This window comes from Papaver somniferum, chromosome 6 (assembly GCF_003573695.1).
Source record: "Papaver somniferum cultivar HN1 chromosome 6, ASM357369v1, whole genome shotgun sequence".
Taxonomy (NCBI): domain Eukaryota; kingdom Viridiplantae; phylum Streptophyta; class Magnoliopsida; order Ranunculales; family Papaveraceae; genus Papaver; species Papaver somniferum.
Window position 1 is genome coordinate 9,832,752 of NC_039363.1, and position 72,089 is coordinate 9,904,840.

Sequence of the window (72,089 nt, forward strand, 5' to 3'; positions counted from 1 at the left end):
AAGATAAAGAAAATGAACAAGGAGAAGTGGTAGAAGCACTGTTATGAATAAAAGGTTCAAGTGCTTGCATCAACTCTCCTCTAAATGGATCTGTATTATATAAAGATCCACCATTAACACTACTACTAAAGGTGCTGCTACCATAAATATTTGTAGCTGCTGCCATTTCTAACTTCAAAATCAAAGTAAAGTTAAGATGATGATAATAATAAAACTAACAAAAGAAAAAGAAAAAAAGCTTAAATCTGACCTGTTTCTTAACAAAATTAAAGTAAACAGGCTATAAAAGCTGTAAAGATGAAATTTCTACAGAGGGAAACAAAAATAAACCCTCTTTCAAGATGATTAAAGCAAATTTATATAACAAAAAACTAAAATTAAAAAAAAAAAAACTGAATCTCAATTCTGTGTACCACTTAGCTTTTCAAAAAACTATCTAAACACAAATCCAAACCAAAACCCAGATTTTATTCTGATTAATAAACCAAACCCAGACTTTAGATTTTGAAAAATCTTTAAAGACCTTTTGAAAACAGAGGAAGCAGACAGAAAGGGGATACAGAGAAGCGGGATTAACAGAAAAAGAGGGGAAAAGGGGGGGGGGGGGGGGGGGGGGGATTTCAATAACCAGCAGTAACTCAATTGCAAATTTCTTTGATGATGAAAATAAAAAATTTTGATTTGATCTGATCACTCAAAACCTCACCTTGAATTTTTTTTTTTTTTATGAACACTCTGCAGAAGTTAGGCCAAACCTTCATGCCTATAAATACAGTTTTCTGTTAAGATTTCTCTCTCTGAATCTAGACCATTGAAAAAAATTTTAATTATCTTTCTGCCCCACACGTCCATTTCGTTACAACCAATATGATCTATCCCTGAGGCAATCATATTTTGACACGTACCTGGTTGGATAATCTGAAACTGACACGTGTTTTGTTGGTTGAGGGCTGGTGTCGGTAACCGTACACGTGTTAGCTGCTCATTGAATAGCAGCTTTTTCTTCACTTGGAGTAGAGAAGAGTGAAGAGAAGTCGTCTCATGAATAGTTTAACGCGCTATCAAATGATGGCTCGTGAGGGCAATGCCCCCCCCCCCCCCCCCCCCCCCCCCCCCCCCCCCCCCCCCCCCCCCCCGTCAAGGAATTCAAAAACCCTAGAAGAGAAAAGTAAAAAGTAGCTTCTAGCGTGCACTCGATGTTAACGTAGATTATCATCCATTTAAAAAACGATTTTCATCTACAATAATTTTAGATTGATTCGGGGTGCATAACATGGACGGGTTCAAATTTCGACGGTTTTTGTGCGAGACTATGCCACTTGATCGGAAAAAAAAATGTTGGCAAGTTTTTTAGATCAATCTACAATAATTTTAGATTGATCGCATTGCATAACATGGAAGGGTTCAAATTTCGACGGTTTTTATGTGAGATTAATGACACTTGATCATAAAAAAAGTTGGCAAGTTTTTTACATCAATCTACAATAATTTTTGATTGCTCGCGTTGCATAACATGGAAAGGTCCAAATTTCAACGGTTTTTGTGTGAAATTAATGCCACTTTATCGAGAAAAAAGTTGGCAAGTTTTTTTAGATTGATAGCGTTGCATAACATGGAAGAGTCCAAATTTCGACGATTTTTGTGTGACATTAATGCCACTTGATCAAAAAAAAAAAGTTGGCAAGTTTTTTATGAAGCTTTAACTATTGATGTGCATTGTTCTCGAAATTTACTACAAAATGCTTTACTAAACGTCTGAAACTATCAAGGTCAGGTAGCCACATTGCTAGTTACGACTGTATTTGCAAGAGCAGTAGTACGGTTGTTGAGAAACTCCTAAATTTTTACCCTAAAGAGCTCATTTGGTTGGAAGAATTGGATTCCTGGAAATCCAATTATGGAGTAATCCAATTTAACTAACTTGAAATTCAAAAAATTATTGTTTGGTTGAGGTATTCCAATTACTTTTGTTTTTACCTTGGAATCCAATTCCATTATACTAGTAGACCAATGCAATGTAAATCTATTATTTTGGAGGGAATTGGATTCCTAGGAATCAAAATTCTCAATTACATAGAGTTGATTTGGGTTGTTTGGTTCAAGGAATTGGCCACATTCCCCCGAAATCGGATTCCTAAGAATTCAATTCTTTGAACCAAACATGCTGTAAATCGGTAAGTAATACATGAATTCTTACCTAAACTGATTTTTCCACTTACCTGAACTGTTATTTTCGACTTACCTAAACCGTTTTTTAGGAGTGAATGAATAGATGTCTAATTGGATTTTTGGATATTAGAATCTTGTATCTTGTATCTTGTTCTCTTGAAGATGGTAAAAGATTGAAGATCTTAATTAAATGTGGAAAACTTGTTATAACTAAGGGTATTGATTTTTTAGGCAACAGTTATAGGACTTGGGGTCTATATAAGTTTGAAGGAAAATCTGATGAAGTGAACATAGTTGATTCTTGTGCTTTCTTGTATCTTTGAATGTTTTGCATGGTAGACTTGGAACCGTAAAATTATAAGTCAATGCATAAACTGCCTAGCATAGGCTTCGTACCCAAATTTAGTTTGGATCTTGAACACAAAAGTGAAATGAATATGCTATAAAATCTTTTAGCACAAATGTTCATAGTAATTCTAATCCCTTAGAATTAATTCAGTTAGGCCTAGTTGACATGAGTTCAACCCAAAACCACTATGGTAAAAGATGGTTTATAACTTCCGTAGATAATTGTACGAGGTACTATCTTGTATACTTGCTTAGGGATAAGGATGATGCCTTAGAAGCCTTAAGATGTATAAACTTGAAGTTGAAAACCAATTAGAAGCCTTGAACATATTAATTGTATCCTTAAGGAAATAATAATTGCCATGTTGATTAGTTCAGGATTACCTGCGGTCTTGTGGGAGGAGGCAGTCCTCTTAACTAGTATATCCTGAATGTAGTACCCTTAAGGATCAGATGAAACTCCATATGATTTATGGAAACGTAGATGACCTTCTTATGAATATGTCAAAGTGTGGGGGTGTTTGACTAAGATTGTCATTCCTCTTCCTAGAAGAACTAGATAGAAACCAAAAATGTTGATTGTGTCTTCATATAAGGTATGATAAGTATACTTCTACATATAGATTTTTGGTTGTGTGTTCTGATTTTTCATACTTTGGTGTGATTTTACTGACTTTGTTGTGAATACTATTACATAATCTAGGATGCTGAGTTCTTTGAACATGTTTATTCTTAAACATGTTCCTCATTAGAGATGTGTTGTTGATCCCCTAGATTTATTTTCAAATAGTCAGAACTTATCTTAAAAGAAGATGAAGTTAAGGTTGAGCCTAAGAGAAGTAAAACAATTAGACTTGAGACTTCTTATGAAGCCGACTTCATAACATGCCTAGCGTAGTCTAAGCCCTGGACTTGTAAAGAAGCCTTGATATCTACTGAAACCCCATTCTGGTAAGAACCTTCATTTAGTGAAATGGACTCAGTCCGTCGGAACCTGACTTGGGAGGTTTATAGTTTACCTCCAGAGAGTAAGACCATGAGATGTAAATGAGTCTTTAAGAGGAAACATTAGGTATATGGAACTGTAGAAAAATATTAGGCCAAGTTGGTAGCTAAAGGCTATAAACTAAAAGAAGGTGTATATTTCCTTGATTCTTATTCACATGTGACGAGATTTACTTACGTTGAGATGCTAATTGTTATTGATGTCATAAACAAATTAGAGATACATCCGATGGATTTTAAGACAGCTTTCCTAAAATCGTGAATTAGATAAAAAAAAATTTACATAGACCAACCTGAGGACTTTGTAGTGAAAGGTTATGATGACAAAGTTTGTAAGTTGAACAATATTTTGTATGGTTTATAAAATAAGCACGTAAACAGTGACATGTAAAATTTGATCATGTGATAATGTATAGTGGATTTAAGTTAATGAATCTGACAAGTATATTTACAAGTAACTTGTTAAGGATGTCTGTGTGAATGTATGCTTGTATGTTGATGATATGCTTATACTTGATACAAACATATATGTGATTAATTCCATTAAAAACATGCGTTGAATGAGAACATTGACTTGAAAGACTTAGGCCATGTTGACGTAATCTTAGGGATGAGGATTAGAAAATAATCTAACATATGTAGTCTTAGTCATTCTCATAATTTTGAATTTATTCTTAAGAGATACAATCAGTGTGATTGTAAGCCTTCTTGTACTCCTTACGATTATTCTTGTAGACTCAAGAAAAAAGGGTAATGGAGTATCTTAACTTGAATACTCAAGAGTTATAGGATGTCTGATGAATTTAATGAACTGTAAGAGTCCATACATTGTCTATATTGTGAGTAAGTTAAGTAGATATAATTGTAGTCCAGAGCAATAGCATTCAGATGCACTGAGTAGAGTATTATGGTACCTAAAATACTCTATTACCTTTTATTTGATTTATCAAAGATATCTTGCTGTCCTTGAGGGACTTTGTGATGTAAACTGGATAGTTGACTCAGAGGAGTCTAAGTCTACGAGTGGATATGTTTCACTCTAGCATCAGGGTTTGTTTTTGGAAGATTTACAAACAAACATATATTGCTCAATTCATTATGGAATCTGAGAGTATTGAGTTAGATAAAGCACGAGAGGGGGGCAAGTGCCTAAGATGTTTTTTAGAAGACATTCCTCTCTGGCATAGGCATGTGCCAGCTATATCTATACATTGTGTTAGCCAAGATATAATAGCTAAAGCTGAAAATAACTAATCTCAATCGGCGTTATTTCCATTGATTGGATAAAGTCCAAGGAGAATATCGCGCAATCTTTGACGAAAGGTTTATCCCAAGAGATAGTTAGAAATGCATCGAGGGGGAAGGGGCTTAAGCTCATAAATTAAACTTGCCATGAAGGATACTCAACCTTGCTGACTGGAAATCCCAAGATCAAGGTTTCGAATGAGACAACTAATTTGTGGTGGGTAAAGGTAAACACTATCAGAGAATTTTATTCTCTGTCCCTTCCCTATGGTGTAGACGTGATAGTGTGACTGCATGTGAAGGATGACTTTTAAGAAGTCTTAATGAGTTCTATAGTTTCAATTTAAGATTGAAGTGGGGTGTAGCAGTAACACTCTTTATGGAAACTCACCTATCTGAATGAGGAAGTGGGCCGCTTCCTATGAGAATATGAGCTTTGATTCTCCAGAGCATTCTGAGAAACATGATATGTCCAGGGCCAAATTGGACAAAACGACACGAGCTTGGCAACAATCTTGGAGATATCACCCGTGGTTGTTATCGCGAATTACATCAAATGCTAGCAGTTCAAGACATAGTTCATTGTCTCTAGCAACTAATTCCGGTAATATCTCACTAAGCAAAGGTTCAAGACCTCATGGACACCTATGCTTAAAATGGTATTTCCTGTGCTTTTTATGTGATTTTCGTTTTGATGGTTTTGGTATTACTGGAAATTAGGACCTAAAGGTCACTAAGGGTTCACTAGTTCATGCTTTTTCACTTTGGTGAAAGATACCTATAGTCTCACCATGTGAGAACTAAAGATGAAAGCTCTCAATATTATTATGATTTATGCAATCCATAGTATGACCCTGGGGTCAACACACTTTTGTGTGAGGGAGAGGACGTCGAAATGACTAGTATGATTTCAACACTTGCACGATCAGTCTGTTTAGATCGTGAGGTTGGGATGTTGATTTACCAGATCTATCTGTGTTTTCATGTTTTATTGAGTTTTCATTCATGTGGGGGATTGTTGGAAAACGATTAATAAAAAAATAATTTTTTAAAGTTTTAATAAAAAATTATAATTTATTGTTTTCTTTTGTGAATGAAACTTTTTAGTCCCACATTGTGGAGTTTCCAATTTTTAGTAGTTTTAAGAAACTATATAAACCTTTTAGTCCCACATCGGGGAGTTTTTTTTCTTAAGTTGTATTTATCAATTATATAAACAAATTCACTACTTTTGTAAAATCTATGGGAAAGGGGTTGCTCTATGGTTTTCTCAAGCGTTCGAGATTTTCCTTTATGGTTTTTTTCGCAGTTGCCAAGCTCAAGTTGAGCATCTACTACATATGCTAGTAGTGGGTGTATTAGGGTGTTTTATCCTGGAGATATCCGTCCTGTGAGGGCTATAGCATCACTCTTGAGTGTAGCTGGGCGCTAATGTCTTAATGGCAACGTGTTGAACACGTGACTCACTCTGTTTTGCCTTGTTACTGTTGCGGAGATATGGGGAGCTCATTTGTTTCATCAAATCAATCACTTCCATTATAAAAGAGCTAAGCATCAATAACTTTTGCTTATTTGATTTTTTCTTGTTTTTGATTATTGTACCCAACAATATTTTGCTGACATCTGAATATACTGTAATTTGGGTTCGTATTATGCAGTTCTTGTTTGCAGTCTTCCTCGAAGTTTCTTGCAGTTACCGTAGAAGCTTACTACAGCCTTTGTCCAGATCTCAAGCGTGTAATGAAATTTGCAGGGTATTGAAGTTTGCAGGTTCCTATATGAACTGCAGTGATGTTTTGATATTCTTTCAAGACTCCGCGGATGCATTTAGCATGGTTTTTTGTTGTTCTTTCGAGATAAATTAAGTGTGTTGTTGATGTAAGACGCTTTTAGTCTTTGTAAAAGCGATGATTTTCACTCCGCAGACTGATATACTGCAGTCTCCTTTGTCTTTGTAACTCTCGGAAACCAGGCCTCGACTTGGTTCTTTGTTTCGTTTAATATAACATTTTTCTTTAATATAAAAATAACACACTCTTGATTGAATGCGATCTTGAATTAACTTTGCTGCGCCGAATGACACAACATTGGAAAATGTACCAAACCATTTGACCCTTTTAAGCTCGGCCTTTAAATTAAATGTTAGAAGTTAAAATGGAATGGTTATGTTTTTTTGTACCAAACCATTGGGCGCTTTAAGTATGAGCCATCAAATTTTCTTTAAATTTTAGATTCTAAGAGCAAATACAGTGGTGTGAGTATAATCAAAGACCAAAGAGTGAAAAAAATATCAAATTTTGGGTTTAGTCTGGTGTGTGACGATGTGGTGGAAAGCTAAATTTGGTCAGACGTACATTATACGTTCGCCTGGTGTGGGGCGTGGACTATACCAACGCCTGGTGTAGGACGGGGACTATACGTTCGCCCGGTGCAGAAAGATTCAAAAAAAAAAAAAAAAAAAAAAAAAAAAATGGGGCGGAGGTATTAAGCCCGCCCCATGCATTTGAAAGTTTTAAAGAGTGGGGCGGAGGTATAAACCACGCCCCACACAAAAGAAAAAAAGAACAGGCGTGCACTATACGTTCGCCAGGTGTGGGGCGTGGACTATACGTCCGCCTTGGGTGGGACGTGGACTATACGTTCGCCTGGTGATGGGGCGTGGACTATATAAACGCCCGACTATATTTGGGTTTGGTCTTGGTCGCCGATCAAATTTGGTCTGGATTTTAATCTTTGATCAAATTTTGATCGATGGTCCTTCCCACTACGCCTATTCACTGGACCAAATATTTGGGTTTAGTCGTCTATTGTGGACGCTCTAACGGACCATCTAGTGCCATCTTAATTCAACTCTGATTCACGAGAAAACTTGGTCGTTGATTCAAGCCTTGAATCTTGACCAACAATAAAAGAGAAGGCATCAGGCGATGGGATCACTAGCACGCAACAAAGAAGTGCTAAATTATCGGCCTGATACCACACTTTTCAGTATATAGTGTAACAATTTGACGTATTCTCATGATCATACCTAGAGATGGGCATGGATCGATGCATTCTGGGTTTCTTATGAACCCGATACATGTACGTATTATTAACCGATACCCTCATTTGAGTAGCTGGACCTGGACATGTACATGTAAAACCGGTCGCACTATATTAGCTCATACCTGGAATACAACAGCTAGTTGAAATCGGGCGCATGAATATCTTATATTTGCACATTGCCGAAATGCATATCTTGCTATGGGGATTGCAAGAACTTGTTGAATATATACCTTGAGATCAGGATGCCACATCAACTTCTAAAAAAGATATTTGGGTTTCAACATACAAAAAAAAACAGTGTTTAAGCTTTAAAGGACTCTAAAATATCTAGCGACAGCCATTATTGAATTTTTTGAATTTAGCTTCGTTTTGTTGTTCTCTCAGTCAGGACCAAATTTGATTGCGGCGTCAATTCAGAGAGATTGTCTTTTATTAAGTGGACCTAACTAGCTAGTGGTGGACTGATGAAGAATGGAAGGGACAATAATGGAGGTAGATATGGATTTTGGAGCGTCAAAATTTACATTTATTGGTTTCACATAATCTTGTTGTACAACTTTTGACTTGGAATCAAAGCCATGCTTCAACCAATTTTTCTTGATTGGAAACAGGATTTGCTTAACTAAATTGCTTCATGCCAATGTTCATTATGGTGCATTGTCGATAGTCTAAAAGGGTTTTAAAGTCAATTTGAAGAAGACGTGAAAGAGAAAGAATGTGAGATTTTTTTTGGTTGTGTGATGAATTTCCATTGTCTTTCTTCTTCTCTTTAATTAGTATGTGTTAATTCATTTGGTTGGATCCAACCATGAATCAACGTAATATGTTTTTTTTTTCTTTCTATTTTTGTTATCCAAAGTTTAAACTAATTAATCCAACTCCTAAAGGTGTGTTCGTGCGAGGCACCGCGTCCATTAGTAATCTCTATTCCTTGACAGTTGACACATTAAAACCTTTCTGATAAATGTCATAATCCGAGGATTAATATTAGAGCACCATTTCGTTCTAAAAAATAATTATCTCTTAGGATAAATGTCGCAATCCGAGCACTATCACCAACGAGTAAAAAATCAAATAGCTAGCGTGCGTTGTATAATTTTCTTAAAATACTTGGCGTGGTAGGAAAATTATAACTAAGTGAGGTTTGGTTTAATTGTGGCCGCGAATTAATTTATTTGTTGCATGATAACTTATTTATTGGTTGATGATAATATTCATTTGTCTATCAATAGAGTTGTGTTTTACTTTCTGTAAGTTGCATGATCGTTGGCATACAAAACCTTGAAAGGACACTGAGTACAAAGTGAAGCAAGAGACGACTCTCTTCTCCGATTCTTAAAGCTTTTAAAGGAGGAAGAAAAGACGTGGACTCCTCTTTCGGAAACAGAATGTTTGTCTTTGGTGTTTTTTATATTTGCATGTACAAGTCAAGAGAAATTAACTATCCACGCCATTTATACTCGGCCAAGTGACATGCCGAGAAGCTCCACTTTAGAATCAACTGCATGCGAGCAATTCTGTGGTTTTTTTACTAGTTCAACGGCATTGTTGTCGTGGGTGGTTTTGGAGCAAACTTCACTAATGTCTTTTCTTTGGTGATCGAACTTAACATGAATCATATCACTTGCTTAATATTTCAACCATTGACTAATTCCATTTTAACATCATTACTCAAAGCATTATCAACCCCAACCTTTTTTTTTTAGTTTTAAGTTCAACTTCTAACATTGTCAACTCGATCACCAAGTCAAAGTGCATGTATACGGTTCGCACAAACTCAAAAAAGAGAGAGGTCAACTTTATCAATCTTCATGCCACATTCACTGTAAAATGTTCCCCATACATTATCTTGCTTGCCATTACTTCATCCTTCACATGTGCATGTGCACATACATTGGCTTGGAAATGTTCAACAACTTCAAATTCCTTTATATGTTGAGACCTAGCAAAAAAAAATTTCCTTTATATAAAAATGAAGATACATTTATTCAACTAAAAGCATAAATATATAGGAATCAAATGCAATCACTTACAGTACGACTAAACATAAATTACATTTTCGTTCATTTAATATGTTTGAAGATTAGAAAAGAGAAAACGAAAATATATGAGGAACAACTGAGACATATCTCCATCCATTTCTCATTTCCTCTCAATCTATTTCTATTCCGTCCATCTGAGTTTCGAAAACTCTTCTTCATTTATTGACTTCAACCAATTCTTCTAGATTCACAAACGGGATTTCCTTATTAAGTTGCTACATGCCATTGTGGTGCATGGTCGATAATAAGGATTGAAAGTCAAATCGAAGAAGACGTGAAAATGAAAGAGCACCATTTCGTCGTAAAGATAATAACTGTTTTGGGTAGATGTCATAGTCCGAACACACTATGTCATCACCAACGAGTAAAAATCAAATAGCGTGCATTGTATAATTTTCTTAAAATACTTAGCGTGATGATGGGAAAATTATAATAACGGAGGATGAAGTAGTAGACAGGAGCCCTTGGTTTGATTCTGTCCACGAATTGTAGTAACAATTTATTTATTTGTTGCATGATACTAATAATAATTTCTTTGTTTTATTGTTGATAATTATTTTTATTTGTTTATCAACAGGGTAGTGCTTTACTTGGTATAAGTTGTGATAGAAAACCTTGAAAGGACATTGAGTTGATTTAGAACAAGTGAAGCCAGAGACGACTCTCTTCTCCGAATCTTAAAACTTCTAAAGGAGGAAGAAAAGACGTGGACACCTCTAGTTTCCTCTATTCGAATAAGAATGTTTGTTGTTTCTGGTGTTTTTAATAAGATTTCTAGCTCTCCTTGATATAGATGCACACTATGTCCTGAATGCGAGCAAGCATCTTGAGGGAATGGAGATTAACAACTTACATGATTGATCAATTGATGTGGAAGTGCAACAACCTAGCTAGTGCTAGGAGGGAATGGAGATTATCTTTCGAGCAAACTTCTAATACACCAATGTCTTTTGACTAATTTCATTTTATCATCATTACTCAGAGCACTGTCAATTGCCATAACCTCGACTTTTTCTAGTTTTATGGTCAACTGGTAACATTGTCAACTCCATCACCAAGTCAAAGTGCATGTATACGATCCGCACAAACACAAAAAATAAATGGTCAAACTTTCACTGTAAAGTGTTCCCCATACATTATCTTGCTTGCCATTGCCTCCCTCACATGTGCATGGTCGATACGGGTGAACATATACAGTGAGTGGCTTTAGAAATGTTCAACAACTTCAACTTCAATTCTTTTACTATATAAAAATGAAGATACATTTTAACATTTATTTAACTAAAAGCATCAGTATATATATAGCAATCATAAAACGCAAACATGCAGGTTTCTTCTCCAGATGCAATCACTGACGATAATACGGCTAAACATAAAATACATTTGACATTACATGTGCGAATGCAACTACAACAAATGGCGCCTATATTTTTTTTATTGAAAACCATTACCCTTACTGCCTTGCATTATTTTTGTTATAAAATTGTATGTGCCTTGGTTCTTGAGAGTTTGAAAGGGTAAAACTCAAAAGAAAAGAATGGGAGCGTGGAAATTCTTGACATCGACATTCTTGTGTTGTTCCAAAGGGTGTGGGAGTGTGGAATTTGCTCGTTTGGTGGAAGATTATTTGACTAGTATAGTTTATACCACACATGGGAGCACATTATTCTTTGACTTTTCACGAATAAAATTGTCCATGAAACTTCAAAAGAAGGCCGTTTTAAAATGTTGGGGGTATCAAGTTAGATTCGAAAGATCGAGAAGGGAGACAAGTTTCAGGTGTAACCTCGGTTTTGATGTTTGATTAATCGCCTAGGCGTGCGCAGTTGCGCTACTGTGAAGAAGAGGCGATGTAGCGGATGGAAACGTCGTAGTAGTTTACATAATAGTCCAGCATGAGCGACGAGGAAATGATGCTTTGCTGCTGAGCTCATTTATGCTTACTGGGCCACACACTGGCCAAGTAAGCAACACTAGCGGTGGAATTGGCCGAAGAAATGCGACTAGCATGAGCAATTGGAGGTTTGTTGCGACTGGTCCTCACTAATATCTTCGTATATGGAGTATATGCGAGCTTGCTGAGATCATTTTTGTTATTTTGGATCACATTTCTCAACTGCTTCCACGTTACAATCCCAATTTGATATCATGCTTAAATATGCTTTGCAAGACGGTATAACAATTGGATATTGTTGTATACCAACTCCATGTTAGCTTATTCCATTTCCTTATTTAGAACTACTATAGTTAGCTTGTTTAGTTCCTTATTTAGATAGTTATTTAGAGTTATTAAAATTCTAGTTCTTTAATTGTTCTGCACGCCTTTGAAGCTATAAATAGCCTGGCCAATAATTATTCTGAATATCAATTAATTAAACAAATCCTATTTTTAACTCTTTCTCTCTTAATCTTCTGCATAGAGGTGGCTAATTCTCAACTCAAAGGGTTTTATCCTGGTTCTCTTACGTTTTTGGTCTGATATCCATCGTGTTTGGTGTTGGACCATAACACATGGATCAGAGCAGGTTTCTCAAACTCTAAAAGTTTACAATTTTTTTTTGAGATGTCTTATACTGAGAATATGAAGCTTTTTCAAGACAGCCTTGTGTATGTTAGTCAGAAACTTGATACTCTTATCACAACCATTAACAACATTGATATGCAGTCTAGCTGAGTATTCAATATATCATGAGAAATTTTCCATAAGAACATCTGATATTTGTATGGAATCTTCAGTGCCGTAGGAGAAGCCAAAATTTTGATTCTTGGTTTGAAATTAAAGCACGCGACAGAAAGAAAGCTGAGGAGAAACAGTTGTGTGAAGAAGATAGTGCTGATAGAAAAGTGGATTTATCTGCACATGCAGCAGAGCTGTCAACCACTCTAGCAACTGAGATCACAACAACCTTAACCCAACCTTGGGAACCACTTTATGTGCGGCGTTTAGGGAATTTCTTCCTCAGGTTAAACAGCGTAATGGTGCTGCTCCTCCACCACCTCCACCTCCTCCTGGTGGTAATGAAACTAATATCCGCGCTGGCTCAATCAGTCTGAAATTCCCAAATTTTGATGGTGATGATCCTGATGGTTGGATTTTTTAATGCAGACCAGTATTTTACCTTGCACGTTGTTGCTGATAATATGAAACTTTCCATTGCTTCTGCTCATCTTAAGGGAGGTGCCAATGCTTGGTATCGATGGAAAAGAACAACAGTTACTGTGACGACTTGGTTGGAGTTTTGTTCACTTGTTCGTGCTCATTTTTCCTCTACGAAATTTGTAGATGCTCGCATGGCAATCAGCACAATTAAGCAGAAAGGTACAGTTCGTGAGCACATTCCTGAGTTTGAACGATTGTTGAATTTTGTCACAGATTTTCCTCAAGATCATTTGATCAATTGTTTTTTTCATTCACTTAAACCGGAAATTGTCTCTATGGTCAAACTACTTGAACCTCAAACCTTAATTGCGGCTTTCACAAAGGCAATAAATCAAGAAGATACTTTGTTAACCAACAATTCAACCCCTAAACCTTATCGTCCTCCACAGCTAAGTTCTACACCAACTGCTGCTGCTACTCCGTTTAGAAAACCTAACTTACCACCTGGAGCTAAGAGACTTTCATGGGAAGAACAAAAGGATAAACGAGAAAAATGACAGTGCTTTAATTGTGATCAATTATTTACACCTGGTCATTTGTGCTAGAAGCCAAGATTGTTAATATTGGATGAATCTCCAAATACTGATGAAACTTGTATTGAGCAAGTCGATGATGAAGTTATCACAGTCCAAGACACAGTTGTTTCAGAAACAATACCAACAATTTACTTCATTCATTAATGGGTTCTCCTTCTCCTAGGACAATGCGCATCTCAGGTTTCACTAAGGGACAAGCATTAACAGTTCTTCTAGATGGGTTCAACTGATAATTTCCTTCATCCCAGAATATCTAAGCATTGTGGTTATCCAATTTGCTCTAAAGATGCTGCATTTCGTGTAAAAATTGGTGATGGTGGTCAAATATCTACTCAAGATTTTTTCTCTAATTTTCCACTTAAATTCCAAGATTATGAGTACATCTGATTTTCATCTTTTACCTATTAGTGGTTGTGACACTGTGCTAGGCATTCAATGGTTACGAATATTATGTGCAATTTCTTGGGATTTCACGACTTTGACCATGCAATTCCGCCTTAATGATTCTGACATTATTTTGGTGGGCAATGATTCTTCAACAGTAATAATGCTGGATAGTTCGCCCATGCAGCGCTTATTGGATAGAGAGCAGTATGGAATTATGTTCCAATTATGTGCATTAAATGATGTTACATCTACCACTGCTTCAGTTTTGACACCTGAAATCCTACAATTAATATCTACTAATTCAGATATTTTTGAGACTCCAGTTTCATTGCCTCCTTCAAGACAGCATGATCATCATATCCCCTTGTTACCTGATTCTTCACCTGTCAATGTTCGTCCTTACCGTTACCCACATTTTCAAAAGAATGAAATTGAGAAGATAATTTCAGAGTTACAACAAGCAGGATTTATTCGACAGAGTTCAAGTCCTTTCTCTTCTCTAATTCTGATGGTTAGAAAGAAAGATGGAACTTGGCGCATGTGTGTGGATTATCGTGCAATGAATAAGATCAAGATAAATGATCGTTTTGCAATTCCTATGGTCGACGAACTCCTTGATGAAACACATGGTGCTTGTATATTCACAAAGTTAGATTTACGTTCTGGTTATTATCAAATCAGACTCTTTGGCCCTGATATTCACAAGACTGCTTTTCGTACACATGATGGGTATTACAAGTTTCTTGTTATGCCATTTGGTCTTTCAAATGCACCAGCCACATTCCAAAGCTTGATGAATTACATATTCAGACCTTATTTGTGCAGGTTTGTGCTTGTCTTTTTTGATGATATATTGATCTATAGCAAGAGTTTCCATGAGCATGTTGAACATCTGAAGGAAATTTTTGAGATTTTACGATCTCATAAGTTGTTTGTGAAGGAATCCAAGTGTACATTTGCTCAACCTTCTGTGGGTTATTTAGGCCATGTTATTTCATCTGAAGGTGTCTCAGTTGAAGATGATAAAATTCAGAGCATTCTTTCTTAGACTATTCCTAATACAATTAAAGAGCTTAGAGCATTTTTGGGCCTTGCAAATTATTATCGCAAGTTTGTTAAGAATTTTGGCATGATTAGTCACCCCTTAACTCAGCTGTTGAAGAAAGATGCTTTTGTCTGGACTGATGCTGCAACATCTTCATTCAAACAACTACAACATGCTCTCACTACAACTCCTGTATTAATATTACCAGATTTCAGCAAGGAATTTTATCTCGAGTGCGATGCTTATGGTGGGGGTTTAGGTGTTGTGTTAATTCAATCTCAAAGACTTATTGCTTATTACAGCAAGACATTATCTGATAGGAACCTGAATCTTTCCATTTATGATAAAGAGATGCTAGCAATTGTGTCTGTTGTTCAGAAATGGCGACCATATTTAATTGGAAGACACTTCAAGATATACACAGACCATAAAAGCTTGAAATATTTTTTGGATCAAAAACTATCATCCATGGAACAGCAAAAATGGATGTCTAAGTTGTTGGGTTATGACTATCAAATTATTTTTCGCAAAGGCAAAGAGAATATTGCTACAGATGCTCTTTCTCGTTTGTCAGGTCCTCAACTAGCTTTACTCTCCACACCTATCTTTTATGGTGTGCATGATATTATAGCTGAGTGTCATCAAGATGAAGAATATGCGTCACTTATTGCCAGTTTGTGTGCAAATCCTGAATTTAAACGTAACTACACTTATACAGGAGGCATTTTACGATATAAGCAGCACATTGTGGTTGTTTCTTCTTCTTCATGGTGTTCCAAATTGCTTGCGGAATTTCATTCAAATCCACTAGGGGGTCATTCAGGTTATCTAAGAACTCTCAAGAGACTTCAACAAAAATTTTATTGGAAAGGCATGAAAAATTCTCTTAAGGAGTTCATTGATCATTGTGACATCTGCTAACGCAATAAATCAGAATCAGTATCTCCTCCAGGATTATTAACCCTTTACCAATACCTGTTGATGTTTGGCTAGATATTTTGATGGATTTCATTGATGGGTTTATATTATATGAGAGAAAAAGTTCAGTTTTGGTTGTGGTTGATCGCCTCTCCAAGTACGCTCATTTCATTGCTTTATCTCATCCATATTCTGCCAGCACAATTGCAGAAGTATTTATAAGAGAAATAGTTCGTCTTCATGGAATACCAAGGAGTATTGGCAGTGATTGGGATGCGATATTCATGAGTAATTTTTGGACAACTTATTTTTCTTTACAAAGGTACACAATTATATCACAGTTCAGCTTATCATCCACAATCATATGGTCAAACTGAAGTTACTAATAGAACTTTGGAATGCTATCTACGTTGTTTTGCTGGTACGAAACCAAAAGATTGTTTTAAATGGCTACCGTGGGCTGAATGGTGGTATAACACAAGCTTTCATACTTCTATTCAAATGACTCCTTATGAAGCTGTATATAGTCGATCTCCACCAAAAATTTTATCATATTTACCAGGCTCTACACCGGTGCATGATGTTGATATAAATCTCCAAGCAAGAGAACACACTATTAAAATCTTGAAATCACACTTGCTTAAGGCTCAAACTCGGATGAATAAATATGCAGACTCTCATCGGACAGAAAGATCTTTTCAGATTCATGATTGGGTTTATTTACGACTACAACCATACCGACAAACTACTGTTGCTAGCACATCTGTCTCGAAGCTCTATCCTAGATTTTATGGTCCTTTTCGAGTTTTGGAGAAAATTGGAAGTGTGGCTTATAAACTAGAGCTTCCTGCAACAAGCCGCATTCATCATGTTTTCCACGTTTCTCAATTAAAAAGGAAATTAGGAATGACTGGTAATGTAGTTGATGTTTTACCAGATATCATTGACTATGACAAATGGGAACCATCTGCAGTTTTACAGCGCAGAATGTACAAGAAAGGTCATCATGCTGGTACTCAATGGTTAGTGCACTAGAAGAATCATCCTGAAGATGAAGCCACTTGGGAGGATGCTGACGAGTTCATTGCAAGATTTCCAAACTTTAAGACTTGAGGGAAAGTCTGTTTACCAGGAGAGTGGGATGTTGTGATACCAACTCCACGTTAGCTTATTTCGTTTCCTTATTTAGAACACTATACATTAGAAACTCTATAAATTAATGATGTCGGGATCATCAAAATTTATTAATTAAGCGAGATATTAATTAACCGATAAATTAATACTTATTAATTAATAGATAAATTTCATATCAAATAATTAGTTTTTACAAACCATATTTTTATATTTCCTATATAAATACAACATCAATATCAAATCATATTTTTATAAACATAATATCCAGTCATATTTTTAATTTCTTATATAAACACAATATCAATATCAAATCATTTTTTTTTTATAAACACAATATCAAATCATATTTTCTAAATAAATTTTTATAAAAAAAAAATTCATATAGAAATACAATATGAAATCATACTACTAACAAATAAAAAAATATTTTATATAAATATAATATGAAATCATACTACTAACACAAACAAATCATACACAAAAATATGGCTTCTCATCTTAAAGGTGTTAAAAATCAACAATGACCGATGAAATTCTTAGAGCATTATTCAAGCACAAGAAGGATACTCCAACAATACCAAAAATTCTTGCAATGATAAGAAAAATTAGAGATGAAATTCAATGCGATATTGATTTTAGCAAAAAACAGAAGACAAATAAATCATTTTTCAAAAAGTATTCGTAAATCCTTAATGTATTGAATATATACATAATGTATTATTAATTTATATTTCATATGGGGCCTACATTGGTAATCAAAAAAGTATTATCTTATAATTTTAGCGAATTATTAATTTGACACGTCGTCCCCGACTCGGGACCGGCCAAAAATATTATTTAAGAGAGTTTATTAAATAATCGAGTATTAATTAAAAGAGTTTCTATTGTAGTTAGTTTGTTTAGTTCCTTATTTAAATAGTTATTTAGAGTTATTAAAATTCTAGTTCTTTACTTGTTCTGCACGGCTTTGAAGATATAAATATCCTGCCAAAAATTATTCTGAATATCAATTAATTAAACAAACCCTGTTTTTAACTCTTTCTCTTTTGATCTTCTGCATAGAGGTGGCTAACCTCCAACTCAAAGGGTTTTATCCCGGTTCTCTTACGTTTTTGGTCTGATATCCATCGTGTTTGGTGTTGGACCATAACAGATATGTCATTATGAGATGTTTTGTTTTTGACTTAAGTATGTTTTTCATATTTAATCACATATGTGGTTTGTTCAGACTTCATTCGTGCCATTTTAGTTTAAAAAAATGCAAAACATGATTACATGTTTAACATCAAAAAGAATTTTTTATATACCATTACTGAAATATGAGGCTCTAAAACATACTTATTAACCATAAATGCGGATTTCAAGAATGATGTGCAAGTTATTTTAGCAAAACATCCTTTGATGACTTTCTATGAAAATTTCCTTACAAATTCAACACTGATACTTTTTTTCTTTCTTCACTTTGTTTGTAGTGTTTACGTCACTCAATTGTATCAGCAAACGTTTATTTTAGGTTATTAGCACTATTAAATCTTGCGTTGTTAGACATATAATGAATGAATAATTATACCCAAGACATCTCCAATATTAGATGAACTTGGGCGAGCATGGTTTGGCATGCTTTTTGATGCAATGTTTGTTATGCGCACACCGATTTACTTGTAATATTGAAATTATCTATGTTAATCACATAATTTTTCTCTTTGTAAAACTCCACTCACACATAAATATAAACCGATTTTAAAATTTTGGCTACCCAGAAAATCTTGCAAAAATGATTACGAAAATACTAGCGTCGTTGTTTAGATCTCCTAGCATTATTGGTATTCCATTGCCATCAAATGGTTCAAATAACTATAAAAACTAACAAGGATTCACTAAGAAACTATCGAACAGTCGAAGTATAAACTATAAAACATACTTTATGCAAAACGATTATTCAAACTAGATTAGTGATGAGTGCCAAATATTGTATATATTTATCCCTTTTTGTTGGCATTTTATCTCATCTTTTGTGCATTAATTCTACATTTTATCCCATATTCTGTATTTTCATTGTTTTCAAGAATAAATATTTTTATTAATTAATTTTGCATTTTTAGGTAATAAATAAAGTTCGGATGAGTCGTGGAGCGAAAAGAGCAGAAAAGTAGTGAAAAGCCGGAGAAATTACGCAAGGAAACCGCGAAGAATGGTGCGCACAACCTCATTTTCTACACACAAAAGCGCCTCCGTTCTCAGCCATCAGATCAGTTCTCAGAAGCATCCGACGGTCGCTCCTTCATAGAGCATCAAAATCTGAAGTCTCTGCCGAGCACCACAGCGCTGAAATTCCAAGCCTTCAGATTAGATGGTAGTTGAATCCAACGGTCGCTCCCTTGCTGTGCATCAAAGTTTGATATCTCCGCCTAACACTACAACACCTAACTCCATCTGGCATCGTTGATTTTGTTGTATCATATAATCCAACGGTCGCTCATCGCTTACCTCCGAATCACCGTCCGATCTACCTACCATCTTCGCATCTCGCAGCTCAGAGTTACAGAACATCAAGACTCGATGAAGCCGCCTCACACCCTATCACCCGAACCTATACCAGCTAACCAAACACGCCTTCTCTGCCAAACCATCGAGCTCACCCCATCTCCTTCCCCATTCCCTCTGCAGAAACCATGTCCGCCACCAGCTCCACCTGCCTCTGCTTCAACCACCACCACACATCTTCCAAAAAGCCATCATGGCTATCACCTACACAAAACGCATCATTCCCCTATTGTTCTAGCGACCTATTGCATCAATTTCTCATCTCTCATCTCACTGAAACCCTAGGTGAGAAATTGATGAAATAGCTCGACCTAGAAACACAATTGAGGACAGGAGATGGACCAGGAGAAGCAGAGGAAGGATGGGTCGACGAGATGGAGCAGTTATCCCGTCAAATTAGGTGAGAAATTACTAAACCCTAGCTCTGTCAGTTTGGGTGAAAAATTGGGTAAAACCCTAATTCTGTAATTTAGGGAAATTGTGTTTGTGAGCTATAAATAGACTATGGGTGTGTTGTAATAGTTATGTTTGGGTTAGCCAACATCCAGGACTTTCAAGTCCTGTTAATTTCCATGTTCAGTTCATATTTTGCTCTTGTTTCATCCACTGTTAACTGTTACTGTGAGGTTATTGTTGTTGTTTTCTTTTAATTTCAGTGTTACCATGTTTTAGTTTGTCACCTTGCTTCCAATCCATGTTCATTATGTTCTGTTAATGTTGTTTTCTTTTTTAGTTCAATTAGCTGCTATGCTTGATGTTCATTGTTAATGTTTTTCACTGTTAAATGTTCCTGTCATGTTTGTTTTACTGTCATTTGAAGGAATGCTAGGCTAGATTTCTTAGAAGCTTTGTGCTGATTGTGTAATGGAAGAAATCAGTGCTTAAAGCAAGCTGATTTTCTTGCCATTCCCTGTGTATGCTTAGGTTGCACTTTGATTGAGCATTGGGAGAAACTAGTGCTCATAGCAAGCTAGTTTTCAACCCATTCTATTTGAATGCCTGTATTCTGCCTAGTATTGCTTCTTTTCAGTTTCTTCACCACAACCCTGCCCTTGGCCTTAGGCCTTGGTTCATTCTTGTTTTGTTTTGTTTTTGTTCACTGTTTTGTTGTTGTTTAGTTTTCATTTGCTTTGTTCCTTGTTTTGCCCTGTGTTGTTTTTGCTTGCACTGTCTTGTCTGTTTCTGCTACACTGCTGCCTCTGCTGTTGTTGCTTCTTCTCTGCTGCTGCAACCCTGTTGCTGCTGCATTGCTTTTCTCCTGCTGTGCATTGCCTTCTCTGTCACTTGTGCTGCTGCCACTTCTTCCCCTGCCTTGCAAACTGTTGCTGCTCACTTGTGCAGCTGCTGTGCAGTCTTACAGTTCCTGCAGCCAAGCAAAGATCAAAGCCAGCTGAGCCCAATTCAGTTCATTGCTGTGCACTCAAGCCCAAAGCTCAACTCAACCTGAAGCCCAATTCAGTCAACTGTGGGCTTAACCAAAGCCCAGTTGTTTAAGACCAAAACCCAAATTCATTAAGGCCCAATCCAATTCAGGCTTAATCAAAAGCCTAAGTTTAAGGCCAAAGCCCATTTGCACTTCAAAGACCAACTGAGCCCAAGCTCAGTGCCTTTTATTGTGAACAAACCCATTAGTACTCAAAGCCCAATTTAAGCCAAAAGGCTTCTAAGCCCAAAGCAAATCTAGGAACCCAATTAGCTAAAACACTTCCCAAAACACACCCGATCTCTGTGGATCGACCCGTACTTGCACGAGCTACAACTGACGACCGTGCACTTGCGGTATTACTGTAGGCCCCCGTTTTCATTGCGCTTAATTTTATACATATCTCCGGGCCCACCAAGTTTTTGGCCGGGGATAATTTTTAGGACCTTTTAGAAGCCTACCAATTAGCTGTGCAGTAAATGAACACGCAGAAGCTTACAGTTATTAGTTTTTTCCGTTGTTTCAATTGTAGTTTGGAATCATCTAGGGTAGGTTAATAATTTGATATATACGTGATGTCCTAATTTTAAGGAGATCTTAAATAGGCGATTACATATTTTATTTTTCATAATTTTTTTTTAAATCAATGGTTTTCGTCACTAGAAACGTTACCCTTGAACAACTCGATTCGTCGCCTGCCTCTCACATCCTTGAAACAAGGTTGTGGAGATGCTCCCGACATCTGAATATAGGTCATGGTTGGACTTTGTGGGTTCTTTGGTAGATGTTGGATTTTTTTTCTTCTTACACTTAGTTTTCACTCTATCATATCTATCTTTTGTTATGTATATCTATTAGTTCCATGTGTACTCTTTGGTTGGGTCCTCCTATTCTAATCGTTATGTGTGTCAAAGGTGTATATATACCCGTGCGGCCGTGCTTGACTTTGCCCATGGTGATACAGTGAAAGTGCAAATTTTATAGTGCAAGATTTCATCTTTTAAGTTCCATGCCACCTTATCATTTGAAAAAGATCATTGAAGAGTAAGTCTAATGGTGGAACTTTCAAAGGGAGAAAATAAATAGCATCGAGCACCAACTGGATTGACGTCCCTTGAGATTGGTGCAAAATGCCAATAGGATTACCACAAAACGCTGATCGGATTTCCACTCTCTCTAAGCTTTTGGATATGTTTTGAAAATATGTACATCAACAATTCATATTAAATGGAAATCTGATTAGCTTTTGTGAGAATTCGAATGACATTTCTGACAAATTAGTCGGTAGTTTGACTTGCATTGAGCGCTAATCGGATTATCTGCCTCATCTAGATTCCAAGCCATCTTCCATGAAATTTTAGAAAATTTCTTGAAAAAAGTGTGAAAGACTATAACTTGGAACATTTTAGACTTGACATTCCACAATTTTCCAAGCTATTGGATTCCACCATAAGATTTGCTCGTAGAGAACTTTATTTTTTAATATTAGTGTTACTTTCAATATCAATGATAGCTTGGTACCAGAGAACGTAGCTCGATCCTAATCTTGTTCCTCTATTAATGGAGTTTTTATGATTTTTTATCAATTATTCTTCGAATTACTTTATTTTCTTTTCCCTTTTTATGTTAACTTCATCTTTCTTTTTACGAAGGATTCGCCAAATCTACTTTTTGATTTTCATTTTATTTTTATATATTGTTATCTTCACGCATAAATATTTTTCTTTGGGTAATTTCTCAGTTCCATTTGAAATTTCTTTCTCTAATCATATCTTTTGATTGTTTTCTATGGAGAATACTACATCATATCCAAAGTTCCCATCAATCAGTTGGTCAATCTCATTCCAACTAAACTCAGGGAAAGCAACTATTTTCATTTCTTTAGGGTAACCGATTACAACTACTAGTGGTTGACCATGTTTTGATCAGTTCACTAGCTAGTATAAAAAAATATCAATAATAATGTTGTTAATCTTGTATATGTTACTTGTCATGATGCGGATTCAACAATTATCTTAAGTATCGACTCAGTTATCTCGAATGATTATAAATCTTTACTAGAGATGTAATTTTCAAGAAAATAGGTAACCAGATTGAATTTAATCTTAAACTCAATGTGTTTGAATATTTGTTGCTTATCATTACTAATTCTAAAGAAATAGGCATCAAATATGTATTTTTCATGAGTATCAGAAAGTTAAATATGTTTCGTAATATAAAGATTTAAAGAAGTTAAATGTGAATTTCCTAATTAATATAGGGCTTACCAAGATTAATTGTGAATTTCAAAATCTTTAATGTGTGGTCAGTTTAACAATTAAATCAATTCTATTTATTCTCATTTATAGTTATTGCACAATGTGATTGGTTAGAAATGTGATTGTGCAATATCGTCTTTAAACTCTAGATTTTTCACTTCTTAGCTATTTTATAGCAATTTTCACTTTTCCTATGATGATTCACCTAAATAAAATAAAAGCAAGAGTGATAATCGTCTTTAAACTCTATCATATCTTTTGATTGTTTTCTATGGAGAATACTACATCATATCCAAAGTTCCCATCAATCAGTTGGTGAATCTCATTCCAACTAAACTCAGGGAAAGCAACTAGTTTTATTTCTTTAGGGTAACCGGTTACACTACTAGTGCTTAACAATGTTTTGATCAATTCACTAGATAATAGAAATAAATATCAATAATAATGTTGTTAATCTTGTATATGTTACTCGTCATGATGCGGATTCAACAATTATCTTAAGGATCGACTCAGTTACGTCAAATAATTATAAATCTTATTAGAGATGTAAAAATCTTCGAGAAAATGGGTAACTATATTGAATTGAATCTTAAACTCAATGTGTTTGAATATTTTATGCTTATCATTGCTAAATCTAAAGATATAGGCATGAAATATATATTTTTCATGAGTATCAGAAAGTTAAATATGTTTCGTAATATGTATTTTTACATTACCAAATAATTTAAAAAATAATTACTTATCAATAGAAATTAGTGGTTAGTAGTGGAAGAAGTATTGGCTGGTAGAAGCGGACAAGTGGTGGTGGTGGAGGCGATAATATCATTGGTGGTGGAAAAAATAATGTCGATGGGTGGTTTTATGATGGTGATGTTGGTGAATAGTCGTGGACATTATTAGTTTTGTGTATTTACAACACAAGCAACATTGTATCGTGAAGCATGTAGTTGGTCATCACGATTGACAAAAACAAATATCATATTTTTAGGATGATACCATACCATTTAAAAAAATCATCATAACCGCTGGATCACCTAAACGGTACCCTTGCTACCTTTAGTACCCTGTTGTATAAATCATGGTTCTAACCGTTAAAATAAAATTAATTGCAATACAACAGAGTATATAACAATAAAAAATGTAATGGAATAAATTAATTAATGATCTAAGTTTGTTCAACCATAATTTTACTCATGATGTTTGTGATTTAATAATTAGAAGTACGACAAACGGCCAATGGGAGGTAGTCGGCGGTTGTGGTGGAGAAATAAATGGTATTATATATGGTATTGTAATGGTGGCAACGGTTGGTGAGTAGCAATATGCTATGTTAATTTGTATCGCTAAAAAATAGGTAACATTATATATTAGAAGTTAGTTGATCGTCTTATTAATAAAATAAAATAAACTCGGTTAATGAAAGATCAAAGAAAAACAAAAAAAAACCACAAAATGTCACCTTATATAATTACTACAAACAAACGGGCACAAGTCAAAATCAATACAAAACAATTTACTTATTATCGAGATGTGTCGTTACGGTAAGGGTTGTACCCTAGCTATGTATACTTTTCTGCCTATTTCTTTGTACTGTATCAAAAAATGAAGCTTTGCTAAGTGACGAAAGATAAAGACCGGTTCTGATTTTTCCTCCCAATTGGTAAATTCATGGTTTCGTTCGATCCCGTGAATACACATTTTAATTGAGAAAAATTCATTACATATTCTCTTATTCCCATCTCAAAGTCTAAATCAAAATGGAAAAATTTGATCAACTGAAAATTACAAACCTACCTTCCCATAAAACTGAACAGTCGATTCTCTCTCTCACATTCGGGATGATGAGTGGGTTTGAAAACTCTAATTCCTTACTTTGGGGCAAACGAAAATCAGAAATGAAGTTGGGAAGGAGATAGATTGCAGAAAGGAAAAAATCCAAGAGTATAGTTCCGCTCAATCTTCTTTAAATTTTCTCTCAATCTTCGTCCACCAAAACGTACATCTGTGACCAGTCAAACTACTCTGAGCTAACAACATTTGAGAAAATATTTTCTTTTTTACATTGTTTCATGTATGAATGTTTGGGGTTTCTATCATTTTCTTGAATATCATTTGTGGTATATTTAGCTGAAGTATACATTTTCAAATATATCCTTATTGATTACAATAATTTCATGGTTAAATTTAGGGGTGCATGTATTTTGTGACTAAAATTTGGCTATCACAAGTCGTCGGGGTTTTAATATATTCACAACTTTTTGGTTTAGAAATGTGATTTTTCAAGAACCAATTTTTCGTTTCTATTTGTTTAGATATTAGTGGAAATAGAATTTTGATTTCATCTTGATAGATAAACTTACACAGAAACTTATAAGATTATTCAGATTACACGTTATATTTTGACAATAAATTGGTATCTGCAAAATGATCTTACATGTATAAAAAAGCCCCTGTTCTTCGGGCTTCTGTTTCAAAGTCCAGAATAATTTGACTAGAAGCTATTTTCAGTAAATAATCTGACATGATTATACATAATTTATATAACATCCATGCCATTATGGATTCATTCTTGGAAAAGCTAAATCTACGGTTGTAAAATGATCAGTTTAATTAACTTTCAATAATAAATGTTCTATTGATAACTCATAATAAATATTTTTTTAATTAATCAAATAAATATATTTCCATTAATATAATACATAATAAATTTATTTTATATTAAATCAGTAGGCGTTAATGGTAGTTGTGATGGTGGGCAAGGCTGGTGGATCTGCGCCGGGGATAATGATGGTCGGTGTTGGTGAGAATGGTGGAGTGACCACGTTAATGGTGGTGGTGGTAGTGGGATGAAAAATGTGTCCTAAGGTTATTTAGTTTCCCTTATTAAAAAAAATATTTGATATTAGTTTTTCAGGAAAAATCCACTGAGAGAGTATCTTTTCAATTTAATAAAAAAATAGTTACACATCAGGCAAGCGAGCAAAAAAGCTGCGCCACGAGCTCTTATTAGTTTTTAGATTTGCTTCTTTCTTTTTTTAAAATTAAAATAAATATTAAATGCCAGATTTTTCTAGGGAGAAAATAAATCAATAGTTATGGTTTTTAGATTTGTCGGGTCAGGCAGGTAAGAAGATGAAACCTATAAAAAAGGTTTACAAGGCTACATGTGAATCAATTCTAATTGATTTATTAGTTTATCATATCTCTCTCTGTTTTCATTTTTTTTTCATGATCTATGTTTTTTCCATTTCTCCTCGACTTCATATGATTATGCATATTTGAGAAATAGTTCATGGTAATAGGTAAAGAGAGAAGATAAGTAGATAAAAAACGAAATGGATCAAGAATTACAGATTATTAAACTTTAGGAAAACACAAATCTATGTAAATTTAGAATAATTTATATCACCAAAGGGAGAAAAATAATCCTTGAAGCTCACAGATTTTGCAAGATTAATCTGATTGATTTTGAAGTAATTTTGTGTTTCAGATTTGTTATGAATTTGGTGAACGACCTTTGATGATTTATTTCTTTTCGAATAAGGGACACTACTTTGTTTTGAAGAAGTTAATGAAATGGTGTTCTATTACTCATAGGCCCATAAGATTTTGAAGAATTGGTTAACGTTTAATTGTATTTGTCCTAAAGGATTGTATGACTTACATATATAGTATTAAAATATTTGAAGCTAATACATGTTTATTAACCAACACCTCAAAAACATTTAGACTTGGATTAACTTCATCGATTTTTAGCAAACAATTATGATATGTATGAACCGATGGATATATTCGAAATACATACCATTTCCCGTGCCGTTACGGCACGGGTTAAGCCCTAGTAAATATTTACAAAGTTAAGTGTGAATTTCCTAATTAATATATAGCTTGCTAAGATTGATTGTGAATTTCAAAATCTTTAATGTGTGGTCAGTTTAACAATTAAGCCAATTCTATTTATTCTCATTTGTAGTTATTGCACAATGCATATTCATATAAGTTACCTTACACGTGATTAGTTGATATCAAAGCATTAGTTGTTCAAGTTATGATTGATAAATCATAACTATGTTGTCTTCATTCATTGTTATTAGAGTATGTACAAAAAATAATTTAGAGGGAAAAAAAAAGAAAAAAAGTTGTTCACCTATAGAGGCAAATTCTATAAATGGAATTGTTTTCATAGCTTTAAGTAAAGTTCTGTAGCATCTAACCGTCAATTGTTGACACGTCATTAAACTTGTGTTTGTCCATAATCTGACGGCTAGGAGTTATAACACGTCACTGATAAGTGCAAAATCGTATGATTTTAATGTCCACTCTATACTTGTTTTGGCTATTATTCTTGCATATTTTCGTATTATTATTCTTGTTTTCTCTTATTTTCCTCTATTAGGTGAATCATCCAAAAGGATCTACAAAGTGCTAAAAAGATATAACAAGAGAAGTATTCCAAGTATCCAAGTGTCAAAGTCAAAGAGAAGTGGAAGAAGTGCGACGAAAATGAGCAAAGATTCTCAAAATCAAGAGACGGGCCAAAGACCAATCTTAACTCATCCAAATTCAGGACTTATTATCACCATCTTGAAGAGAATTCAATAACAAAGAGAATGCAAAATGAATGAGGCCATTCCAAGTTCGGACGAAGAAGTTATGGGCAAAACAAGTTTATCGAATACCGAAGACAAGAGGGTATGCATACCGGCATGTGTACCATGATTTCGTGGACTGGATGGTATGCATACTGGTTTGCATACCAAAAAGTTCCTGGAAACTTTTCTAAAGGAGGGTATGCATACTGGTACTGTACCATGAAGGCCAAAATCCACAAGCCGTTTCTAGGTCTTTTTTAATGCTTGTTAGGTCGGTTTCCGGTACCGAGTAAGATATTTGGAGGCCAAGCATTGTAAACATATATGAATAGGTATTGGGCCGTCCAAAAAGAATATCAATCAATACATCACAAGCTAGGGTTTAATTTTTACATCTTAAACCTAGGGTTTACCCCTTTAAGGGGAAACCACCATTATTCATCTTCTTCATGCTCTTTGTAATATGAGTAGCTAAATCTTTGTAATATGAGTAGCTAAATCCTTTGTTGATTAAGGATGAATTCAATGTTCTAAGCGTGAAACTTTATTATTAATACAAATCTATTGAGAGTTTTTATCATCTTCGTTTGTCTTTACCATATCTAAGGTTTATGAGTGATTCTTAGATTTATTTTGGATGCATACTAGATTAGCCTATTGATTGTTCTATCACTAGTATAAGTTATGAGATAATTAATCGTCGATTAACTCTCTACACAAGTAGAAATCGTGAGACCTTGCAGAGGGATTCTGTGGAGAAATTGCGAGTGAAGACAACACCAGCAAGTAAACCTTGATCTAAGAGTTTACCCACTGAGATCTACTTAAACTCACAAAGCTTATTCGATTGGATTAAACCTTGAGTGGTCTACTATTTGGTGGTTCGTTGGATAGAATCTGGTCATCGAGAACTTCCGTATCAAGTGATACAAGGAGTTTTGGGAATAACACTGATCTAGTTGTTATTCTATGGTTGGTGATGAATGGTTCTAGCGAAAGATAAATAAGTATTATGATCTTGTTAACGCTTGGTAATGGAGAAGGATTCCTTGATCATATTTTTTTTTACTTTGATCAAACAACCCCCCTTTGTCTTTTATTTTATTTTGCTGATTCAAATAACTTATCAATTACACCGCTCTTTGTGTAAACGATCCTTACTACCGCTATATTACTAGTTCCGAAACTAGATTCTCATACGTTTTTTTGTTGTGGGTCAGCATACGTGAACCGCACATGTGCAGTCAAGAGATTAATTGTTTGGCTATTTATCATCCTGTTTAAGCAAATTTTTAGCTCAATAAATTAATCGAATGGATATTTAGAGCACAAAAATAATGACTTCCTCAATATAAATCCTCATCAATTTATGCTTGTGGAGGATAATATATAGATAATTTTTATGGAGCGATGCTCAACACAAAAAATTATGTCTGAAATAATTTTTAACATAGAATCTGTTAGAGCACTGCTCGGTCAAACTCGCAAGCATTGTTATCTCAAGCTTGTTTCTCAAGTTTAGTGATCAAAACTATAAGTCTTGATTTCTAGTATACTTATAGCTATGTCTCGGACTAGGATAGATTGTGTAGTTGAATTTTAGACTTCACGACGTTCATAAATTGAAGACGAAGAATGACTAAGGAGAGCTTGTGGAACTTCATCAACAAAAGGTATGTGGAGACTGAAACTCATTTATCACTCGGAAAGTCTATTTCTACTCTATCTCCTATTTGAGACAAATGTCGTATAGCTATATAGTATTCGATTTATACACATTTGATATTTCGAGCTGAGTTTAATTCGCTTACATATTTCTCGGAATATGTGCCGGTAAGCTTTCGCTTTAACCAAGTTCATCTTATATTCTTGACGAAAGTCAAAAAATGATCATGTGAAAATCGCCTGGTAACATCTTATATGAATTGTGTGAGACAGCCATTTGATGTAGACTCGGAATATTTCGTATCGATCACTTGAAAATTGCTTTGAAGCTAATAGTTTGTGTGAGACAGCTATTTTCTTCTTCTAAGAATGTTTCAATGATTTAAATGGAGTTTAGAACACATAACCTTAATTGGATTGTAAACATAGTATGCGTACTTGCATATATGTTGATCCAAGACCGGTGTAGTATGCATACCCGTACGCGTACTCGCAAGGTCAGGTGAAGTCCGGGAACCTTGGATTGCATACCCTTACGCGTACTGGAGAACTCAGTTGAAGTCCGGGAACTTTGGTATGCGTACCCGTACGCGTACTGATTTCAACTGATATTTGAATATGTGATAGTATGCATACCTGTTACGTATTGTCGAACACAGTCCATGTACGGGGATACTTAGATATGCGTACTCGTTTACATACTTGAGTGAGTTATGTTCTAAAATCGGTTATGTCATGAACCAATACATTAATGAAATAAGGAATGCAATCTTTTGCAAACCGTGGCTATAATGTTCATGAATCGATTCGAGTGAATTAAACCGATTTTGCTTCAATTGTGTCTTTTATACTTCTATGAGAATATAAACAACTGAACAGCTCTAGAACTAGTTTCATTTGAGTCATTTGAACTAGTTGTGGTTAAGATGAATAAGGTTGATACGAAAGTGTTCATATGCTAACTTCGGTCAACTATTGTTGAGACAACAAGGTGTACACGTTTAGGTATGGTTACTCATATCTAAATGAAGATACATTTCATTTGTGTGTAACAAGCTAAGTTCGATCTAATGGTTGAAAGATATTAGCTTGAGTCTAGTCAGGTTTTCATTTAACGGTGAATATTGAATGCTTTGTTACCAAGGTAACATTGATTGCCAACCCTAATTTGAAACTATATAAGGGAGAACTCTAGCAGCTAGGAAACTTGATCCCCACACCTCCTGTGTGATACTAGTGGCGACTAGAGTCGATTCGTTAACCTTAGGTTTATTCCAAAGCCCTGTTGGTAACGACTTGAAGACTTCAATGGGATTCTGAATCCAGACCCAACTATTTTCTTTGTAGTTGCGCGTTCTGATCTTACCTTGTTCTATCGTATTAAGTACTATCTCCTCTAAGATTTGCTCGAGATTTAATCTCCGATAGGTAAGATAAAAAGAAGTTACAGACATCTTCGTCCCATCGTTTGTAATTCCACAATATCTTGTTTCGCTCCCATACTATTAAGATTATTGTGAGGTGACTGATAATACTAGGCCATTCTTCGGGAATATAAGTCGGGTTTATCAATTGGTTCATGTGCACCTTGATTTATCAAAATATGGAACAAAACTCATAGGTATTGATGTGGGAGACAGATTTATCTATATTAGTAGACTTTTCTGTGTGAGACAGATTTGTTTATCAAGTCTTCGACTTTGGGTCGTAATAACTCTTAGTTGTAGGTGAGATCATCTAAGAGAATCAAGTGCATAGAATCCTGCTGGGGTTCATAGACTTAAGGAGCGCAACAGTACCTTGATCAGTGTGAGATTGGTTAGGGCTCAACTACATTCCAGTCCGAAGTTCAATGGTAGTAGGCTAGTGTCTGTAGCGGCTTAATAAAATGTGGTGTTCAAAGCTGGACTAGGTCCTGGAATTTTTAGTTAATAAAATAATATATATATAAATATGAAGAAAAAAATAATAATAAAGGGAAGTGTTTAGTTAATTACCTATTAACTTCAAACCAATGTTGGTGAATTCTTGTATGACAGCACCAACCTTGCCACAGTTAAACACCAAGGGCAGAGCCAATACAAAAGAAAACTCCTTGGCTTTCTTATTATTCTTCTTTTATTCTTCTAGTTTTTTTTTCTTCTTCTAGTTTGGGACTTCTCTTTTCCTCTTCATCCTGAGTATTCATCCTTTCACAAATAACAATTGTTACTAGCCCTAATCCTCTATTTATAGAACTAATAGACTGACAGCAGGTTCAATCACAGTAGGAGGAGGGACCCCTCTCTCCCTTGGACCTGTAAAGGCGTTTTTTCTATGGCATGGGTCCCACCCATTGTGAGGGGTGGGGCAGACCGCCGGATTGAATCCGGATTTGGTCTATCAATTCTGGTTTAGGAACCCAAAACTTAATCAAGGATATGTACGAGGACGCAGTTGTCGGTGTCACGAACGAGCGGCGGAGTATCAGACGATTTCTCGATTAAGATAGGGCTTCACCAGGGATTATCCTTGATCCCTTATATTTTCGATTTAGTGCTCGATCAAGTAACGAGAGAAATTCAGGGTGAGATCCCCTGGTGCATGCTCTTTGCAGACGATGTGGTGCTCATTGGCAACTCAAAAGAAGATGTGGGGGAAAAACTGGAATTGTGGTGCCAGACTATGGAATCAAAGGGTTTCAGGCTTAGCAGAACAAAGACCGAATATTTGAAGTGCGATCTCAGCAGCTCTGGGAGAGTTGAAGGGGAAATTCTACTTGATGGACAACCTGTCCCAAGGAAAGAGTCGTTTCACTACCTGGGATCGATACTCCAAAGTAATGGGGGCATCGAGAAGGATATTCGCCATCAAACGCAATCTGGTTGGGGGAAATGGCGTCTGGCTTCTGGCATCCTTTGTGACTGCAAAGTGACGCTAAATCATAAAGGTAAGTTTTACAAATCTGCGATCAGGCCTGCCATGCTCCACGGTACGGAATGTTGGGCAATAAACAACAGAGACACCTTGAGACTGAAGAGTACCGAGATGCGGATGCTGAGGTGGGCTTGTGGACATACGAGACATGACCATATCAGAAATGAGTACGTCCGTAAGAAACTTATGATAGCGCCAATCGAGGAGATGCTCGCACAACACCGACTGCGCTGGTTTGGGCATCTCCAGCGAAGACCGCCTGATGCCCCAGTACGAGTAGGACGCATCAGGCATGCTGAAGGAAGGATGCAACCCCAAGGCCGACCGAAGCTAACTTGGGACGAATGCGTGAAGAACAACCTGAGAAACCGAAATCTCTCACCAGAACATGCGTTGGATAGACAGACTTGGAGGACGGCAATACGCGTGGAAGAGATGGGTTTGAGGTATGTAGACTAATAACCCTCCTCCTTTATTTTCTATTTTTATTTTCCTTACAACTCAATCAGAGAACACGTAAATGCAACCGGGACTGAGTGCAAGTAGGGGGGAGTCCCTTGTAAAGCTGCAGCAGGTGGAATGGTGAAGGGGAAAACACCCTGTAAGCTTCTGCAACCGGGACTGAGTGTAAGTATACCCGCACTAATGGTCAAGAATTCGTAATCCCATTACCACGGTGACTACCCACACTTAGTCCAAAAATACTAACAACAGCGGCGCCGGTAGCGTCAAGTTTTTCTGCCTGTCGTAGTGCAAGTTGTGTGAGGCTCGGACAGGCCGGCGTAAAACCCATGTTCAACTCTTAGGAGATTTTTCTCTAGTCGGCCCGGTACTTGCTACTGGAAATGACTTTGGATTTCGGACCCTGTGTGTCACTAATATTAATCAAGTGTCTTAGCTAGCTGAGCTCATTTTGGAACGAACTGGATATAAACTTTCACTGATTGGTGAGCCAAATACAGCCTCTATGTCTGGTATGTTGGCCATTAAAATTTGCACTTCCGCAATATCAACCAGGAAAACTAAGGCTATCACACATTATGTTGCTTCCAACAATCCACAGCTTACCATGAAGGCCTGGCACTGGCACACAGAAGTATTATGTGAGCTTCACAAGTTGGAAGAAAGTAAGTTCTACATTTCATCATAAAACTGCTCAAATTTAGAAAAGAGATTTCAACAAAATAATTGAAGCTAAAGGAAATTCTGTAAAGAAATAGAATCCTGAAATTGATTGCTATCACTCTTTCTTTTCAACTATGAAACTGTTTTGCAAAACAAAAACAAAATACAGAAACTGGTAACAACAATTTCAAAGAAACCCCCCAAAAATGATATCAACCTCTGATAAAACTTGAAATGGGGACCAATAACTACTCCGACATCAAAATGAGAAGGTAGAGATAAACACTATCTACAGTTGCGCCATAACAGCACCCTCGGTGCGGGACAGCTTCAATCTCAGGTTTTCAAACTCGACGCCCTGCCTCTCTTCCCTCAACAACCAACATGAAAGGCAAAGTTCAACCACATTTTTACTATTTAAACTCCCGTTAAGGTTTTTAATCTTCCCATACCTAGCGAGCTTCTCAAGATTCGCATCAGAGGGATCTTCAGCAAACTTCTGTAGTATGCTCTTAACAGCATCACACCAGATGGGTCGGGCAAGTTTTAGGAACTCATGAAGAGCTGTCACTGGAAGATTCACACTCCCCAGATCAGATTCATCATGGTTCCCTTTTCCGTGATAATCTGATCCTCCGAGCTGGATGAGCCCGTAAGTATCAGCGAGATCACTAAATGCTGTTGTGTTGAACACATCAAAAGAAGAAAGTGAGAATTCATCGCACTAGACACTTAATATTATTATGTCAGAACCAGGAATATCAACCATGTGAAAGTACGTACCTGAAAGCTTTCCATCACTTCTATAAACTTCAATTGCGTGAAGTCCCGCGGCTTTCAACCGCCTGATGACTCCAACAGGGTTCTTTAATGCCCATGGATGAGCCAATGCAGCAACACCACCTGTCTGGCAGATCAATTCCACCGCTTCTTCCGCATTTAACTCATTACCTCTGTATATGAAATACACTAATCATGAGATGTCTAGTAAAAATTGCCTGTATTTGAAAAATTAAAACCAATTCTAATCAGGGAAAGGATTTCAATATGCTTGGGATTACTAACGTTGAGTAAGCTGGTCCGCCATCATACAGATATCGGCTAAAAGCGTGCTTCAAGTTCTCCACATAACCTGCTTCGACCATAGCACGAGCCACATGTAACCTACCAGGAGCGACTCCATCCCCAGCGATCTTGACTACATTCTCCCATTTGAGCGGCATATTAAGGTTGCTCAGCTTCAAAAGCATGTTCTTTGCACGAAGGTAACGACCCTCCCTTATATTAGCCAAATGGTTCTCGAGTTCCTCACATCTTGAAGGCCCGCAACTACCATAATAGGCAAGGACGTGAACAGGTTCCTCATTTCCAGACTCTTCGCTGTTAGTCACCCATATTAGAAATTGAAAAAATACTAAAAGTTAGTTGTGTTACAAACGTAAACGGGACTCTTTAGAAAACTAGAACTGTATTCATGAGAAGAGAAATTATGTGTTCCATGGATGAAGGAATGGACCTTGGAGTGTATATTGTACTAATCTCAACTCCTGGGATTAACCTGATGCCAAGTTTACGAGCAGCTTCTGAGGCTTCAGGGATGCCAGCCATGGTATCATGATCCGTTAGAGCCAGAACGTTCACCTGTGCTGGACACATGGTATTAAAATATATCACTCTCCACTTTTTTTATACCAAAACATAAAAAACAATTACATACATAAAAAGTAAAGGTCCTCCAGGAACGGAGCAGCGGCGAAAAGAAAAACCGAGAATTACAAAACACATAAAACTCATACACCCAACAAGCTTGGAAACAATGCTATGTTAATACAAAGAATCACTTGCTTGAAACTCCAATAATAACCCAAAAGATTCAATGGTAATTTCTAAGCATGTATATAGATTTGTTTGTTTATGACAGAATTAGCTTCAAAATTGCATCATGAATTCGATAAAATTAACTTTTAAGCCTTTCCAAAAACAAAATGATTTTTAGGTAGAGTTTACAAATTTGTAACAAAGAAGCACTGGCTTGAGCTGCTCAAGGAACATTGCACTCCTTCCCTTTAAATAGGCTTTTTACTAGGTCGACTAAACAAATCAAGAACAGGTGAATAGTGAAAATCACCAATGACTGTGAGAAGCAAATCAACCAGGACGACAACACAAATCAAGAACAGGTGAATAGTGAAAACCACCAATGACTGTGAGAAGCAAATCCAAAGTGACATGCACCTCAAATTTCCTGGGGTACTTTATCATTCCTAACATTATTACTGCACATAACTGTGAATGAAAATCTATACCATGTGGAGTAAGTATTCACCCAAAAACATAGCAATGAGCAAAATCACCAATAACCTCCATGGCATTCAGTTTCTAAATGCAATACTTCACACAATTGAGAGAATGAACATCCTCAAATTCAACCAGAAACCACATTGAAGAACTAGCAATGAGATAATTACAATAACCCAAGAACAGAACAACCAAGAAACCAAAAAAAACATATCAATTAAAAATTAAGAAGACCCATGAAATCAAAAATCAAGATAAAGGGTTACTTCACTTACCCCGTTCCTATGAGCTCTTTGAACAAGAGCAGTAGGAGATAGATATCCATCACTGCAGATTGTATGAGAATGCAGCTCAAAAACAACCTTACCAACAAAACTCCTCTGAACACCAAAATCATCAGCACAAGTAGTAATAACAGAAGAAGCAGGTGGAGATATTGAATCATGAAAAACCCAATCATATACATGATTGTGTAATTTTTGTTCAGCACTTATCTTGGAATTATTATTACTCTTCTTCTTACCACCATTGTTCTTTTTCTTCTTATTTGATTTCTTTTTGTTCTTTGAATAACGGTCATCCATTACTACTGATGAAGAAGAAGAAGAAGAAGAACAATCAGAGATTTTGATAAGTTGGGGGTACTTTTTTTTGGACAAAACTCAACTCAAATCGTATCTAGTTGGTGTTGATGTTCTACTACTTCTATGTGCAATCTCTTCGATTCTCTAACCTTAAAAAGGGATTAGATTTCCTTTATTTCTCGTCTCAGGAGATACCCAATTTATCATACTTGTCTGACAAATTTACTCTTATACCCCTATATTTTCTATGCTAAATTCGGGAAAGGGGAGGAATTTGAAAGTATATTGGATTTGGAATATGGAAGTCTTCCATCACTAGACTTGTTTTTACTCTCTAGATTAGTGAGGAGTCATGGTAAATGCACCCGCCTGCCATAACTCTGGGTATGTTTGGTAGCTTGGAAACGGGATAATATATTCTGAAAAAAATTATTTTTATGATAACCTTGTTAATGGTTAGTTTTAATGGTATTTGTCTAAAATTCTATCATATTTGGGGCTAGGTTAACTTGTGTTTGTTTGACTATAGAAATAGGTTAATGTAAATTATTATTTCATAGCCAAATACTTATTTTAAAGGAAAATAACTGTCTAACCCAGGTGAGAATACAGGTATCCCAGATATTTGGAAGAATACCTTAACCTCACTTTTTTAACTTCCTAAAATCAAGGAAGGTTTAGTAATCCTTATCCAGGATTAGAATTGCAGTGAGACAAACACATTTTAACAGTTTTTTACTGGATAACCCAACCTAGGATGGGATATCCAGGATACCAAACACGACCTCTGATATTTGAAATTAGTAATTCGAATCTCTACGCTGACAAAAAGTAAATAAATAAACACAGAATTGGTTAAAAAGACCAAAATCAGACAATTTCTGAGTGAAAAAGACATCTAAATTTTGATACTGTTTAAATGGACAAAAATATAAAAACAACCTGGATGTAACCAGTTTCATCCTACCCATTTTCAAGTACTTTTTCTTATTTTTAATTTACATCAGGATGCATCCAGTTTCATCCTTGCTATTTTTTAAGTTTAAGCCAAGATGAATCCAGTTTCATCCTTGTTATTTTTTTGTCCATTTCACCTATACTAATTTTTACTCGTCCATTTGAACCATGTTTTAAATTTTTTGGGACAAATGACCCATTTTCCGATAAATAAAAAAGATGATAAAGCAAATGCATTATCTAAAGCAAATAAAATTGAAGTCGCATGTTTATTAACAGTTAAATGTTCGAATAACTATTATTTAGCAAATTTTTATCCAGATAGATGTTGTTAATCATAAATTACATTCGATAATTATGTGATATATGTCGTTCTAATATCGTGTTAATTTAATTTTTTATATTTACTAGCTGTGATAAAAACTCATATGGATACAAATAATTTATATGGATCAAAATAGTATTTAAGCCGATTTATTCATTCTCGTAAAATTTTGGAGTCCTGATAAGATGCACATTTCTTCTAGTATTTGCCTTGCACCTCTTATACGAATGCCTTGATCACTCTTAAGGGAGAAATTATCAGATTGAAATGTGGATTAACGAGGAAATAATAGTTCAAAATACACCACATCATCACCATCATCATTAGTGGTTAGTTTTCTATAATGTTTGTGAATTACAATTAATTTTTTATTTTATTTTTTTACTACAAAATATTTCATTTAAGTAGGAGATCAAATTATATTTTGGGTGAGAAAGGATCGAAAGACATCCAACCATTCACCAAATATTATGTCCCTTCTACAATATTTAGCTGCAAGTAGTTGGATGAAAATTCATACTGATGCACTGCGGAAAGATAAAATAACTCGATTATCTGAGATAAAACTGCTAAACTAACTAATTTTTTTTTATTCAATAAATAGGATATAACATTTTTTGCATCACTGAAATGATGCAGATACCTTCTAAGCTTTTGTTCTTGGCCCTTTTAATAACTTCCCACATAAAGAAACTTTTTGCTTCTTTTGGAATCCTTGTCAGAAGTGGAGGGTTTTGCAAGCTTTATAATTGCTCACTTAGTTTCTCATTCATTAGAAACATCACAATGAATCAAAAAATAATCTTTGTGACAAGAGTTAATGATTGGTTGATTCTCTTTTCTGGCCCATGAGAATGTTAGTTTTTGTCACTTCAGGGATATTCTGTTTCATTTCGTTTATTGGTGCAATCGCAAATCTGGCAATAGATTCCTTGTTCAGACTTATATGTTAGAATATTTTAAAACACCTATCCCTAAACCAAGCATTTGTACATATGTCACATTTATGTTCAATAGTGAGACTGCTAGCAACGGATACTAATAGAAGTATTAGAATATTGCAAACAAGATGACCAAGGGAAAACATTCAACACAAAAGTCATAATAAAACACAATATGCTCAGCGAATTCATTATCCTCATCCTCAAACATACTACATATGAGATTATGGTTGGGATTGAATTAACTAAGTCTAACTTTGGAGAAAAAATAATTTCATATAATTTTACGTAAAGATTTGGACTTTGAGAATAACATGAAGATTCCAGATGAACTTGTAAAAAAGATCATGACCTTGATAGTAACACCCAATAGTCGCCAGTGATTGGCTGAACATAACATATGTATTTAGGCACCCTAAAATTACACCTGGACCTCTTCAAGACAATTGGATTTAGAGTTGGGAAAAAACTTGATAGTTAAGTGTGCCCGAGTAGGAGTAATCAAGGGATGAGTGACCTCGTAAAGAAGCTTCTCTTGGATGACCACAACGGTGCCCATTGAAAACGAAACATTATCGAATAACCACAGTGGCCAAGTGAAGACAGTTTTCCTAGAGGGTCGGGTCATTACAAATGGTATCAGATCCTCGATGGATCACCTGTCGGGGATGGGAAGGAACACTAGACGAGTTCGGTCATATGTTTGTTTCAGGTAGGGCAGAAAACAATTAAAAACTGAGGCTATATATAATCTGGAACCGAGGGGGCTCCGACTTAAGGTGGTGGTATTTGTAATAGTATGATTTAGCAAGTAAGATTCGTTGAACGAAATATAGGTAATAGTTTGACCTTTACTAACAATGAGGCCTTTTCAACACAATTGGTTCCAAAATGGGTTAAAAACTCTGCAATTAAGCGTGCTCAGGCGGCAATTTTCTACGAATGAGTGACCTCCTTAAAAGTTGTTGCTGGATTACCGTAGTGGAGGTCATACAAAAACCCACATCGTTGGATAAACATAAAGACTAAGTAAGAACAACATTGATGGAGGATCGGGTCATTACATTGATAATTTTTGTTATTGCTAATTGGTCTAGTAAGATTTTTGTAGCAAGACTTGACAAAAAAGAGTCAGGTTATATATCTGTCAGTGGCAGTTATCGAGATTCTGGTGTTCACGATTTTGTTAGAATTAATAGGCGTGGAGAAAGAATCAACCAAGTCATGCTTCCAGTGCCAAGTAAGTATCTGGATACATGAAATTGAGACACAGAGGATGAGAAGCATTATGAACCAAATGATTCCTAAATCCATGAAATTTTTCTCCATTCTTTACTTTCTAGAAAGAATAGTTCTTAATAACCCCTAAACCAGTTCAGATGCTAATCCAAACCTAAGAAAAGTCTTCACGTTTCTGATAATGAAGAAGATGTCGACTTTGTAAGTATTTGCATGTTAGAATACAAACCCACAATTCATTAGGAGAATTAATCATGCTCCAAACAACTTTAATCAATGAAACTACATTGAATTTCTTTAGGCTTTTAAAACCTAAACCCCTAAAATTAATAACAGCAAATCCTGAACAACTGTTAATATGGGGTATCATTTTACCTGAGGTGTGTACCTACAAGTGTAAAACGGGATGTACAACATGTTTATGGGATAACACAACAGGTTAAAATTCGAGCACAACACGACACATCATGTGGTTTGGTACAACACAGGCACATCACGTTAACTTATTATGTGGTAATGTGCCATACTAATAGGCACACTGCCACATCACAACATGTGGCAAGGGTAAGTACGCAACACATCACAGCACGGTCCAAAGCACCACACGCGTAAAGCACATTAAAGAACGACACATATAAAAAAAAACTTATTTATTGATCGACTAATAGCCTATAGTTATAGCACATAATACACCTGCAACTTAATTTTAATAATACACCTGCAACTTAATTTTAATACATTCGTTATAATGTCGTTGCCTGTATTTGACTAGTTTGACCAGTATAAAGAAAGGTGTAAAACTTATAACATGATTTTGTGAAGCCATGAAAGTTTACAAATACTATTTATATCGCTATTAGCTATGCTTGGAATGTGCGGTTAGTTTTTAAAGTTATATATTGGACGTGCATTCATCAGATGTTTTCTCTTGCCTTATAAGGTTTTATTCAGTTTGGTGAAATGTAATATTTTGAATGTATAAAGCTTTTCCTCTGCTGAATATTTGCTCAGTTTTTTTCTTCTTTTTATGTTTTGTTAATGGGTATGCCAGGATTTTTAACTTGTAAGTTGGACTGGAGCACAATTCACCAATCGGGCTTGCCTATATTTTATTTTAATATATATAAGCTTTTTGGTATATTTTCATTGTTTAATTGAATATTTTCTTTACATGACAATGATCCTATCTTTTGGCACGTAGAGACCCATAAAAAATCACGAGTGTCGGCAAGATCTTGATGTCGACGGGTTATTTATTTCTATTGATTCAACGTGTTAATTATTTACCTGAAATGATTTCAAATAGTATGTTGTCTATTTAGATTCTTTTGATGATGTTTGACTTAACTTAATAATACCATTAAGTGACATCGAATTGCTTATAGAACGTGTGCCGCGACAACGCAACGTTATACAACACATTTATTCATGTGTTGTGCTTGTGGGTTGTTTAAGTGAGTTTGTAACCGACAGTTAAAAGTATGGGTAAAAAAGATATTAACTCGTGAGAAAATGAGTTGTTTGTTTGTACGAGCAGTAATAAGTGAGTTTGTAACCGACAGTCCCAGAGGAGGGTGTACCTCATGAAAGAAAGATAAGGTAGGTATACTTCCCACTGATTCGATGATATGCAGCCGCATTGATGATGATGATCAGGTGTTGTACCTCAGCATCGAAATTAGGATCAGATCACATTTTTGACATCTTATGATTTATTTCTTGTGCTGCTCAAACACGCTAGTTTGCGTCTACTATCATATCATATACATATAGACTAGTACATGCCTATTCCAAAGCCTCCAACGGACTAATGTACTTGTGCCGGCAGCAAGGTTGCCATATAGCTCTGTGGCTAAAAAAATTCCAAATGAAATATTTTAAAGTTAGGAAATACCAAATTAAAAAGAACTTGTTGGGAACTTGGGATAGTGCTGAGCAACTGAGTCAAAGTCTGGTTGCACTGTTAAAGGCAGCAGTGAAGCGTCACTGTTGGTAATAACCGTATATCAAGGACCGAGGTGGCTGTGCTGTGCCAATCTCATCTTTCATGTCTTTGCTTGATGCGTCACTTTCTTATCTTTTGTCTTTCCTTGGTCAAATACACTGCAGCTGCAGCATCAGGCCACTTGAGTGACTGAGAGATGTTGAGATCCTTCTGGCATTGCAGATTTGGATAAGGGATCATGCCTAAAAATAAAAAAAAATAAAAACATACAAATAAAAAAAAAAAAAAAAATCCGACCTACCGGATTCGAACCAGTGACCTAAGGATTAAGCTGCAAACTACTACAGTCCTCCGCTCTACCAACTGAGCTAAGGTCGGTTTGTTGCTTTCTTTACCAGTTAAGCTATATACCATAACAAAATAAGTGTCCTGTTAACAACTTATCCCAAAACAGTTGAACATGGACACTGTCCAGTAAAGACTAAAAAGACTGAAGATTTTATGAGTCCTTCTCAAATGAGCTTTACTATCCACTTAGATTTTACAAATATTTATCATCTCCCTCTCTGGTATTCATTCGAACCTTAATTACATTACTAAGTTACCAACCACATTACTCCTCGTTACAATCTATTTGTCATGCAATCCCCCCATAAGCTTTTCGAGCTGTCTCGCTCTCTTTACAGATTTGAACATACATTTTTAGAGAAGCCTCTGCAAACTTTGTCAGACGGTCGAGTGCCTTTGTCAAGCTTGTATGTATGTTTCTCAAGTTGGAAGGCTTATCACACTTCCCGTCTTCTTTGTCTTCATTTTCTCTGCTGTTCTCCACATCTGAGGATTCTTGAGTCTTCTCGTACTCTTCTATTTGCTTTATTGAGGTTTGTAGTTCAGAAGCGAATGCTCTGATGGCATCTTTGAGTTCCTCTGATGGAAGGGTTTTGATCCCAGCTGACCAATCACCAGATAGAACAAATATAGGTGGAGCTAGAGCTCTACGAGGAGAGAAGGATCTTCGTGCTCTTGAACGTTCTGGAGGAAGCACAATGCAGAGTTAGAGCAAACCATTGAGAGCTTCAACGTAGGATTTATACACACTGACCCAATCTACGAAGTTTGATTCGAAATATTCTATCTCATGCTGAAGGTTGCCAACAATCAGTTTATACGACTCTCCCTGAGTTGACGCCATTGTGGAGTTCTTCACATGGTACGCTAGTGAAATTGTGATGTACTGTGTGTGATGACATTCGAGCATGACCTTCCACATTCGGATCAATCTGCAAAATTCAATTGTCATGAATCAGATATTCGTTACTGTGTAGTTAACAATTTTGGACCTGGCTTTGTAATGTATATGGTATCCACCAAAAGAGCATATGCGTCTCTAGCAGGGAAAACAATTAAAAAAAACAAAAAAATCTAACTTACCCTCGTATCAGTTCTACAAGTTGAGGTTGCAACTCCTCATCCCTTAATTTCTCAATGCGTTTAGCAATTGAATCAACAGCGTGAAGAGCAACTCGTATGCGTGAATGAAGATCCTTAACAATAGCTCGAGTTTTGTCAATGGCATATGGATTTACATCTTTGGCGAATTGATGCCTGAGTTGATCACACTTCTGCTCATACTCTTTTCTGATGTACTCACTAGCCTGCAAGGGAGAGTAGAGACAAGGAAGATAATGAGTGCCAGCCAACTGGTCTTAAGTTAAAAGCTAATTGTTACTCGCTCAAAGCCTCGCATATACATACATAACCAGGAGCATGATAATTGCTGGGAGCCTGGGAGGGTAATCTCTTCATTGTGGAAGAAGTAAGCTGTTAAATGACTATTTTGGGACTTCAGATAATTTTGGTTAAGTTTAGAACCGAAGACTGGAAAGCTAGTCTTCATTAGAAATCAACCCTAGGCTAAATCCATAACTTTATAGTTCTAATCCAATGGAAGGTGAAGAACTGAATTCTCGTTAAAATACAGCAACCATGTTTTATTGTATCTACAGTAAGCAAATCATGACACTACCTAGCATTAACAAGATATAAATAGCAAGAAAAACATGCTTTTACATGGACTGGAAATATGATCAACTAAAAATGCAAGAAAAACAGCTCCTGGTGCACACAACAACCCAATAAACAAGCGAAATATTGGATCAAGGAAATTACCTTCACTTCATCAAATAACTTCCTCTCCCATGCGTACAATCTATCCAAGGTGGATGAATGACTACCTGCAATCATGTTAAATTCTTCGAGAAAATCGCTTCCACTGTCATCCAGATCATCTTTTGATGCACAAGCAAGAGGATTTCGGGATGAAGATGATTGTGAAGATGTCAACCGGTTCCATGTAATAACCTTAGTCGTGTTTTGAATAGGCACTGAAAAAATACAAACAGATAACACAATTCAGATGTGATCTAAGCACTGGCATAAAGTCATGCCAATTAGTGACTAGGCGAAGATGTCGACCTCCTTACTCATAGGGCAGAGCCAGCAGACCAACACGTGTGTTTTCCTTGCCTCCCCCATCCCAGATAGAAGTGGGATTGTCTGGGACTAGTAGGAGGGTTCAGCCATATGGTATGCAAGCCGGTGGCTTACTGCAGCACACTGGTGAGCTGCTCCTCAAAGGTGGGTACACAGTGTAGGAAGCACATGCTAAATGGGATACTTCTCTATTTGGCTCTGAATTTGCTAGCATAAAGAAGAAAATATTGATCAGGCTATTCTATCTATTTCTTTCATTCAGCTCTCAACTCTATTTATTAGGCTATCCTAACACAATTTAGATGTCGTATGCCTATTTGGTATAGATACTAGCATAAAGATATAACAATCTATCCCTTCATTCAGTTCTCAACCTTTTGATTATGCAACCCAGATGAGCAGACCCAATCAAGTAAGCGCCAGTTCGTTAAGTGGCTAATCTACTTCAAGAATAAGTGACATCAAAGTCTAGGCCCTTCCCTGCTCATTAGGCACTAGCAGTTGGATTGCTATTTTAAAAGCATTATGCGTTGTAGGCACAATAAGATAGAAATGTAGCACGAGGAAAAAAAGTTGTTTTGTCTAGAGAGAAAGAGAGAGAGAACATACCATTGGGAAGGACGGTCTCTCCCTGGCAACAAGCTAGATTAAAGGCTGACATTAAAACTGAGGCAGGTGATCTTCCTGTGATACATTTTGTTCATACTTAGCAGCTTTAATAATAACAAGAAAACAAAATAAAATTCAACAGCATATCACGAATACAACATTTTCCACATGGATAAGTAAGATTACCTTTGCCCTCACAGTAGTCAAGCCGGATTTTATCAGCCACCAGCAATCTTGAAACCTCCTTGCCAGATTCCGAAGCTCTAAAGAATTTATGCTCAATATCCTTTATACTCAAAGAAAATCTTTAGCCCTGTGAGTAATAAAATCTGAAGGATCTTCTCTTTCCATCATTTCCATACACTCATCATCATCATCATCATCTGTTTTCGGCTTCGCCCTCATCGATATAGACTTATCCAAAGTAATAGCCTCAGCCTGCCCACTTAGACCAACTTTATTAACACTAATTTCATGAACACCATTCTCAGAACTAGTCCTTACCGACTCCGAATGAATTTCACTATTACTACTACCATTCAATGGCTCAACAACCTCTTCTCCTCTCAACTCTTTCTTCAACTCCTCAAAACAATGGTCCTCAAACAACCCATTATCTCTAACGAATCTCCGCCTCATTCGGTTGAAAGAAATCCCAAGAGGGATCAGCACCAGGTGGTGGTGGTGGATGAAAAGTTAAAGATTCGCCATCAATAAAGCTATTACTCAAATTAGGATCAAACTTAACAGTAACAGCAGCATTATCACCACCACCTGATAACCTCATGTAACTAATGTTTGAATGAGCACCAGACATGGGACTAGTTTCGATAGGCGAAGGAGATGGTAAAGATGAATGAGGTGATGGAGCATTGTTATCAATCTCATTATTAGTTGCACTAGACAATGATAATGGTGATGATTCAATCAACATTTCAGATTGAGCAAATCTTCTTAATGTAATACCAATGTTTCTCAGAGATTGAATGTAACATAGATGAGAAGCTGATAGTGCATACCTTGAATCAATTGCTTGTTTGATTAATCTCTTCCTTTCTTTACATAAACACAGTGCTTCACTCTTGTCAATCCTTGAACTTGGACAAACCCCCATTGTTTTGATTTTTCTCAAAATCTAATCATAACCCACCTCCATTCAAGACTCCATTAATAAGAAAAAGGGTTTAACAGAGAAAGAAAAACTAGTTATTTTAAGTACTCAAACCAGCTGTGTTTTCCATAAAACTTAAAACCCATACTTTTGTAGGCATTGTGATGATGAAAATCCCTGCAAGAAAAAAAACCCAGATGAAAGTGATATTTGGATTAGTCCCTTTTCAAACCCTCGTGGTATACTCTTCCAAAACCCTATACTAATGATGGATTCAAAGTGGGTGTTATCTCAATTTTCCTTTTCAAGTGATTTTGCAGAGATGGAGAAAAGAAGAAGACAAATAGAGGAAATGATGAAAAGGAAAAGGAGGAATCTTTATCAATCTCTTCTTTATTAAAACAGTTGAATTCTTACCTCGTAATGTGTTTTAGTGCTCTGATAACAGAGAAGAGAAAAGAACGTTTTAGACTAATGGTTTGAGTTTTCATCAATAAAAAAAAAACACAGATCTCTCTTTGGAGTGTCGGAGGTGATGTAATAGAAAAGTAGATAAAAACAAAGAAGCTGCTGCACATTGATTTCTTAATGAAAGAGCTCTTTTCTTTAATGGGGCAAAGGACTGGAGGCCACTACTACAGTACAAGGATAACGGCTCCACCATTTACTGAATCTGGGATGGATTTTCTGAAATCTGAATATCCTTACCATGAATCAATCAATCCATCAACTTCTCTTTTTATGTATGCAGTGGGGAAGTGGGAACATGAAGCTAGGACCCCACTCACTTGACTGTTTCAGTTCTCTCTTGTACTGAGTTTATAGTCGTTGGATCGCTTTTTTGTTCATGTGTATGTGGTTTGGTTTTGGCATAATTTTCTTGTGATTCTACCCTGTGGCCTGTGCTCTCAACAAAATTTGAGTGTACAATTTTTATTATGACTCCTGGAGTCACGAACCACCGGAGTAAATGTTTGTCCGGCCGTCAGATCATTTGTATTGTCTATCGCTTTCAATTAAAAAACAACAACAAGCAATTGTATTGTAGACGATGTAAAATGTCCCTAGCTTCATGAGCTTTTGAAGAATTCATGGAGTCTGTATAAACTTAAGGGACCTGGTTTCATATATGAGGTCAGAGGTGTGAATCTATTTAATTTTTATTTTTTTTGAGAATTTGTTGATCTTTATGAAAATCACATTAACATCTTTTAAAACTTAAGTTTTTCGTTTCCAGTATACATGCGCGGGTGCTTTGTTAATGAACTTTGTTCGTTTCTTATAAGTTTGAGGGAAGATATAATTTCCTTCTTAGAAAGCATTAGGAACCTTTACAAATCTGTCAAGCCAACTCAGGAACTCAGTTGATTGAAATTAAATTTAGCTAAAGACATTATTAGCATCTCTTGGTGCATAAGAATGATACCAATCTAAAAACTACAAAATGTTTTCAATTTACTGGTTTATATCTCTGAAACCTAAAGATGACAGTTTTTATATCAGAGTAATCACCCGTTAAACCGTGGAACAATTGATATGCAGGTTAGTAGAATCACAACCTATAGCCATTTATGGCATTAGGAACGTCTGATATTTGAGAATTTCAATTACATTGAGAGAGTAGGTTTTTGTGGATTGATTAGGCTTCAGATTACTTGAACGAACAAAGGATCATCCCCATACTTGGTTTTCTATAATACCTCGGCTAAAAATTGATGAAACAACTGTTAACGATTACATACGTTATCGAATTCAAGTGCGTTAATTAAGAAGTGCATGCTATGCAGCATAAGACATTTATAGCAAACTCATTTGAGCAAGATTGAAACATTATTAATGAATGTAAGCATGAATTTTAGATTATTTAACACATTGTAATTGAATGTGTTAAATAGTGTGATAGTAAAAGTGTGAGAGGATCCCTCCTCACGTATAATTTCCTTCTTAAAAGGCAATATGAGCCTTTACGATTACACATTTGTCAACCCAACTTAGGTGTAGATACCAAAAATCTACCATGCCACGTGGCACAATATTAAAGGTCTAGCAATTTATTACAACGACGCACACTGCATCTCTCCTTAGGATGCTAAGTTATGAAGTTATACATATCAACGTGCGGCGCAATGTTAAAGGTTAAAGTATCAAAGTACGCTACAACGGAGTACACCAAATCACCACCAAGATTGGTTAATAATTAAGCAATAGGTTGTAGTATAGACACATGGGTGTCTCTGTCTGTTAGAGGTAGCTGAGAAGTCTGCACAGCTTTTAGTACAAAAGCGCAGTCGTCAACCACGCGCGCACAACGTACGTGGCATCCTCTGACTGGCGAAGGTACGCGGACAACGAAGGTACAACTTGTACGGAGGTTTCACAGTTCACGATGACACGTGGGGGAAGATAAGGTGGCATCGTCTGATTGGAGATGGTGGGCGACCAACGAAGGTACCATCTGTACTAAGGCTGGGTAGTTTCCAAAGGAACGTGGGTCAGCTGAGGTGGCAGAGTCCCATTGGATAAAGCTTGCGGTGAACGAAGGTACCATTGGTACGGAAGATATATCAGGATACGATGGACCCAAAGAGAGCAAAGATATATCTGGAGCAGAAGAGGCTATAAATACCATGCTTCACCAACAAAGAAAGGGGACTTTGGGGTGAGCTAGAATTAGAGAAAAGACTCATCTCTGTACTTTCTCTCTTATTTACTAGAGCTTCATACTTTCTTTAATGGAGTTCTTCCAACCAAATGTAACAAGATCAATAATAAACTTATCATCTTTACCCGTGGACGTAGGTTAAGATTAACCGAACCACGTAATCTCTTGTGTGTTGATAACTTAGATGCACTTACATTATCTTCTCTCTTAGAGATTTACTTACCGAGTTATCTCTGTTTTCTGAGTTATCTCTGTATTCTGAGCTATCTCTGTTTTCTGAGTTATCTGTTCATTAGAGTTACCTCTTTATTTATCTTATTTGCTTACTCGTCTCTGTATTACAGAGATAACTTTGATTTCTTAGCATCTGCTCTTGCGAATTATCTTTACTTACTTAGTATGTGATCTTCTGAGTAAATCTTATTACGAACGTACCTTTTACTTGCGCAACAATATCAGTTCAACTGAGGTATCCATACTACTTAGTATATGATCCTCTGAGCTGCTCATATTACGTAGACTAAGGGAAATGAGTAGTCACATCAGGAGTTCCTAAGTTTTTCAAGTCCATTACATGATTTTGAATGAACTAAAAATTTAACCAAAATATAAAATGTTTTCAATCTCCGGGTTCATATCTCTGAAACTAAGTGTGACAGTTTCCTATTAGAGTAATCGCCCTTTAAACCGTGGAATAATTGATATCGAGATTAAGAGAATTACGACTTGTAACCTTTTCTGGCATCAGGAGAGAATGGTATTTAAGAATTTCAAATACGTTGGGAGAGTTGGTTCTTATGGATCGACTAGGCTCCATATTACTTGAACAAATAGAGGATCATTCCAATACTTGGTTTTCTCCAATACCTCAGCAAAAAATTTGATGAACCAACCTTTAATAATTACATACATTATCGAATTCAAGTGGGTTAACTAAGAAGTGAATGCTATGGAGTGTAAGACATATTTATAGCAAACTCGCTTGAGAAAAATTGAAACATTATTAATAAATGCAATCATGAACTTTAGATTATTTAACACATTATAATTGAATGATATGCTACTTTTGTTCCGTTTTTTCCTTTTTTATGAACTTCTTTTAGAGCAGTTCCCATGGACTCAACAAACTTGTAGTTTGTTCATTTTTCTCCCACTATGGACTCAACAAACTTGTAGTTTGTTCATTTTGATTCCCCTATGGACTCAACAAACATGAAAAACGGATGGGAATACCAACAAATTTGAGGGTTTATTGAGTGAGGCAGTAGAACAGCGCGCTTGATCGAAAACCGAGCGGTTGAACCAAACACGCTGGCGTGTGATCCAGAAACGCTGGCCTGTGATCCAAAACCACCAGTTTTTCCTTCACACGCCAGCTTCTGAAGTGAATCCTCCAGCGCGTGATCCAAAATCGCCAACGGTTACTTTCAAATCTCGTCGTCCGACGGCTGTTATTCCTTTTGTTTCCTTATAAATTCACTTATCTTCAAACTTAAAACTCACACCTTCATCATCTCTACCTCAAAATTTCACAATTTCATATCATCCCAATACTCACTTTTCCTTCATTTCAAACACGCACTTATATCAACTCAATCTACCAAAAAAAATCTCTATAAATTCAATTTCTAACAAATATGGCATCCTCATCGCAACGATCACAACAACAAACACAACAACAATCACAACAAAATACATAACAATCATAACCAAGAAACACAAGAATTTGTGGCGTCAAGTATACGATGGATGAAGACGAGTCAATTTCGAGGAATTATGTATTATTTACGTTTGATCAAATCAATGGTATTTACCAAGAAAATAATAATTTTGTGGAAAGATTTTACAAAAATTTTGTGAAGAAACCGGTAACATCAATAATCGTGATGCCGAAGGGTTGTCTCATCGTTTTCACACAATTTCAGCAACCATTAGTGAATACGTAACTTTGATCATGAAAATATGGTGCAACAAGAAAAGTGGTAAAGGTGAACCGGAAGTGGAATGAAGTGGAAAAAATCCCACAGAACGAGTTTACAACATGAAACTTGTTTCACCATTTTGAGGGTGCTTAATAAGTTTAATCCATACTTGCTGGAAGGTAATAAAGTGCCTTCAAGATCACCACATGGTCCAATCTCGTAGGATTTTCAGAATGGTGGGCCTACTACCTCAACTGAAGGAACTGGATCTCCATATTTCGGGTCCGAAGTAGTAAAGTACAACACAAGTCTAATCTAGACGTTAACACCAATGTCAAGAGGAGAAGAGGAGGGGGTCAGAAAGCTGGAAAAGCAGCAAGAGATGCATCCCAACGAGCATTATTAGAAGGAGGTTCAAACGAGTTCAACTATGTTGAGCACAAGGAATTCGAGATGAAGATAGAAGTAGATAGAACCAGGGACCGTGGGATTGCTATAAAGCAACTTCGAAAAAGTCATCTTTTGCGAGAACAACACTACATGGATCTTAAAATAAACAAGTTACTTTCCTTGAACACTTCAACAATGAGATAAAAACACAGATCTCTCTATGGAGCGTTGGAGATTATATAAAAGAAAAGTAGATAAAAACAAAGAAGCTGTTGATGCTGATGCTGCACATTGATTTGTTAATGAGAGATCTCTTTTCTTTAATAGGGCAAAGGACTGGAGGCCACTACTAGACTACAAGTATAACGACTCCAACATTTACTGAATCTGGAAAGGATTTTGAAATCTGAATATCCTTACTATGAATCAATCCATCAACTTCTCTTTTTCAGTCGATTGTAGTCTAAGAAGCGGGAAGTGGGAACATGAATCTAGGACTCCAACTCACTTGACTGTTTCAGTTCTCTCTTATACTGAATTTATAGCCGTTGGATTGTTCACTTTTTTGTTCATGAGTATATGGTTTGGTTTACTAACATCATTTTCTATCGATTGTACCATGTGTGTGGCCTATATATGCTCTCAACAAAATTTGAGTGTACACTTTTTTTTTGCCGAAATATCTTAGTGACCATGGAATAATACATCAAACAAGTTGTGTAGGAACACCGCAGCAAAACGGTTTTGCCGAAAGGAAAAATCGGCATATATTAGAAACTACTCGAGCTATAATGCTTCAAATGAATGTTCCTAAAAGATATTGGTCTCATGGTGTTTTAGCTACTACGTATTTAATTAATCGACTACCAACTAGGATTCTTGATTTTAAGTCTCCATTAGAAGTTTTAAAAAATCGTAAGCTTGACCTGTCACATTTTCGAGTATTTGGTTGTGTTTGTTATGTCCATTTGCAGGTAACTCAAAGAGATAAATTGGACGCACGTTCTAGAAAGTGTGTATTTTTCGGGTATTCTTCAACCCAGAAGGGATATGTATGTTACAATGTGGCGGCTCGCAAAATTATTATCTCCAGAGACGTGCGATTTGATGAATCAGATCCTTATTTTCAACTTAAAGATAATCATGGCAATCGGTCCGAGGGGGAGTCTTCATGGTATTTAGTTTCACCTGTACCAGCGACAGCTAGAAAATCAATAACTACAGAAAAAACTGTACCTCTAATACTTCCGCAAATAATTGTTCCCAATGGGAATGGAGGAACCAGAGATATTGTACCTGGAGGAATGATTAATACCGAACATGAAGGACCAGCTTTGTCAACATGTGAAGACACCACTGCTAACAATCAAGCTTCTAATAGTGAAGCTCAACCTCCACCAACTTGCGTTAATCCATGTCCCACCCAAGCCATATCACCCGGTATCACTATTCAAGCTACAACACCATTACCAATGTGTGCTACTAGAAACTTTACTCCACCAACATGTGTGGACAGCACTACTACTGCTCATGTCACGGAAAGAGCCACAACAACTTTAACTCCACCATGTATGGACAGCACCACAACTACTCATGTTAGGGAACCAAGTCCAAGAGAATCAACATGTGTGGACAACAGTGCAACTACTCAGGCTATGGAACATGGCCCAAGAAAATCAACCAGAGAAATTAAGGCTCCGGAAAAATTAAAATATTTTTACACATATCATGCTACAACATACCCTATTCAAGAATGTTTCACGTATAATAACATTTCTCAGTCGTATCTAACTTTTCTTACTGCCTTGTCCAGGGAGGAAGAGCCAAAGAACTTCAAGGAAGCAAATGCAAATCCGGTTTGGAAGACAACAACGAAAGAAGAACTACAAGCTCTTGATCAGAATGACACTTTATGATATAGTTCAGCTACCGCGAGGTAAAAAGGTTGTTGGTTGCCGTTGGATATATAAAAATCAAGTACAAGAGTGATGGGAGCATAGAGCGGCGTAAGGCGAGACTTTTCGCTAAAGGATTTACACAAACGTATGGCGAAGACTATAAGGAGACATTTGCTCCAGTTGCGAAAATGAATACATTTAGAGTTCTAATCTCTTTAGCTGTAAACCAAGACTGGAAACTTTTTCAAATGGATGTTAAAAATGCTTTCCTACATGGAGACCTTGAAGAAGAAGTTTATATGAGTATTCCACCCGGCCATCAGGAAGAAGGCAAAGTGGGAGTTGTGTGTAAACTTAAGAAGGCAATATATGGACTCAAGCAATCACCAAGAGCTTGGTACGCAAAGCTTAGCTCTGTCCTCAAGGAAAATGGTTTCAAAGAAAGTTCTGCGGATTCATCATTATTTGTTAAAAGAGGTAAGTCAGGTACAACTATTGTCTTAATTTATGTAGATGATATGGTGATAACCGGTGACGATTATGTTGGTATTGCAAAACTAAAGTCTCTCTTACACACTAAGTTCGCTATCAAGGATTTGGGAACTTTAAAATACTTCCTTGGCATAGAAATTGCCCGCTCAAAAAAAGGTATTTTCCTAAATCAAAGAAAATATGCATTCGATTTATTGAAATAAACGGGAAATTTGGGTGTAAAACCATCAAAAACACCCATTGATAGCCAAGCAAAGCTTGATGCAGATGGTGAGTTACTTTCTGATAGTGGTCAATTTAAAAGGTTGGTGGGAAAACTTATATATCTCACTATTACAAGACCGGATATCTCTTATGCAGTTAGCCTTGTAAGTAGATTTATGCATGCACCTACAGTAAATAATATGAATGCGGTTAACCGAATTTTGCAATACTTGAAAGGCTCTCCAGGAAGAGGTATATGGATGCGTAAAAATGGACAACGTTCCATCTCTGGTAATTGTTCTATCCCTATTTCCGTTTACACGGATGCAGATTGGGCTGGATATCCGGTGGATCGGAAGTCTACTACTGGATATTGTACGTTTGTCGGCGGAAATTTGGTAACATGGAGGAGCAAGAAACAAAATGTTGTCGCACGGTCTAGTGTGGAAGCTGAATATCGAGCTATGGCGTTGACGACATGTGAAATTATCTGGCTTCAAGCTTTGTTACGTGATTTGGGTTTCGCTTCGCCTCATCCAACCAAATTGTTTTGTGACAATCAAGCTTCTGTGCATATCGCCTCTAATCCCGTCTTCCATGAGCGAACGAAACATATTGAAGTATACTGCCACTTTGTTAGATAAAAATTGAAGAATAATGTTATTTGTACCCCGTTTGTTCCGAGTGCTCAACAGTTAGCTGATATTTTCACGAAAGGACTTTCCGCTGCCAGATTTGAGGAGATACTAGGCAAGTTGGGATCAATAAATATTTACGCACCAACTTGAGGGGGAGTGTTGGAGAATATCAAGGATATTGATGGAGAATATGAAGTATATTGATGAGATATCGTCAATCTTAATTAGACGATAATACTGTTTCCATATATATGGTTACCGTTAGGAGAACTTCCTTATAGGTTCTAGGTTACCCAATTTAGCATTCTCTGTTATGGAGAGATCTTACACATATGTAAATATAAATATTCCTATACTGTAATTCATAAAGATACACTGCAATACAATTATATCTTCTTCCCTAGTTTCTCTCTGTCCAGTTTCTTCAGTAAGTCTCCGGGAGTCACAAACCGTCGGATTAATGTTCCGTTAGATCGACTATTTTGCAGCTCTTTCAATAAAAAATAGAATAATTTTACACAACGTTAAAGGTTATATTTTTCATGAATTTTTGTCGAATTTATGGATTCCCTAGAAACTTAAGAGACTTGGATTTCGTATTTGAGGTCAGAGGTTCGAATTTTTTAAAAAAATTATGTTGATTTTCTTATAAAATCACATTAACATCTTAAGTGTTTCGTATTTGCGGGTGCTTTGTTGATGAACTTTGTTCGTTGCTTATAAGCTTTTGGTAACATATAAATTCATTCTTAAAAAGCATTAGGAGCCTTTACACAATTTTTCAACCCAACTCTGGAACTCTGTTGCTCAAGTTCGAGTCATGTTAATGGGAGGGAAACAATGGATTTGAGGAGGGAAAATTTATGGGGAGGGAATTATAATTTGAAGGGAGGGATTGACTTCTCCTAAATATCCAACATGCCCTTAATTTCAGATCGCTGGAATAAGCATAAACGATAGTTGGGTTTTCATTTGAACCTAAAAGTTCAAGCTTCAATAGACACTGTGGATGTTCATGTTAGTTGTCTTGAAATTATTCGATACAGATGAAACTAATTGTGCGACTATGTGAGTACTGTTCCATGTGGTGTTAGAATATATGTTCGAGGATCATGTAGGTTAGGTTTTTTTTTACAACCTTAATTAATGGGAAACATCTAATCATATGGTTACTTGAAAGATCATATTCTTTTTTGAATTACATGTTCATCATGATCTATGCTTCAAAAATAAAAAAATAAAATAGAATCATGATCAGTTGAGAGGACAAATGGACAATTGAATTAACAGATGCAGCTTCCGCGAAGGAACATGTTTGGAGCGAACAAGATTAGTCTATCGCTAAATAGCACATAGATTTTAGGGATTCTGATTAAGTTAATAAGGGTAGAGTTGGTATTTCAAAATTATTTCCCTCTTATACCTTGTTTTAATCTTGACCCACTGTTGACTAGAATTTATCTAATTTCTTTTCCTCCTCAAATCCATTGTTTCCCTCTTAATAACAAGACTCTCAAGTTTCCTACATGATTTAAATGAAATGAAAATTTAGCTAAATACATTGTTGGCATCAGCATCTCTTGGTGCATAAGAATGTTAGCGACCGTAACAACTAAAAAACGTTTTCAATCTCCGGGTTCATATCTTTGAAAGTAAAGGTGAAAGTTTCCTATCAGGGTGATAACCCTCTTAAACGTGGAATAATTCGTTTCAGGATTAGGAGAATCTGTGCTTGTATCCATTTCTTGCATCAGGAGCCAGTAATTTTTGAGAATTTCAATTATGTTCGGAGGGTAAGTTCTCATGTATCAACTAGGTTTCAGATTACTTGAATGGATAGAGGATCATCCCCATACTTGGTTTTCTCCAATACCTCGGCAAGAAAAAGATAAATAACCAACGGTTGATGATCATCTACATTATCGAATTCAAGTGGGTTAACTAACAAATGAATGCTATGCAGCCTAAGACATATTTATAGCGAACTCACATGAGAAAAATTGAAACATTATTAATAAATTCAATACATTCATGAACTTTGGATTAGTTAACACATCATAATTGAATGTACATTTTTGTGGTTTGGTTTTGTCATGATTTTCTACTGATTGTTGTGCAATGATAAGACAACACCCTATGGCCTATGCTCTCAACCAAACCTGCCAAATCTGATTGTGCACTTTTTTATATATTGTTTGAATTATTTTTTGAGTTATTGTTGTTATATATTAAGAACTCGATTGTTGGGGATTAAAGGGTTGACCATTTTGGGGGCTTATTTGTTTTGGGTAGGCAAATTATAGATAAGGGGAGACTTAAGTGATTAAAAAGTCAGATTACCCTTTGTAAATAAATAATTTAAAATCAAGACCTAATCTTAATCCTAAATCAAAACCAAACATCAAAATCCATTCATTTTCTCTATTCTTCTTCTTCTTCTCAAAAAAACTCTCAAAAACCTAATAATAACCAATCTCTTCCCCATTGATTCTCAAGATGGCAGCAAGATCAAGAGTGACAAGATCTGACCGGTTGAACCCTGATTTTGAATCAGGGCAAGTTATTGATGTTTCTTTTCATGGAGATGTGGTGAACCAATCTCTCCAAACACCTGCAAATCCTCCTGTGGTGAACCAATCTCTCCAATCTATTCAAACACCTGCGAATCATCCACAAATGGCTCCTGCTAGGTAAGAATCGAAAAATCCACCAGTTATTTTACCATTAGATTGAAAAAATAGGTTCGATCATCGTTTTAGGGTTTTAAAAATGGTTTTTAGAAGCGTTTACGGCCGGGATATCATATCGTCCTGGCCGTAATGTACACTTAACGGTTGGGACATCAATAACTCCCATCCGTTATTGTCTCAAGCGGTCAGGAATATTTGAGAACCCAACCGTGTAATACTATTACAGATGAGACTTTCCCAGCCGTAAGTTGTCTTGTGTTTGCAGAGTAAAATTGAGTGATGAGTGTTTCGGATGGTAGTTTCCTAACCGTAAATAAATATTCCTAACCATTATTTGTATTTTCTAGCCGATACTGTGTTTACGGTTTGGTCGTCCGCATATTTCTAAGCCGAGACTATGTTTACGGTTAGGTTGTCTCACTTTTCCCGGACGATACTATTTCTAACGGATGGGCTATCTGTTATTTCCAATCTATAATCCTATCTTCTGATATGTTTTTCATCATTTTTAGGAACTCTGGAAGGATAAAGAACCCCAGGAACTACCAATGTGTGATATTGCTACGATGATGGTACGTAGCCTAAGTATATATTCTTTTTTTGGTATACGTTTCTTAAATTATGTACCACTATTAATTGAATGATGTGAAAATAGGTCAAGAGAGATAAGTGGATTTCCAGGGGACTGAGACGTAACATTGAGGAGGTTTTATATTTGGATTGCGAGGAACAAAGAAAACTGATTCTCGGGCTTCTTGAGTTACATAACCCAATGAGGGATGATCTATATACTGAGGTAGTAATTGATGATTGGATTAGTCTTTCCCAAACTCCCGACAGTTCTTCATCATCTTCTGAGGATGTTCCCTCGATTGTTGGTCGTAGTGGATGATTGTAGATAATTTACTTGTTTAAGTCATTCCAGCTTATGTTTATGCAGACTTTTAGCATGTTTAAGGTTATGGATTTGGGTGATTTACTTTTCAGAGTTACTTTTCATTAACCTTGAATGAATGGTACTAGTGTTTTTATTATTAATTTATGAGATTCTTAATTTACGGCTAGGATTACCAGCCGTAAGTTTTGGTAACGGCTAGGATAACCAGCCGTAAGTTGTATCAACGGCTAAGATTAAAAGCCGTTGAAATCCCTGTACCCAGAATTACGGGCAGAAAACATAACCGAAATCGGGTTTACGGTTTGGCGTCTCACCCGTAACTTAGTAAAGCCTGAGAATCAGTTTTCTTTGTTCCCCGGCAGCGGCGCCAAAAATTGATGTGATTTGTAGATAGTGGTAAAAGTGGTTCGATTCTCAGACTTGTGAAGGATATTAATTAGACTTAAATTCTAATATTAAAATAGAAAACTCACTAAATTTTTTAGCAAACTCAACCAAAGATGATATCAATATTAAAAGAAACACTGAGTCTAAGATTCCACTATTTTCCAAGTTCAAAGTGATTAAACCAATACTTATATTTATGCAATTTTCTCGTTTAATTTGATTCTAAAATATTGCAACAAGTAGATTTTCAAAAGTATTAATTGTAAATACCAAGTATGAAGCATCAAAAGTCTTAAAACTAAGCATACTCCATCAAAATAGATCACAATCACTCAAATAAAAATCATATTCAATAATAGTTCAAGGCAAAATAATCATATAATTATTGCAAATAAAAAGATAAAATAGAATATACCACTTTTTGTTGGAAAAATAGCTTCCTCTATCGCCTCAGCAATAGAGTTTAGCTCCTCATATTAATCATGATATCAAAATATGTGTTTGTTGCTCAAAAGATGATTAAAAGATTGAAAAGTAATAACACGGACTGTTTGCAACAGTGTATTGGTGTTGCAAAACAGCTGTTACAATGGAACTGTTACAGAAAACTGTTCTAAGTACTGTTGCTTTGTCGCTGATTTTAAGACCCTAGAATACGACTGTCCTGCACATCTTAATGTTCTTCAGCTGTTAAACAACGATACTGTTCTGCGACTGTTTCCCATGCGTCAATGTTCTTCGCGTTCTTCCTTTTCAGCAGCAGCAGCAGAAACAGAGTTCGGTAAATCTCTGATTTCTTCTTCTCTGGCTCTCCTTAGATTCCCAAACTCTCGACACCTCTTCTATATGACCCAAGACATCTATTTATATCAAAAATATCGATTAAATCTCTCCCAAATCTTCCAAAATCTCTTTCATTCTCTTCACGGCCAAGTTGCGGCAATTTCTTGTTTTAGAATTTCTACGCGTTTCTGAGCTTTCCTTTTTATTCTAAACTCTTCCTTATATAGATACAAATCTTTGGGAAAGTTTACAGCACTTTAATCTCTCTAAAATTTCCTAAAACAGGTCACACACGTGACTTTCCATATTTTCTGTTGTGATAAAAATCCGTCAATTGATCCCAGTCTAATCGATTTAAACACCCATATCAGATTCCTAGACCCATAAGGAGTTTATCCTATGAAAATCAGAGGTTTAATCGACCTCAAACTCCTCCAAATCACGATTGCCAAAATATGTTCTTCACTGCACCTATTTTCCCGCCAAAACCTGGTTTTTGAAATGTTGAAGATGGTTTCCCCTTATCCAGGGTAGGGGTGCGATTAGAAACTGCCTGGAAATGGGACGCTCCTTAGTAATTAGGTTACCCCTTATCCAAAGTGAGAGTCCGAATAGCAAATGTCCTCCGGGTGCTTTCCGACAACTTTTCGAGCCAATTTTTTCCAAAAATGTTTATTGGCTAAAAATACCTACAAATAAATAAAACACCATAATAAGTACAAAAATGAGCCCTAACAATATATAGAATCGAGACAAATTGGACACAAAAATGTGTCTATCAAATACCCCCAAACTTATTATTTGCTAGTCCTGGAGCAAAAATAAAATAGAAATAAAATCCTAACTCACTGTCGCATGCATCGTCGATTGCATTTAGCGTATGCAATAAGACTTTAAACCCCTAGGTGTCCCTAGTGGCGAGTGTTGTCTCCGGAGGGCTTACCATAGGTATACCCACAAAACCTTTATACTCCAGACCCTAGCTATCTACACATAACCTTGGAAGGCACTAAAGAATCTCCTTGGTTGGCATACTTATTGACTACAGGAGGAAGTACCCTGATGCAAAATTCCAATTGTTGTACACGAGTTCGCACTCAAGCATACTAAAATTCATATAAAGTGACAGAGCTCTACTCAGATAGTCGCACTATGGACATCAATATCCGGAGTCAAAACTAATCACATGGATAGATCAAAAAATGGATATAGAAAAACATAGAGGTTTTGATGTTTACTAGGTGAACTGTGTTTCTCATATCTGTCTGAAGGTCTCCGCCAAAATGAACCTATCCTAATGGACTGAGATACCGGTCTGACTAATATCAACACACTGGCATATATAAGGGTACCAGTGGTCGATAATCCTAACTCTAGGTCAACACAACTGGCATATATAAGGGTTCCAGTGGTCGACTTTATTCAATTAATTCCAGTTGGTCTGATGGTCTGGTCTTTTTTTTTTTTTTTTGTATCTCAATCACTCTAATTCACCCTAGCATTGGTAACAACTTGAATCGTGTGCCCCACCTAATCACTTAGAGAAACATAGTTTAAAAACAAAAAAAAATAAAAACATAAGTGAAAAGGACTCAACGAGATATGGTGAAAGTATCATGTTATTTCTTACACCTGAGCTCTGTGATTTTATGAATAGACTCTTTTAGATGTTGCCATCTAGTCAGATTGGTTCCTCAACTCCTACAACCAAAATGTTTTCATCCACTTAGATTGGTTAGTGCCATCCTTAACAGGGATAAATTTCTAGGATCTGGAGTTTATTTATTGCAACGAAAAGGTAACAAAAAGTTCTACCCCACCCCCAAACTTAAATCTAACATTGTCCTCAATGTTTCTAATCAAAGAACAGTACCAAAAATATAAGTAACATGAGGAAATAGTAAAGAGAGAAGTCGGAAAGATAGTACATGGGTGAAGTGTAACCAAAAACCTACAAAAATATTATACAACATACAAAATCGCCTCGATGGTCAATCAAGGTAAACAGGGTCCTCCAGAGGGACCTCCTGAACATCACCTGTAGGAAAAGGCTCTAAAAAGGGATTCAATCGCTGACCGTTAAGCTTCGAAGAACTACTACCATCTGGTGTCTCAATCTCAAAAGCGCCATGAGGAAAAACAGTACGGACCACAAAAGGACCGGTCCATCGAGAGCGCAACTTCCCGGGGAATAGATGCAAACGAGTGTCATACAGAAGAACTTTTTGACCTGGAGAAAATGACTTTCATAAAATATTCCTATCATGCAAAATTTTCATTTTGTTCTTATACTCCTTAGCACTATCGTATGCATCCCTACGAATCTCTTCCAACTTATTGAGCTGGAGATTTCTTTGAGCTCCTGCCTTGTCAAGTGAAAAGTTAAGTTCTTAATATCCCAATAGGCTCGATGCTCTAACTCAACAGGCAGGTGACATGCCTTGCCAAACACTAAACGATAAGGTGACATTCCAATGGGTGTCTTAAACGCAGTACGGTAAGCCCATAAGGCATCAGTAAGCCTCGACGACCAGCCTTTCCTATTTGGATTAACTGTTTTCTCTAGAATACGTTTAATTTCCCTATTGGAAACCTCTACCTGACCACTAGTCTGAGGGTGATATGGGGTTGCTACTTTATGGGTAATACCGTATTGTTTCATTAAAAGAGCAAACGGTCTATTAAAAAAGTGTGAACCTCCATCACTAATTATAGCTCGCGGCGTACCAAAACGTGTAAGTATATTCTCTTTCAAAAACTGGACCACGACCCTGTGGTCATTCGTTTCACACGGAACCGCCTCAACCCACTTAGACAAATAGTCTACAGCGACAAGTATGTAAAGATAACCAAACGAAATAGGAAATGGACCCATAAAATCAATGCCCCACACATCAAAGACATCAATCACTAAAATAGGGATAAAATGCATCATATTTCTACGGGAAATGGTTCCTAACTTCTGGCAACTCTCACAAGAAACACAATGACTATGGGAATCTTTAAACAACGAAGGCCAGTAAAATTCACACTGCAAAATCTTAGCAGCAGTCTTCTTAGCACTAAAATGACCCCCACATGCATGTTCATGACAAAAGGAGATAATACTAGACTGGTGACTCTCAGATACACATCTCCTAATAATCTGGTCCGGACAATATTTAAACAGATAAGGATCGTCCCAAAAGAAATGCTTAACCTCGGCTAAAAACTTAGAATGATCTTGCTTACCCCAATGTTGAGGGGTTCGACCAGTAAAAAGATAATTCACTATATTTGCATACCAAGGTGATTGGGAAACAGAGAACAATTGTTCATCAGGAAAGCTATCCCTTATAGGAAGGGAATCACTAGGGGAACTAACAACTAGCCTAGACAGGTGGTCCGCTACTACATTTTCTGCACCCTTTTTGTCTCTAATGTCTGGGGAAAATTCCTGTAACAATAGGATCCATCTAATCAATCTAGGTTTGGTATCCTTCTTAGATAAAAGGTATTTCAAAGCAGCATGATCTGAATAGATTATGATCTTAGTACCTAATAGGTAGGACCTAAACTTATCCAAGGCAAACACGATGGCTAAAAGTTCCTTCTCGGTAGTTGTGTAGTTCATTTGGGCATCATTCAGAGTTTTGCTAGCATAATAAATCACATGAAGTAATTTGTTTTCTCGTTGTCCTAAAACGACGCCTATAGCATAATCTTAAGAATCACACATAATCTCAAAGGGTAGGTTCGAGTTAGGTGCCTGGACTATCGGGGCAGTAGTGAGTAAAGTTTTAAGCTTCTCAAAAGCCTCTAAACAAGCATCATCAAAGACAAACTTAACATCTTTTGCAAGCAAATTGCAAAGAGGTCTAGAAATCAAGCTAAAATCCTTAATGAATCTACGGTAAAAACCTGCATGCCCTAGGAATGACCTAATATCTTTTACAGTTTTTGGGACCTGTAAAGTCTTAATAAGGTCAACTTTGGCTTTGTCTACCTCTATACCCTTTGAAGAGACGATGTGCCCTACCACAATTCCTGATTTAACCATGAAATGGCATTTTTCCCAATTAAGCACTAAATTTTTTTCCTTACACCTAGTCAACACTAATGTCAAATGATGCAAGCACTCATCGAAAGATGAACCAAACACTGAAAAATCATCCATAAAGACCTCTAAGAACCGTTCTACCATATCATAAAATATGCTCATCATACAACGCTGAAAAGTTGCTGGGGCTTTACATAGCCCGAAAGGCATGCGTCTATACGCAAAGGTACCAAAGGGACAAGTAAAAGTGGTTTTCTCTTGGTTTTCTGGGGCAATAACGATCTGATTATAACCGGAGTATCCATCTAAGAAGCAATAGTGACTATGTCCATCTAATCGCTCTAGCATTTGGTCGATAAAAGGAAGGGGAAAGTGATCCTTCCTTGTGACCTTGTTCAATTTCCTATAGTCAATACACACACGCCATCCCGTGGTCACTCGGGTTGGGATTAATTCATTATTATCATTCTGGACTACAGTGATACTTTATTTCTTGGGGACAACCTGAACAGGGCTGACCCACTTACTGTCTGAAATTGAGTAAATAATACCCGCATCTAACAACTTAAGCACCTCTTTTCGAACTAACTCTTTCATGTTAGGGTTCAGTCGACGTTGCATCTCCCAAGAAGGTTTGGAGTCTTCCTCTAAATGAATCTGATGCATACACACAGTAGGACTTATACCCTTAATGTCTGCTATAGTCCACCCTAAAGCTTCCTTATTGTCTTGAAGTACATTTACTAGCCTACTTTCCTGATCACTATCCAAATTGGAAGCTACAATCACAGGTAAAGTCTCATATGGGCCTAACAACACATACTTTAGAGTATCGGGTAGTGGTTTAAGGTACAACTTTGGGGGATCTTCTAAAGAAGGAATTAGGGTAGTCTCATAAACTGGTAACGCTTCGAACCTAGCTTTCCATCTATCAGTGTCTAACACAGGTGTAGAATCTAATAGAGCATTCACATGTTCAATAGTGCTATCGTCGTCAAAATCTAAACCAAAATGGGATAGACAACTTTCTGGTTCTCTGGGTCAGGGACAGGTTGGGTATCTAGGACCACGAAATCCACTGGATAAATAAACTTGTCGACCTCAATAAGAACATCCTCGATAACACCTCGAGGGATTTTAACAGACCTATCAGCTAACTGCAGTGTCATCTGAGTAGGTTTCATTTCACCAAGTCCTTGCTGTAAGTATACATGGAATGGCAGTAAGTTCACACTGGCTCCTAAGTCAAGTAAAGCTTTTTCTTACCGGAAGTTACCTATTGTGAAAGCAATGGTAGGAGAACCTGGGTCTTTCTACTTTGGAGTTGCGGTGATCTGAATGATTGAACTTACGTGACTAGCTAAAAAGGCTTTGTTATGGACGCTAAAAGTTTTCGCTTTCACGTACACATATCCTTAAGGAACTTGGCATAAGCAAGAATTTGTCTAATTGCATCTAATAAGGGAAGGTTTATGGTAACTTGCTTAAAAACCTCCACTATGTCATTAAAGTTCGATTCCTTCCTTGTTGGTACTAATAGCTGAGGAAATGGGGCTCTAGGCCTAAAATCAGACCTTTTAGGAACCGAATTCACATCATCAGAAACTTTATCAGTCTCTTGAGCTACTGGTCCTGAGAGGTGAGATCCTGAGGGGTGAACTACAGTATGTTCACTATCGGGCATGGTTACCTTATTTTCTACAACTCTACCACTTCTAAGGGTTCTAACAACATTCAATTGATTCGATGGTTTTGCACCTAATTCATGAACTCCTCTAGGGTTGGGTTGTGTTTGACTAGGAATCTTCCCTTTTTCTCTCAAAGAATCACTTATCAGACCAACCTGGGTTTTTAACTCGGAAATAGCCTGACTATTTTCTTGTCCTATCCTGTTACTAGCTTGTAGACTCTGTTCTACGGATAACTAGAATTTTGCAGTTTGCTGAGTTAACAAGGCGAGAGATTCCTCTAAACTTAGGATTTTCTTATCTGACTGATTCTGAAACTGAGCTAGTCCTAAAGGATTCTTAGTATAGCCAAAATCTGGGGGAGCATTAGAATTACTAAACTGACCTTGACTTTGGACCTTAGACCACGAAAGGTTCGGATGGTTTCTCCAACCAGGATTATAGGTTTCTGAATATGGGTCAATCTTTTGACGGTTATCAAATCTAGTGTTATTATAAAGAGCATTGGCCTGCTCTTCAATATTCTGGCCTTCCCAAAAAGGCTCCACTCTACCACTAGTCTGGCCCACTTCTAAGGCTTCTAACCTTTTTGCTATAGCAGCAATTTTGGCATCTGATTCATAGCCTCCTTCTACCCTATTAACGTTTCCTCTACTTAAAAGAATTGTGTTTCTGGGGTGCCCTACTATTTTCCCATTGCTGGGTTTTTTCGGCGATTTCATTAAAAAATTCCATCGCCGCATCAACAGTTTGGTTTTCAAATCCACCAGTGCATAGAGACTTAACCATGGTCGTTGTGGAATAATCTAAACCCTCATAAAAGATCTGAACTAGCCTAACCTTTTCTAAACCATGATGAGGACACTGGGATAATAAATCATTTAACCTTTCCAAATACCTATATAAAGATTCTCCCTCTTGTTGTGAAAATGTGCATATTTGCGTCCTAATAGACGGTGTTTTGTGCCTAGGGAAAAAATTATTGAAAAAGGCAGATGTAAGTTGTTCATATGTCTCAATTGACCCGGAGTCCAAACTATACAGCCACGACTTGGCCTTATCTTTCAGGGAAAATGGGAATAACCTAAGTTTCAAAGCATCATCATCTAAGCCTCTAATTCTTAGAGTACTACAAATTTCCTCAAGATCCCTAACATGGTAATAAGGGTTTTCATTTTCTTTCCCTAAAAAGATTGGGAGCATCTGTAAGGTCCCAGGTTTCAATTCATAGGGTTCCTCCGTTTCAGCTAACTTAATACACGAAGGACCAGTAGTCCTAGTTGGATTCAACAAAGCTTTCAAAGTTGCCATTTCTGGCGCTATCGGAGCAACATGGATTCTCTCCTTAGTCAAAGGACGTTCAAAAACAGACTCTTCAAAAGTTGGACTTTCTATATTAAGGTAATCGAAACACTTCGAACTACTAGGTTTCTCTTTAAAAAATCTACCTAGTGCGTCTCTTTTACGTCCAGGCATACAATAGAATTTTCTAAATTGGAAGGGTAAGCAAACACAGATCAAGGCCGAGTCAACCAAATCAAACCTATTGATTTCTAGCAAACAAAAAGCATGATGGCTCCACTTAGATTGTTACTAGACCAACTTCTAATCCTTCGAACGAGAATTCGTTGCAATTTAAGCAAACCCCTCTAGAATCAATCCGAGTTAACGTAAGTTGAATAGAGGCGAGGAAATCTCGGTGGAGCTTTGATACCCAAGGCCTCACCGGTATTTCAAGGCGGCGCAGTCACGCATTCAACTTACAAAAACCGTCAAGAACTTCGAAGTATGCTTAAAAGAGTAACCAATATTTTTCGAATGACTTTCCTGTTAAGCTCGTTACCCTATCGGTCTCGTTCTAGTAAAAATTTTAGGCTTAGGTTCGCATAGGTTACGTGTTCCTAAACCGGGCAAGAAGAGAACGGTGATGAAATATGAACCCTTATCTTGTATGGCCAGGCCTTGCCCTTTACTAAAAAAATAAATGTCTGTATTCAGTCCTCAACATTTATGCATACGAAGGAGTCCAGTAACTCGCTGACAGGGGATTCGCGAATGTTTAGAATCTTACCTCCCGTTCCAGACGGGGGATGAATCGGTTGTAGTCGACTCGGGCCACTGACTCCGATGTCTAGTGAACGAACCCAAGGTGCATAGACAATATCGTAATTGTCCTCCTTCTCTGCAAACAGTTTATATTTAAAGTACCCTTCTACAGGGTAATAAAAAAAATTAATGTCCCAAAGTCCAAAAGTCCAAAAAAATAAAGAAAAATTACAAAATTAATAAACCCTAATACAGTTTTTTTTTTTGCTAAAAGAAAATAAACAAACCCTAAACTAAAATTGTCTAAAATAAAATTATTTTCTTCTCTGTTCTTTTTGCTTTAATCTTTAGCTCCAAGTCTTTATGAAATCACCAAACTCCTTGGCTCAATTTTCTTTATGATCCAGAACCTGTAGACACAAGATAAATACCCAAAAACATAAAAAAAGACAAAAAAATAAAAAATAAAAATCTAAAACCCTAAAAACAAGTCTTTATGAGAGTTTGGGAACCTAAGGAGAGCCAGAGAAGAAGAAATCAGAGCTTTACCAAACTCTGTTTCTGCTGCTGCTGCTGCTGAAGAGGAAGAACGCGAAGAACATTGATGCACGGGAAACAGTCGCAGAACAGTGTCGTTGTTTAACATCTGAAGAACATTAAGTTGTGCAGGGCATTCGTATTCTAGGGTCTTAAAATCAGCGACAAAGCAACAGTAATTACAACAGTTTTCTGTAACAGTTCCATTGTAACAGCTGTTTTGCAACACCAATACACTGTTGCAAACAGTCTGTGTTATTACTTTTCACTCTTTTAATCATCTTTTGAGTAACAAACACATATTTTGAGATCATGATTAATATGAGGAGCTAAACCCCATTGCTGAGGCGATAGAGGAAGCTATTTTTCCAACAAAAAGTGGTATATTCTATTTTATCTTTTTATTTGCAATAATTATATGATTATTTTCCTTGAACTATTATTGAATATGATTTTTATTTGAGTGATTGTGATCTATTTTGATGGAGTATGCTTAGTTTTCTTTTGATGCTTCATACTTGGTATTTACAATTACTACTTTTGAAAATCTACTTGTTGCAATATTTTAGAATCAAATTAAACGAGAAAATTGCATAAATATAAGTATTGGTTTAATCACTTTGAACTTGGAAAATAGTGGAATCTTAGCCTCAGTGTTTCTTTTAGTATTGATATCATCTTTGATTGAGTTTGCTATAATTTTTAGTGAGTTTTCTATTTCAATATTAGAATTTAAGTCTAATTAATATCCTTCACAAGTCTGAGAATCGAACCACTTTTACCACTATCTACAAATCAAATCAATTTTGATAACACATTTTTGTGTCCGATTTATCTCGATTCTATATATTGTTACGGCTCATTTTTGTACTTATTATGGTGTTTTATTTATTTGTAGGTATTTTTGGCCAATAAAGGAAAAAATTGGCTCGAAAAGTTGTCGGAAAGCACCCGGAGGACATTTGCTATTCAGACTCTCACTTTGGATAAGGGGTAACATAATTACTAAGGGGCATCCCATTTCCAGGAAGTTGCTAATCGCACCCCTATCCTGGATAAGGCGCAACCATCTTCAACATTTCAAAAACCAGGTTTTGGCGGGAAAATAGGTGCAGTGAAGAACAGTTTTGGAAATCGTGATTTGGAGGAGTTTGAGGTCGATTAAACCTCTGATTTTCATAGGATAGACTCCTTATGGGTCTAGGAATCTGATATGGGTGTTTATATCGATTAGACTGGGCTCAATCGACGGATTTTTCTCACAACAGAAAATATGGAAAATCACGTGTGTGACCTGTTTTAGGGAATTTTAGAGAGATTAAAGTGCTGTAAACTTTGCCAAAGATTTGTATCTATCTAAAGAAGAGTTTAGAATAAAAAGGAAAGCTCATAAACGAGTAGAAATTCTAAAACAAGAAATTGCCGCAACTTGGCCGTGAAGAGAAGGAAAGAGATTTTGGAAGATTTGGGAGAGATTTAATCGGTATTTTTGATATAAATAGATGTCTTGGGTCATATAGAAGAGGTGTCGAGAGTTTGGGAACCTAAGGAGAGCCAGAGAAAAAGAAATCAGAGCTTTACCAAACTCTGTTTCTGCTGCTGTTGAAGAGGAAGAACACGAAGAACATTGACGCACGAGAAACAGTCGCATAACAGTGTCGTTGTTTAACAGCTGAAGAACATTAAGCTGTGCAGGGCAGTCGTATTCTAGGGTCTTAAAATCAGCGACAAAGCAACAGTAATTACAACAGTTTTCTGTAACAGTAACAGTTGTTTTGCAACACCAATACACTGTTGCAAACAGTCTGTGTTATTACTTTTCACTCTTTTAATCATCTTTTGAGCAACAAACACATATTTTGAGATCATGATTAATATGAGGAGCTAAACACCATTGCTGAGGCGATAGAGGAAGCTATTTTTCCAACAAAAAGTGGTATATTCTATTTTATCATTTTATTTGCAATAATTATATGATTATTTGCCTTGAACTATTATTGGATATGATTTTTATTTGAGTGATTGTGATCTATTTTGATGGAAATTTCTTAGTTTTAAGAATTTTGATGCTTCATACTTGGTATTTACAATTACTACTTTTGAAAATCTACTTGTTGCAATATTTTAGAATCAAATTAAACGAGAAAATTGCATAAATATAGTATTGGTTTAATCACTTTGAACTTGGAAAATAGTGGAATCTTAGCCTCAATGTTTCTTTTAGTATTGATATCATCTTTGATTGAGTTTGCTATAATTTTTAGTGAATTTTCTATTTTAATATTAGAATTTAAGTCTAATTAATATCCTTCACAAGTCTGAGAATCGAACCACTTTTACCACTATCTACAAATCAAATCAATTTTTGGCGCCGCCGACGCGGACTTGTTTTTAGGGTTTTAGATTTATTTAATTAATTTTTTTTTATTTTTTTGTTTTTTTTTATGTTTTTGGGTATTTATTTTGTGTCTACAGGTTCTGGATCATAAAGAAAATTGAGCCAAGGAGTTTGGTGATTTCATAAAGACTTGGAGCTAAAGATTAAGGCAAAAACAACTGAAAAGAAGACAATTTTATTTTAGACAATTTTAGTTTCGGGTTTGTTTATTTTATTTTAAAAAAAAAATGTATTAGGGTTTATTATTTTTGTAATTTTTCTTTATTTCTTTTTTTTTTGGACTTTTGGACTTTGGGACATTATTTTTTTATTATTACCCTACGGAAGGGTACTTTAAATATAAACTGTTTGCAGAGAAGGAGGACAATTACGATATTGTCTCTGCACCTTGGGTTCGTACACTAGACATCGGAGTCAGTGGCCCGAGTCGACTACGACCGATTCATCCCCCGTCTGGAACGGGAGGTAAGATTCTAAACACACGCGAATCCCCTGTCACCGAGTTACTGGACTCCTTCGTATGCTTATATGTTGAGGACTGAATACGAACATTTATTTTTTTAGTAAAGGGTAAGGCCTGGCCATACAAGATAAGGGTTCAGATTTCATCACCGTTCTCTTCTTGCACGGTTTAGGAACACGTAACCTACGCGAACCTAAGCCTAAAATTTTGACTAGAACGAGACCGATAGGGTAACGAGCTTAACAGGAAAGTCATTCGAAAAATATTGGTTACTCTTTTAAGCATACTTCGAAGTTCTTGACGGTTTCTGTAAGTTGAATGCGTGACTGTGCCGCCTTGTAATACCGGTGAGGCATTGGGTATCAAATCTCCACCGAGCTTCCCTCGCCTCTATTCAACTTACGTTAACTCGAATTGATTCCAGATAGGTTTGCTTAAATTGCAACGAATTCCCGTTCGAAGGATTAGAAGCTGGTTTAGAAACAATCTAAGTGGAGCCATCATGCTTTTTGTTTGCTAGAAAACAATAGGTTTGATTTGGTTGACTCGGCCTTGATCTGTGTTTGCTTACCCTTCCAATTTAGAAAATTCTATTGTATGCCTGAACGTAAAAGAGACGCACTAGGTAGATTTGTTAAAGAGAAACCTAGTAGTTCGAAGCGTCTCGATTACCTTAATCTAGAAAGTACGACTTTTGAAGAGTCTGTTTTTGAACGTCCTTTGACTGAGGATAGAATCCATGTTGCTCTGATAGCGCCAGAAATGGCAACTTTTAAAGCTTTGTTGAATCCAACTAGGACTACTCGTCCTTCGTGTATTAAGTTAGCTGAAACGGAGGCACCCTATGAATTGAAACCTGGGACCTTACAGATGCTCCCAATCTTTTTAGGGAAAGAAAATGAAAACCCTTATTACCATGTTAGGGATTTTGAGGAAATTTGTATTACTCTAAGAATTAGAGGCTTAGATGATGATGCTTTGAAACTTAGGTTATTCCCATTTTCCCTGAAAGATAAGGCCAAGTCGTGGCTGTATAGTTTGGACTCCGGGTCAATTGAGACATATGAACAACTTACATCTGCCTTTTTCAATAATTTTTTCCCTAGGCACAAAACACCGTCTATTAGGACGCAAATATGCACATTTTCACAACAAGAGGGAGAATCTTTATATAGGTATTTGGAAAAGTTCAATGATTTATTATCCCAGTGTCCTCATCATGGTTTAGAAAACGTTAGGCTAGTTCAGATCCTTTATGAGGGTTTAGATTATTCCACAACGACCATGGTTGAGTCTCTATGCACTGGTGGATTTGAAAACCAATCTGTTGATGCGGCGATGGAGTTTTTTAATGAAATAACCGAAAAAACCCAGCAATGGGAAAATAGTAGGGCACCCCAGAAAACAATTCTTTTAAGTAGAGGAAATGTTAATAGGGTAGAAGGAGGCTATGAATCAGATGCCAAAATTGCTGCTATAGCAAAAAGGTTAGAAGCCTTAGAAGTGGGCCAGACTAGTGGTAGAGTGGAGCCTTTTTGGGAAGGCCAGAATATTGAAGAGAAGGCCAAGGATCTTTATAATAACACTAGATTTGATAACCGTCAAAAGATTGACCCATATTCAGAAACCTATAATCCTGGTTGGAGAAACCATCCAAACCTTTCGTGGTCTAAGGGCCAAAGTCAAGGTCAGTTTAGTAATTCTAATGCTCCCCCAGGTTTTGGCTATACTAAGAATCCTTCAAGACTAGCTCAGTTTCAGAATCAGTCAGATAATAAAATACTAAGTTTAGAGGATTCTCTCGCCTTCTTAACTCAGCAAACTGCAAAATTCCAGTTATCCATAGAACAGAGTCTACAAGCTAGTAACAGGATAGGACAAGAAAATAGTCAGGA

The 72,089-nt window shown here is 36.3% G+C and overlaps 2 protein-coding genes, 1 non-coding gene and 2 pseudogenes across 3 annotated transcripts in view; 1 reads left to right on the forward strand and 4 right to left on the reverse strand.

Annotated features, from left to right (window-relative positions):
* Positions 1-727, reverse strand: part of LOC113286882 (ethylene-responsive transcription factor RAP2-4-like) — a 2,055-nt gene extending 1,328 nt beyond the window's left edge. Inside the window, exon 1 of the mRNA XM_026535516.1 lies at positions 1-727. This exon is cut by the window's left edge and continues 1,328 nt beyond it. Coding sequence (XP_026391301.1) covers positions 1-166 — 166 coding nt within the window. The 5' untranslated portion in view covers positions 167-727.
* Positions 728-33,606: 32,879 nt separating this feature from the next.
* Positions 33,607-36,574, reverse strand: LOC113286883 (3',5'-nucleoside bisphosphate phosphatase-like). Its single transcript, XM_026535517.1, has 5 exons — positions 36,131-36,574; positions 35,074-35,198; positions 34,623-34,937; positions 34,341-34,510; positions 33,607-34,235 (listed from the first exon to the last, which is right to left on the reverse strand). Exons 1-5 carry the CDS (start codon positions 36,437-36,439, stop codon positions 33,847-33,849), a joined length of 1,308 nt encoding a protein of 435 aa, XP_026391302.1. The 5' UTR covers positions 36,440-36,574; the 3' UTR covers positions 33,607-33,846.
* Positions 36,575-42,137: 5,563 nt separating this feature from the next.
* On the reverse strand, positions 42,138-42,224 carry TRNAY-GUA. Its single transcript is given in 2 exon segments — positions 42,138-42,173; positions 42,188-42,224. It is a non-coding gene; the product is annotated as a tRNA-Tyr (tRNA).
* Positions 42,225-42,362: 138 nt separating this feature from the next.
* LOC113286884 lies at positions 42,363-46,464 on the reverse strand (annotated as a pseudogene).
* A 19,133-nt stretch (positions 46,465-65,597) lies between these two features.
* On the forward strand, positions 65,598-65,697 carry LOC113292219 (annotated as a pseudogene).
* The last annotated feature ends 6,392 nt before the right edge of the window (positions 65,698-72,089 follow it).

Coding starts and splice junctions, on each gene's coding strand:
- LOC113286883 (XM_026535517.1), bottom strand. CDS start 36,439: ATGGATGACCGTTATTCAAAGAACAAAAAGAAATCAAATAAGAAGAAA. Junction 34,938..35,073: donor AGTACAATATACACTCCAAG/GTCCATTCCTTC, acceptor GGTGACTAACAG/CGAAGAGTCTGGAAATGAGG. Junction 34,511..34,622: donor GGCGGACCAGCTTACTCAAC/GTTAGTAATCCC, acceptor TTTCATATACAG/AGGTAATGAGTTAAATGCGG.